Source organism: Charadrius vociferus, unplaced genomic scaffold (assembly GCF_000708025.1).
Source record: "Charadrius vociferus isolate BGI_N301 unplaced genomic scaffold, ASM70802v2 scaffold185, whole genome shotgun sequence".
In the NCBI taxonomy this organism is placed as follows: domain Eukaryota; kingdom Metazoa; phylum Chordata; class Aves; order Charadriiformes; family Charadriidae; genus Charadrius; species Charadrius vociferus.
This window is the reverse complement of record NW_009648955.1, coordinates 6,031,766-6,096,151: the sequence shown is the minus strand read 5'-3', so window position 1 is coordinate 6,096,151 and position 64,386 is coordinate 6,031,766. Positions and strand designations below refer to the sequence as shown.

The following is a 64,386-nucleotide window of genomic DNA, read 5'->3' as shown; positions in this document are numbered from 1 at the left end:
AGAGTGTGATAAAAGAGGTACGTTGAGGAAAAGGAGCCTTCTAAAAGGAGTCTCACTCAGCCTGGCACCATAAGGCTAATTGTATCCAGCTGGGAAAAATCATTATATGCACACCTCCTTTTCCCTAAGTGGAAGGAAGAGTTCTTCCCAGTTACCTGACCAGTTTGGGTTTCTCCACGTCATAGAGGAGCAGCAGACCTTGAATTGCTGCTGGCAGTGCAGTTAGTCCTGCCCGAGTTGTTCTGTGACAGCCTTGTCTCATTCAGTGTCTGTACTTAGCACTTCTCAGGTGTGAGCAGGCTGCTGTCTGAGTTCCATGTGCTCAGTAAATTGGGACTTCTGTGAGACGCAGACTCATGGCGCACACACACAGACTGATGAGATTTTTCGTAAATTGTAGGTCTGATCGTGCACTGTGCAAGGTGGGTAGAGGGGTTGTAATGGACAGCTCTCTTGTGCCAGTAGAAGAAGGTAGAGGGCCTGCTAATCCCAGGAAACTGGGCAATTTTATTCAAAATGTGGTCTGAGAGAGAAGAGGAAATACCAAGGGATACTATTTGGGACTTTAGGTCTTCTGGTGACTCACTGTTTCCAGTTTGTTTATATGTACTATTTTCGTAGGCTGCTTGACTATCACTCGTATGGCTTGGTGTTTCCTATCTCAGTTGTGGACTGCAAGAAAATACTTGATGTGTTTTGTATGAAGAGAAGAATCAAGGCCCTATACTGTAGCTGGAGGAAGGGGTTACAATCAACAGGTCCCTTTTTACACGGGGCAGAACGGGGCATGTTCTGTGGATCTGCTGTGGATATCTTATGGTGGATTCAGTCTATGAGTCACTGTTGTGGAGGGTGAGAAGCCAGGAGATCCTGGAATGCTAAGTGCATGCGGCAATGTAAAAGAGAAATTTGTGTGTATTAAGGAAACCAAAAGAGGAAAATGCCATTGGTCACCATTGCTGGGCAGCCATCCCTCATATCCATATGTAACCTTACAAAAATATTGAGCATACTTCCCCTTTTCTCATCTTTCTTCTTTTTTTAATTTATATTTTTCCCCTTTTCAAATTTGGCCCTTGATTGCAAACTTTCTCATATTCAGCATGAAAGTTTAGCAGGCCTTATCTACCCTGTTCTCAGGGGACATCAATCAGCTTCGCTATTTATTAGAAAAGTATGTAGCGAGAACCTAACCCAAGCGTGGTTTACACACATGATAGTCAGTTTGCATTGACATGGAGCCTTGACAAGTACAGTCTGGTGCTTGTACATTCCCGGTTATCGAGTTGCCTTCTCTGGATCAGCACTCTTAATTTACATTCTGAATTATTACTCTATTGGGGGCCATCTGAAAAAAAGAGGTAAAATTATTAAATATTATTTCCTCAAAGGGCGAGCATTCAGGCAGCAGGCAGTTTGTGTTGTTTCAGCATTGAAAACGCGTGGTTATTCACTGATCTCCCACAAATCACACTTTTTTTTTTTTTTAAGAAACCATTCCGTTAAGGAGTGAGTTCACTAGTGAACCTATAAGAATGGGTGTACTGTTTTTTACAATATGCATGCAATATTATGTTTCAACATTTTGTGGATCCTTTAATTATGTTGCATGTCTAGATTTTAATTTTCAGTATTCATTCCTGCCCCTCCCCCCAAGAATATTCTCCCTTTTTTATTGGAGAAAATCATAAATAACTGTGACCTTCCAGTGAAGAGCTTTGTAATTTTGAGAAGTGTGGGTTTCCATCCAAAATAATGTTCTGGTTGTGTGCATTACTCATTTAAGGAAGATAGTAAAATTAAATTCTGCCATAATAAACTGCTGTGATAATCACATTTGTAAATGCTTCCACTCCACTCTCTCCCTACTACCTTTCCTTTCCATTCTCTTCTTGTTCACCTCCCAAAAAAGTGTTTATTTCATTAGAAGCATCTGCTTTGTTCCTCAGGATACATCTGATACTACTTGAAATCAAGGACTAAGAATTAGAGCGCAGAATGCTGTTAAAACCAACAGTGAAGAAAAGCTGCTAGGGCCAAACACGGAATCCAAGAGCAGCCCACCAACCCCCTGGTCCATTTCTCCCTCCCCAGCCCCATCCTTCTCATCCCCCCTGCCTTGTGGTTTTTGGAGTTGGAGGAGCTCTTGTCCCTTAGCTGCTTCTGTGCTCTTGTGCACCTTCCATTTCCTCCTTCTCTTCTCTCCACCTTTTTGGGTGTATGTGTAACAACTTGTTTGTGCTTTCCTGAGGCAGCTAGACTCACTATTTTGGTGACTCTCTGGTTTCAACTTTGCATTCCATATATATGTTTTGTTGTTATTTCTGTATGTTGCCATTTTCCCCCTGAAGAACACACTTAAAAGAAGTGACATTTCCATTTGCCATAGTTTATAACTCATTAGTAACTGAAAGCGACCTCACAGAAAAGGGACACTTCAGTCTGTCCTGCTTTCGGTTTTGTGCTTAGTTTCAAAGAACTACTGCAAATAATGGTGGTGGTAGAGCTTCTACACAGCAAATGTAAAGGATTCTTGAATTATATAGTATGCAGAAGCTGCTACTACTGCTTCTGTGAAGTTACAGTGAAGAGTTATGACTCTTCTCTGGTTTTGTATATTTTTAGGCAATGTTAATTTCAAATAAACTAGAAAGCAAACTTCAACAGAAATAGAGAAAGCATAGTTTATATAGACACTTTGCTTTATTCAGAGGACTCTCTGGAGAATTTACTCTTCTCACACTATTGAGGCATCTATGAGAAAATTAAAGGATAACTTTGAACACATTGAACACCTCATCCAAACTTCAGCATAGTTCAGTGCAATTGTTTGAATATGCATTTAAATTTCAGATGTTTTTATTGAGTCTAGAGCAGGGCCACGAAGATGATGAGAGGGCTGGGACACCTCTCCTATGAAGACAGGTTGAGAGAGTTGGGGTTGTTCAACCTAGAGAAGAGAAGGCTCCGGGGAGACCTTATTGCAGCTTTCCAGTACCTGAAGGGGACCCACAGGAAAGATGGGGAGGGACTCTTTATCAGGGAGTGTAGCGATAGGACAAGGGGTAACAGTTTTAAACTGAAAGAGAGTAGATTTAGGTGAGATATTGGGAAGAAATTCTTTACTGTGAGGGTGGTGAGACACTGGAACGGGCTGCCCAGGGCAGCTGTGGATGCCCCATCACTGGAAGTGTTCAAGCCCAGGTTTGATGGGATTGTGCACCCTGGTCTCCTGGAAGGTGTCCCTGCCCATGGCAGGAGGATTTGAACTAGATGATCTTTAAGGTCCCTTCCAACCCAAACCATTATATGAATTCCTGTTACTAACAAGCATAAATGAATACGGCAGATAGATAAAATCTATAAAAATAAATTTGCCATTATTCCACTAATTTTATTCAGAGCAAGTCTTGTTTGAAATAATTAAGATCATATTTTTCTGAAATACTGTTACTGCATGTTAAGTATAAAATGTTTTGTATGTATGTTTTCTGGTTCTTGTGTAAATGATCTCTGGAGGAAGCTTAGCTAAGCACCAGTTATGCTTTGATGGCATAATATTAAATTGCTGCAGCAAAACTTGATTCTGTTGTCTTCAGTTTTCGAAGTTAAATTTCTTTTCTGTTTGTGAAGTCCTGTGCAGGAAATTAAACCATTTCATGTTTTAACTCGCGTTTTTCATATTATCTTGTTCTAGGTTGTTGGAAGAGGAGCCTTTGGTGTGGTCTGCAAGGCAAAATGGCGAGCTAAAGATGTAGCCATTAAACAAATAGAAAGTGAATCTGAAAGAAAAGCCTTCATTGTAGAGGTACAGTAAGTTTGTTGGAAAATGTGGGATTTGGTAGAGATTGTTTTCTTCAATTCATGGGTGTATTTAGTGTACTAAAAGCTATGTCTGTATCACAAGGTAAATGCAGCCTGTGGTACCCAGTACAGGCCTGAACCCCTTGTTATGCAGAACAGGACACCTGTCAGAGCATATTGGAGCTCCTTTAGTTCCCTTCCCATGGAAACTGGAAGGCAAAAAGGGGAGAGAGGAGGGTGCACAGGTCAGGGAAACGCCAGTTCCTGGATTCTGTTCCAGTGTGGAGTCAGGGTGCAGCTGAAATAGCCACGAAAATCCTGGAGCTGTTTAACACTTCCAGGGGTTGTACAAGCAGATCCATACTGGAAACTGTTTCTTAGTTTTTTCAGCAGTTTTAATAATTTCATTATATTTTCTTGCATATAATTTTATTAATACATGTAACTCATTTAAGGGCAATCGCTCTTTCTATTCAATGTCTACTTCTTTAGAAACATCGTTAATAGTTCAGGTACACTGATAAACTTCCCAGATACATAACACTTTTTAGAATCAAAAGTTAGCCATTAATTTAAATGAGATACATTGTGATGTGCTGCTTAGTATTTAGTCAGTCAGAATCTAGGATGTTCAAGATATTCAAAATATGTGAAAAATAAATCTCTTAGTTTTGGAACTAAAAATGTAACTACACTGAAGGGTTAAAGGAAGCATCTTTGTAATAGGCCTCTCTGTACATATCTATATGTTGTGCGTTGCCATGGAAAGTTTTTGACGTTATTAATCTGAGACATTTAATACTGAGTAGATCTGATCAGTCTCTCATCATTTTTGTGTTCAGAAGAGATCTGAGAAGATAAGCCCAGAAATACTTCCATAATGACAGGGATTCAGGAGACCCTACACAGTGCAAGCATCAGTTGTGATGCTCCATTCTGTTTTTTTTAAAACTTCTGAAGTGTACAAAAAAAATAACACTAACTCCCTAGACAATGAACAGCATAAGCTGTCCCAGAAGTCTTGTGTAAAGGGGCAAAAATATCATTTTTCCTTCTACTACCTACTGGTAAAGAAAAATTCGGTGCAAAATAGCCTGATTGTCAAGTAGTACAAGCAGCAGTTCTTGGAACTCTATGTCACATTAATGTTAAATTGGCTGGCTTAGTTTATAGTGTTGTGGGGTTTGGGTTTTTTTTTTTTTGTTTTTTTTTTTTTTTTTTTTTTAAGAACAGTAATTTTCTATATTGTGAATACAGCAAATATGATTCAGATTGTTTATAAAGTCAGAAAATCAGGATTCCAGAATTGGAGGCTCCAGGAAAAACACCAAACCTGTAGAGGTCATAGTTGCACAGTGTTTGACTTGCGTGATTTTACTACACCGTGGAAAAAATACTTTCTTTAAATTTAATTTCTTTAGAATTTATTTTTAAATATAGTTCCAGTTAGACACAAGCCTAATTACATAAATTGAAATGCAAACAGGGGTATCAGTCTTGTAATTCCTAAAATCACCATCTAGGATTACGCAGAACTGTAATTGCTGTTGTGGTGTATGAATTATAGATGTGAAAATAAAGCATTAGCCTTTTTTTCCCATGTTTTGAAATGAACTATGATTTGTATTGCAGCTTCGACAACTGTCACGAGTAAACCATCCCAATATTGTCAAGTTATACGGAGCCTGTCTAAACCCAGTAAGTTATAGCTTTGTCAGCATGACAAAAGATGACTAGCTTAACATATGCAAGCATCAATGCGTAAAATGCGTATTTTACATTCAAAGTATATATTTTATATATATTTTGTATGTTTTAACCATAATAAGGAAATACACAGATATGTAGGTTGGTTGATACTTTCAGGTTTTTGTTTTTTCTTTCCCCCGCTATGATAAATTCTTGCAAGAAAACACCAAATGCTGTTTCAAACACCGATTATAATTCAGTTTGTCAGAACGGCATCTGGTGTATTACATATGCAGTGTCATTTATATCTACAGTCCTATTAATTTCAAATCGGCAATATGAACAAGAAAATACATTAGCAACACATGATTCATAGCTTGTAAATCATTTCCTATTGTCATATATGTGATTGTCAGGATTTTGTTTCTTTCTGTCACAGCTGCAAACAGTCCCACAAATTCTTAAAGCAGAAAACCAAGGACTGTGACAGGACAGATGTATTCTTAGCTAATTCTAGTTTGGGCTATTTAATTGGTTAAAATAATGCTTCATCCCTTTTTCCTTAGTACTAATGAAATTCTTTTGGTATGGTACTTAAATTTTTTTGTAAGCTACAAAAAAAAAAAAGGTAAAGGCAAATGACCGGTTTGATGACAGCATTTGCTTTTCAAGATGGGGAGGGGCAGGTCGTTCTCTGCTTTCCTAACTTACAGTGGGAACAAAATACAAAACTGATTTCTGTTTCATGTATGTAAATATGTGTCATTCAAACTGACTCTTTACCTCATAGATAAATTTTCCACTAGCTTAGGTGTGGAGACTTCGCAGTTCCTCTCAAAGAATTTTCCTTTCAGTTTACAAAAGCTGTTTCTCGCCCCTGCATTTAAAACATCCCTATTTTTTGTCCCCTCCTCCTCCAAAGGTGTGTCTTGTTATGGAGTATGCTGAAGGAGGTTCTCTATACAATGGTGAGTATCATTTCAACATAGCGTCTTCCTGGAGCTGAAGTGCTAGTGTTAGGGCAAATGTGATCTAAAATAAAAATTTGTTTCATACATATGTCTCCATCCTTGGAGATACTCAGAAGCCACCTGGGCAACTGGCTGTAGGCGTGACCCTGCTTGGTGGACCTCCAGAGGTCCCTTCCAACCCCAAATACTGTGTTTCTTTGAAATTCTTAAAATAATTTTAAAGAGAAAGGAATGGGCTTTTAAAAAATGCTTTGCAGTCCACTGGTTTGTTTCTTGATATCAGTTTGTTATATATTTTATACAAGTCATTTAAGATTTTCCAGTGGAATATCTGAAAAGATTCTTCCTTAACTTATAAATTCCCTGAGGATTTGTTTAACATAGACTTCACCAGGGATATCTGAGAACAGGCAACACCTTCAATATTGAATTTTAACACGAGCAATTACGAAAAATGAATTAAAAAATGGAAAATACTTTGACATTTCCATTATTTTAACAGTCTACAGAAGGATATTTTCAGTTGCAGTGATGAGGCATTGATAATTACTTAGATTTTGTAGAGCTTTCTGACTGGTATGTTGTTAACTCCATTGTATCTGTTGTAATATGCAATAAAGTTCTTTTTAGTTTGTGCCTTTGTTTTGCAGTGCTGCATGGTGCTGAACCTCTGCCTCATTATACTGCTGCACATGCCATGAGTTGGTGTTTACAGTGTTCCCAAGGAGTGGCGTATCTCCACAGTATGAAACCAAAGGCTCTAATCCACAGAGACCTGAAACCACCGAAGTAGGTTTACGGCTCATGTTTTGTATTTTCTTACAATTGGAATTTAAGATCATTTATCATCATTTCATTGCATTTGAAAGAAATACCTTTAATTGATACTAACTTTATTGGATGTACTATATTCTGGATGAAAGCTGTGCATTTGAAACTTCAGTTACAGAATGATGGTGCATGGTACAGGAAATGACCTATACTCAGTTACTTTCTGTTAAACTGGAAAAACATCCTGCTCCTGCCCTGCATCATGGAAGAGGATTTTGATAGGGATAGGGCTTCCAATCAGAGGCGTTTGAAATGACCCAGTTTTACAACGGTTTGTGGTGTTCAATAAGAGAATGTTAGGTGGGGGGGTTGTTTGGTTGCTGGGTTTTAACATCATATTTGATCTTATATATTAGAGCTCGTTCCCCACGTGACCATCCTCCTCTATCCCTTCCTTCTGCCTGTTCCACCACCCCTGCCAGAATCTCCCATCACTTTCCACTGAAACAAAAGTGAATAGTTTTCTGCCCAGTCAGTTTGTTGATCTGATTCATTTTGCAGCTTCAGATCTGGCTCCGCAGATTAGGTGGCAACAGAGATTTGGGGATCAGCAAGATCACCTGCTTTTAGTGGTAGCCTGCAGTTATTACCAGATAAAATTATACTGTGAAGCCAAGCTTCAAATCTTGAATTCTGTCTTGTATCCCGTTTTGATTTAGAAAGCGGTTAATGTGTAACTTTGAGTGCTTTCATTTAAATAAATAGCTACGTTGACTGACATTAATGGGAGTCTTGATCGTTCTTCTTTTGGTAAAATTGTTACAGCACTTGTTTTTCAGCCTCTGGCATCTGAAAGACTAATTTTGTCAATGTATGTTTAGTGGTTCACTATGGATAAATATATTTATGTAAAACCTAGCATGTAGAAATACTGATAAATTACAATATAAATTCATTTTATTAATATTATTTTTATTTTATGATTATTAAAATATTTCATATGTTCAGAATAGGCACAAGTGACCTTACTTATTTCTCAAATTATAAAGCTGAATCACTGAGAAGCAAAGCCTTAGATACTCAACTGTATTAGAATGATAGTTGTTGGGATAAAAAAAAAAAATCAGTGGTTTATTTCCAGATGATTTCATCCTACAATTTTAATTTGTTTGGGCTTGTTTGTTTGGTTTTTTTTTCACAGTTTGCTCTTGGTAGCTGGGGGGACAGTTCTAAAAATCTGTGATTTTGGTACAGCTTGTGATATTCAAACACACATGACCAACAATAAGGGAAGTGCTGCTTGGATGGCACCTGAAGTTTTTGAAGGTAACAATAATTTACAGTGTCAATATTACATGTTCCTTCTAGGTATGCAGCTGTGAATGAATTTGGTATAGGAAAAAGAGCATATTGTAATCTTACTTTTATTTCAATCGGTGTACTAAAGTTTGAGGTAACAGCTGAAAGAGTCTTGGCGGAAGTCAAACGTTATTTAAAAATCTGTGTGGTTGCATATGCAGGGTTTTGAAGAGCAGCACTGAATTGTCTCTATCATGTCAATATTAGTTAATTACATGAAGATGTGGAACCTTTATTTGTGTAATCGCTGAGGTTTACATAAGAAGTACCTTTAGACAGCAGCTGTTTCTTATTTTATAAGCAAGTAAAACATAGCCAGAGGGCTATTTCCTCAGGACTGTGCTATTTCCAAGATTCTTAAGTCATTTCAAACTCTTTTGACATTTAAATATGCTGTCATTACTTTCACTCCCTATTCTGATCAGCTTTTATCTTTAGAATTTGTCTGTGTTTCTAAATTGAACATAATTGCCTTCATTTTCAGACCGCCACTTTCTTGTAACTCCATCTTTGTCTGCTTTTTGTGTAATCTAGAAATTTGATGTGCTTCCTCTTTCCTGCATACTGAGGAACTTGTTATTAACAGTTAATTTAGTTAAGTAGGAAAACAAGCTATTTCTTGAAGTGTAGCTGGGGAAGACTGATGACACTTCATAATTAGATAGGTATAATTGCTGCATCATTATCAGAAATAATCCAGTCAATATTAGGTTGCAAATTGAAAACCTTTTAGCAAGTCAGTACCTTATGTTATCATTGTGATGAGCAGTGGTCTGGAGAAGTCATCTTCCTGCTTTAGGAAGCAAGCGTCCTGGTTTTGATAGATTTGGCAAGTGCAGCAGTGGTTTCCCAGATTCTGGATCCAAGTGGCCTCTCTTACTGTCCTTATTCCAGAGAGAAGCAGCAAATTCTGTGTGTCCATATACATTTTTGGGAGGTGTTTCTTCCCAAACAGCACCTTTAGAGCTTTTGTTTTGAAGGTACCTTTTTCTCTCGCATATTGCGAGTACCCACCCAACAGTGATCTGTTTCATTCTGGTGCCTAAAAATTTTCCATTCTGTCCCTTTATATTGAGGCATCTACTCTCTTTCTTTAACTCTAGCTAGGAATTCTTCTTTTCTTAACATTGGCTTATTGTTAAATGAAATTGTAGAAATAAGAGATAATTATTTCTTTTAGAAATAATCAATTAGACAGTCTGTGTTGAAGCTGCATTTTTGAGTGAAAAATCTTAATCAAAACTAGATTCTGGAGTAAGTATATTTATACTAGGGGTATACAGTGTATAGCCTAATTCCTCTGGTGTATGAATTCAGCAGGGCAGAACAAAGAAACCTTGCATTGCAAATTTATTGTTGGACAGCAGCAAAAGCCTTCAGTTTACAGTTGGTTTTATGCACTTTTGCCTGAATGCATTTACTGATAATGACACGAATCTTTGTATAAGTACCAAGGAAAGAAAGGAATCTAGTAGCTTCTATGATGCAGCATATCAAGTTACTCTTCGAATGGTTATTAAACTACTAAAATTATCATGTCAAATGTAAAAATTGTTAAAAATTTCTTTGCTTATGCTACTGCATCAGAATTCAACAATAGAATAAATGCTAATCTTATTTTAGTACTATTCTGGTACTAACATTTTGTAATGAAATGAACAGAACACTCACTTCTTTTGGACTCCCAGTTTTCAGAATTAGTCCAAGACTTCTCAGCCACAAAACAGAATTTCCTTGCTCAAACAGGAGAATAACACTGCTTCCCTGTCATAGGCTGTGTTTCACAGAAGTGCTGTGGCCGCATAGATGAGAGGAACTGTTTTGCTTCCCTTTGCAGTCTGCCATTGTTAACAGATACCTTTTTGTCCAGCATCTTTGAAAAAAAGCTGATTGATAAAGCTGACTTTGCTGTTCCCCTTCATTAACTTTTAAACTCATTAGCCACGTTCAGCTACTTTGATACAGGTGTAAAGAATCATAGAATCATTTAGGTTGGAAAAGATGTTTAAGTCCAACCGTTAACCTAGCATTGCCAAGTCCACCACTAAACCATGCCCCTAAGCGCCACATCCCCATCTTTTAAATACCTCCAGGGACAGTGACTCAACCACTTCAAGTTTCAGAGATGCCAAGTTTTTCAAGAGTTTTGTAAAATCAGGAGCTGGGACAAGTCCAAATTAGTGCCTTCACTTAGAACTTGTGGTTTGTGCTGCAGCCTGTCTCTCTCTCTGCCTTGCAAACTGGCTGGTCTGCAAGAACTGGCCTGAGAACGTGCTGCTTTCCGTGCACAGTTTGTCAGAGAGATGGGGGCAGAGGGAGATGGCTTACAGGTAGAGCTGAGCCTTTTGCAACTGCATGCTATGTGATAGGTATCCACATGAAACTACGCTTCTTTAATTCCACTGTTTATGAAATTATTTGTCTCAGTTATGCTTTTTGATATTCATTAACAAAAAAATCTCTTGGCCACTCAATGCCAATTTTGACCCTAGTTTGAAGACAGATGAGCAAATCTCTATGATTTATATTCACGCATTTATTATGTTGTTAGCCATTCACACTTCTTTTTAGTATTTGCCTGAGTTGTGGTTACAGAGCATACATTCTTTGTTTGCAGTCTCTGAACGTTTTTATTCATTATTCTGTATCACCTACGTGTCTTCTGCACCTTTAACAGGCGTCTTAGAAATATTGAACTTACGGTCAAAGAACTTTAAATAATGACATGACAAAGAGTGAGAATAATAAAGAGGGAGGAAATAAGATGGTGAGGAATTGAGGAATCTGCTGATTTGTTCATATGGTAACTTACTAGTTCTGCTAAAGACCTGTAATTAATAAAGACCAATGGATGTGACAGATGTTATTGGCTGGCATATTGTGACTAACATGGAAGAAGTGAGTTGCAGAAGAATATCTAGAGGAAAACAGCATAGTCAGTTAAATCCCGAATGCAAGAGATCTTTGAAACTTAATAAATTGAGTTTTATATTATGTAAGAAAACTGACGCGTTTTGTCATTCCAGGATGACTCCAAGTAAAAAGGATTGATTTCCAGAGAGAGGCATTCTTAACAGTCCTACTGTCAAATGATTTCAGACTTAAGTTAATGTGAATCAGCCAGCTTTAGAAAACTGTTTTTTCTCTGCAAAACAAATGTGAAGTGAAAGGAAGCATATAGAGCTATTTATCAGCTAAAACTGTACTTCTTTTTAATGTGTTATATAGCAAAGAGACAAATTATATTGATGGCTTTCTTCCAGGTAGCAATTACAGTGAAAAATGCGACGTTTTCAGTTGGGGTATTATTCTCTGGGAGGTAATCACCCGTAGGAAACCTTTTGATGAGATTGGTGGTCCAGCTTTCCGCATAATGTGGGCAGTTCACAATGGTGAGTTGAAAATACTTTATTGCATTTGAAGTTGTGTATTTCACCTTTAAATTTGCTAAACACTCTTAACTGCAGCTTTAAATTACTGCTTTTTTCCATTTTATACTTCATTAAATATGTATTTTTGTCATAGAGGCTTAAAAGTTAGACACTGCCACTTTGTGTCAGTGTGGGTTTTGTGTTATTTGGCTGCTACAGTGCTTGCGTTTTCTGCTACATGTAACGAGCATATGAACAAACAAAGGGAAAAAACTCATGTTGTTTTTGGTTTGACACTCCATTTTAAAAGTGATCTGAACCATGTGCCACAAAAAAGAACAACCCAACCCCTCTTTCTGCAGGAATTACAGTTTTATTAGCCAAGTTGTCAGTCTCTTTTTTTTTTTTTTTTTTTTTTCTAATTAGGCATCTACATTAAATGTATGAGTTGAAGTAACTTGACCTGCCTTTAGGAATGTTGGAAACTATCAAACTCCTGCAGAAGCATTAAGACTTAAGAATGTTACTTTGGTTTTCATCTGTTTGGGGTCTTTTTATTCAGCTGTTTGAATTGGTTTACCTTTATATCTAGGTACCTGCAGTCATGGAGCAGAACTCTACTGTGCTAGGTACTATGCAGAACAGATTCTCAGGAGCTTAGAATATAAACAGGAGGCAATGGTGGGATTCAAATGGACAAAAGAAAGCAGTGGTACGGCATTGGTCAGAATAATAGACTGTAGCATTCTCATGCTAGTGTAACTTTTTTAACAGTGTGTTTTTAGGTACCGCGGCAAAGCACATTTTTAAGAAGAATAAAGTAATGGTAGTGAAGTAGTTCAGTGAATGTCTGCAAAGAGTTTCTGCCATTTGTGAAAGACAACATCAAAGAAAGCACAAACTTGTTTGGAAGACATAATTAACAAACAAGCAATGAAGGCGGGTACTCGGCCTGAGTGTCATTGCGTCAGTGCTAACTGATAAAAGCTTAAGAGCACAGGCATCCTGTTCAATGGAGAAGAAAAAGGGGCAGACAGTGATAGGATAAATAAGCATTATAGTCACAATAATGCACAAAGATAGATGTTTGCAAATGGCATCTTTGAATGAAGAAAGAGATTCTCCATTCATTTTTTCAAGGACACAAGTCATTGAGATAGGAGTGATGAGTGCCTTGCATAAAAGCATTAACTGTAAAAGTAAGCGTAAATGTAATAGTCATAAATCAGAAAGCCTTGGTAAGGTGTGGGGGTATCCTTTAGGGGAAGACAAATTCCCTGTTTGCCCCTAGTTTTGCTTTAAAAACTTCTCTCTTTTTTCTTTTTTTTCCCCCCTCTTTTCCTTCTTAGGAAGGAAGTGTTAGTGTGCTTCATGTCACTTGAAACCCCTGAGAGATGGTTCGTGTATTACTTGTTATGGTTAATACGCTTTTAAATTCTTGCTGCTTTCTGTGCAAAATGTCACTACATCTCCTGTATTAAACACAAATGGACGTTCATTAATTGTAGTCATTATTGAAATAGTAAAAAGAGTAGAAACTTGAACCAAAAGCAGCTGAATAGTTATACAACAGTTGAAGTACGTACGTAATTAAAAATGCATATAGGCCATGAAAAAGTCACCCGAAATTGGTGCTTCCAGTGCTTAATAATTTTTGAGGAAGTTTTTAGGAGTAAAATCAGCACTAAAAATTACTCTTTTTTTTTTCGCTTGTGAGTACAGCATTAGGAACCAAAGGCTGTTACTACTTGCTTCCTCAGTCAGTGAATTTATTCAAACCACTGCTGAAGGAAAAGTTTAATTTTCTTTCTACTTGTTTATATATAATTGTAACTTGTATGTAGTGCAAAGGAAGTTTTTTGGTCAGTTTTTTGCTGGTGAGAGAGGAAATTAAGTACAGGCCAGTTCTTTCAAACTACAATTAACTATACATTTTCCTGTATTTATTTAGCAAAATACTGGAGATATTTCAGTCCCTGTGAGTCATCTTATAGTCTGTTTAACAAATTAAGGGTTTTTTCTAATTGCAATTGTAGGTACTCGGCCACCACTGATCAAAAACTTACCTAAACCAATTGAGAGTTTAATGACCCGTTGTTGGTCCAAGGATCCCTCACAACGACCATCCATGGAGGAAATTGTTAAAATAATGACACACTTGATGCGGGTATAAAATTTTATTTTAGTATCTTAACCATTTCTTAAGTTGGGAAATTGGATTATAAAAGGTATGCCTTTTATCACACTCTAAAGGCGGGCTTGCATGTTTTCTCTCTCCTCTCTTTAATAAAAATTATCAAATTCTTGCAGTAGAGAAAGGAAATAATTCCTCTCCTTATGGGAGAGGTATACTAACTCATAACAAGTTTGGGGAAATCAATAACAATAGCTATAGATGTATTTTAATGTATCCTTAAAAATAAAAAAAATTAAAACAATTGTTGATTACTTTTTTAAACAAATCATTGCTGTTTTTTTCACAGTACTTTCCTGGAGCAGATGAACCTCTACAGTATCCTTGCCAGTATTCAGATGAAGGCCAAAGCAACTCTGCCACTAGTACAGGTACAGTTGTATAAATAAGAGAAAAGAACAGCAACATGAAATGATGCACACGCATTATAAAACACGTTCTCATATTGATTTTGAACTCAAATTGGGAAAGGTAACCTTTCCAAAATCTCAAGCATTGGCAGGAATCTACTTTTTTCTTAAGACTTCATACCACATCACGTTTAGTGTTCTCAGCCAAATGGTTTTGCTGAAGTGTACCTTTAATGGAGAACAAGTATATAGTAAAACTGTCTCCAAATGTCTAGGTTTAAGGTCTTGTCCTTCTTTCCCCCCATAATATTGCTAGCAATTGACAGTCTTTCACTTATATGTAATGTTTAGGAGTTGGCATTTTTTAATTTTTGGCTATTCTCGAAAGCTACACCTGCTTTCAGTTACGACTCCGGAATTCAAACTTGTAGTTGTTTTATGTTGAGATGCAGTAAATAGAGTAATTTAAGTTAAGTGCAAGGAAATCACTAGAAAGGTGAATGGAGCAAAATGTGGGCTAGGGGTTCAGGTAGTCTTGCCCTCTGAGAAATCCTCTTAGTAATAGAAAATAAAGATCATTCAGTCTTCTCACTTTTTAGAGCACAGTTTTCCCACCTCAGTTGTTTTTAAGCTTAGGTGTCTTCACCTTCCACTGCTAGGTTAGTTTGTTTTCTGTCTCCAAACAAATTGCGGTTGTTTTGGATAAAGTTTCCTTGGCTACTTTGCAACTTAGTGACCTGTATATTACAAAATCTTTTCAGCTGTAGCATCGTACTGACTGCACTAGCTGCTCTCCACCCCTCAGTTTATGATTTTAAGATACGATTTATCACTTTAAACTGTGAATATATATTGTCTGTTATTTTTCAGGTATTTGTGCTCCTCTGTGCTTAATGATGGACTTTGTGAATGAGGTTGCTGGTTGTGTTGTTAATGTAACATCTACCCCAGCAATTTCAGGGCACCCTAAAGATTGCCTATCATCATAGTACTTACTTGTGTATTCTGTATTTTTCACTGCTTTTACTTTTTACATTAGTGGATCTTTTGCAATCTTGCAGCTTGCCTTTCATTAAAAGTTTTTTTAAAATGTTGCTTTAAAGCAAAGTTAGGCTTCTCAGAACGTTCAAGGGAAGAGATGCACTTCAGTATTTTTGGTGGAAATTCTCAAATGTTTTTCCTTGTTGTTGATTTCTAGGTTCATTCATGGACATCACTTCTACAAACACAAGTAACAAGAGTGATGCTAACATGGAACCAAGCGACTTCCAAGGAGCTTCTACCAATGACACTATTAAACGTTTAGAGTCAAAATTGGCCCAGCAAATGAAAAATACAGCCAAGCAGCCGGTAAGCCAATGCCTGCAATTTTGAACCATAACAATGAAATGGAGGAAGCTGAACAAAAGTGTTGTGACTGCTACAAAACATTAGTGTCTTCTTTCAAAAATGCTACAAAATTGAAGCCAGTTAGTTATAGGAAAAGAACATGAAAGGGAATAGAAAAATATTGAATCATTCCAAAAAGGTGAACTGGAACGCTCTAATAAGATCTCCAATGAAATCAAAGATTAGTTTATTTTATTTAAAGGGATTCATTAGGTTAAAAGAAATTTGTATTTGAAAATTGCTTCCTTAATTTAGAACCAAAATGCTAGTATGACATGAAAGGTTTAAACATTTATGTGAATTTTGAAAATACTATGTTTTATTTCATAGGATGAAAAAATACAAAGATTCTCTTGTGACAATATTAGAATCATAGAATGGTTCAGGTTGGAAAGGACCTTAAAGATCGTCGAGTTCCAACCCCCCTGCCATGGGCAGGGACACCTCCCACTAGACCAGGTTGCCCATGGCCACGTCCAGCCTGGCCTTGAACACCTCCAGGGATGGGGCCTCAACAACCTCTCTGGGCAACCGGTTCCAGTGCCTTACAACCCTCAAAGTGAAAAACTTCTTCCTAATGTTTAATCTAAACCTGCCCTCTTCCAGTTTATATTCATTCCCCCTCGTCCTGTCACTACGTGCCCTAGTGAAAAGTCCTTCCCCAGCTCTCCTGTAGGCCCCCTTTAGGTACTGGAAGGCCGCAATAAGATCTCCCCGGAGCCTTCTCTTCTCCAGGCTGAATACTGGCCTAATTCTACTCATTTTCTTATCTGCATAAAATTAGATTTTTTTGAAAGTTATAGATATTTGTTTCTTGTATGCCAATAATAGCTAAATTATTACCATTTATTGAATTATAAATTTTAAATCTTGTCACTTTTTAAATGCACGTTATAGAAATATATTTTAACCTAAATATCATGGAGGGGCTTCTGCAGAATGTTTTTTTTCTTTTTAAAAATGTGATTGTTGAAACAGGGTGATCCTGGCCGTTTGAGTTTACCCCCATCTCGTGGGAGCAGTGTGGAGAGCTTGTCAGATGTTCGCGCACGACCACAGTCAGCCCTTGTTTCAGGAGACGCCAAAAGGATGAGTGCTGACATGTCTGAAATAGAAGCAAGAATAGCTTCCATCACAGGTAAAATTAAAGGATCTTTGGGGGGTAGACTAAGGAATTTAAAGGAAGGAAAGGAGGAAGGAAGATGTAAAACATGCATAGTCTTACAAAAGGTTAATAGCATTAGCCGTATGAAAATCCTTTAACTTTTCATGTAGTCTTTATTGTCCTTTATTAATCGTGGGGGAAAATGGCTTCATTTGCGATTGAGTATTTTAATTGGGTACTTCTATGGTTGCAGAAGAGATTACTTTTGTTTAATTAGATTTTTACCTTTTTAAAAAATCATTATGAGACTTGTAAGTATCAGTCCTATTCCAAATGCACAGCTTTCTCCTGTGCATCTGAAATAATGTTATTCCATCTCCACTAGCATAATTATTTCTAAAATAACATTTCCTTCAAGGTTATTTCTGTAATATTTTGAAATTGAGGTGGGTTTAAAGTTCAGCATGTTCTCAAGTAAGTTTTAAAATCCACTTTAACATATTTCAGAAAGAGAAACACAGATTTTAGTCATCGGATTAACAAAGCATTGGTATCTTTTGTTTTAAAAAAAAAAAAAAAAGCTACAGGTGTCTTGCCAGGTTTGCTTCAGGTAGCTATAAACTGTTGTGTCTAAACATTAAATCCTTGAGTGAATTGGAATTTATGTGTAAGTATAAATACATAATTTTATCGTGAAAGCAATCTTTATTCTTCCCAGAAGAGCAAATTAATAAAAATGTCTGTACTTAGCAAACACTTTCTTGTCTCTTTTCTTCATCAAAGATATTGTTTGTTAATCTGTGCAAACTTCAAGTGTTAAGTTTCTTATGTGAAGCTTTTTTTTTGTTATGATATATAACCAGAGATTTAAATAATCAGACCAAATTACTTTGATTAGTCCAGGTTTATTTAGCTGTTCGAGTATTTTTCTACCAATCTGAAAATTAGAGTAATCAAGTAGGTGTAATTAGCAAAGAAATATGCATCATATTCTGGCTTTCTTGTGCACCATGACTATTTTATTTTTGTTCGTCATTGTATTATGATTACTATAGGATCTTGTTTTACTAAATACTGAAGTTACTCATGAAATAATATATATCTTGCCCTAAACACTTTTTACTTTTATGTTCTTATTTTAAAGCCTTATTTCAAGATTTGTCTTTTGTACTGTCAGTCTTTGACTGGATGATTGTGTAGCACATCTCACCCTGAATATCTCTAAAGGTCTCCTAACACAGAAGGCAGCTGTGTACTTACCTGATAATAACAACATGCTGGTTTTATTTTAAAATATGTCAGGACTTACTTTGGTCACTGACACTCTAAAGTCAATGTAAGTTTTTGACATTAGTGGAGATAACCTGGCCCTCCTTTGTGTGAGTTTTTAATTTTCCTGGTTTGTCTTCCTTACGTACATTGCTCTGAATAGCAATTATTATTTCAGAATATTCTAAGATTTTTTTGTTGTTACGACTGTAGGGTTTCTTTTTCTTGAAACAAAAGTATGTATTGAACATACTAGTTCTTTTTTGTTGTTTTTTTTAAGAAATCACTTTAGGCAGTAGTGAATGACAAGAAATGAGGTCAAACAAATCTGACCATAACGTTTTCAAAAATAACTGAAACAGCACTGTATTGGTTTTGCTTTGTTTGGTTGTTTGTGTTTTTTTTTTAATCTTGTTAACTGTGTGACAAAAATAAAATGCTGTAAACCTGAAAAAAAAAATGCGTGGCTGGGTGAGAATTGGGCTGTTGTTAAGAGTAAATCAGGTCAAGAATTATTTAATTTTCTTGTTCCATCTATCACTAGATTAAGTGTACGAGTAAATCACATAATGCACATCACCATTACTTATTAAGTTTGAGATGGCTATGCTGCAGTGTTTTACCTTTGGGAGATATATTCAGACTTTTCTTTAAATGGGAACTATTTATCTTAAACTACGTAAGTAGGAAAATAAAAATGTATTATTAGATTTTATTCCAAAGTATATAATATTTCTTGAACACTGTTCAAAAATGAAACGGTTGGTAGTGATATCCAGTTTGCAAAACAAAAAAATCTTCACTAATAGGACAACAGAATGGAAGGCAGGAATGATTGTCAAACGTAATAAGAGTAAGCATTTTTTCAGAGGCAGATGAGATTTCCTTTAAAAGGATGTGATTTAAAGAAACAGAAGTACCCAGCTATTAATCTTGTTTATAAAATAGTTTGTACCCAACGCTAAAGAGAAAATGTTATCTAAGTTCAGGCAATCAAGAATTTATTCTGAATATACAGGTGATCTGAAATAGTTTAGTTTGTTCTCTGTTTGGATAATTACATTTGGTTTTCCCTTCCTTGTTGCCATGCTGCTTTCTGTGTTTGACTTTTGTGTTGCTAACGATAACTAATTACACAGTGTTGTAATGACGGCTAGTTCTGCATTTTTTGCTTTTTAACAGTTGCTTTACTATGTGTAAGCATGAGTGGAAGGCAATGCAGTTTATTCTGCATGACACATTTTTGCATGAACTATAGTTTAACCAAGTTTATAAAAAATGCAATATTAGGAATTTAATAATTTTGCTATTGCCATTTTAGTGTTTTGCATGTGTATTGTATATGTGTATTTTTTCAGCCTATTCCAAGCCTAAACGAGGCCATCGTAAAACTGCTTCATTTGGCAACATTCTGGATGTCCCTGAGATCATCATACCAGGTATCGCAGACCAGGTGAACGGGTCCATTGGTTAAGATGCCGGAATAATGATCAGACTGCTAAAAATACTTCTTGCTCCAGTTGCTCTAGGACAGAACTAGAAATTATCCCCACAAAGTTTTCATAACGTCTCTGTAAAGAAGAACGTGATGTTTTAGTACAAACTTACTTTTATCAGTAGAGGACTCAATCTTCCAGTTTGAATTTACGTTTATCGAGAAAGGATTTTTTTCCTTTATGATCTTGAGGTTAAGAGTCGTCTTACAGAGCAAAACTATATATGCAGTCTTTTATTACAATACATCATTTGGTGAAAAACGGACCTAAGTTGAAAAATTCCTATCTAAGTAATTATCTTGCCCTGATCTTTGTTGTGTTTGAGCACCCATTTTTAATCTAATCAAATATTAGTAGAACAAAAAATTTTCATTATGTACAGAACTTCAAATCCATGTGATACTTGTGATTAAAACAATTAACACATAATCTATGTCATTCTTATATTTGACTACACTTTTCTAGACTTAAAATGTGTCTGCATGAGGTATTTCTCTTGTGTTTAATGCAAACTAAAATTATTAGGAGAGGCTTCTGACAGGAAGAAAATCAGTATAATTGGGCACCATAGCTGGTAATTTCAGTTGGGACTTCAATGGATAATTCTCATCTATCCCAAATCTATATTTAGTTAGCAGCATATCATTTGCCTTTCCCATTCCTTTTTTTGCAATCAAAGTGGATTTCTCTTTTTCATTTCATACTTCTTAAAGCCTAAAAATAAGTATAATCAATCCCAAACTGTGATAGGTATACCATTAGCAGTGTGCAAGTTACTTCAAAATGATTTGTCAGAGGCTGGAGATGTGAGTAATGGTATCTGCTGCTAATCTAGAGATCCATTAAAACTATGGACCCCCTATTCTAAATTTGTGTCATTTGAGGAAATTTCCTTGTAAGTCTTGATATTGTTTGGTATTTTAAAGTTGAATGCAAAAGATAATTTTGTACAAAAGTTTCTTTCAAATAACTTTATTGAAGTTATTGAAATACAGACTGTCAGAAAGTAGATTCCAAAGAATAATAGCACTACCCATGAAAAGAAAACCTATTTGGCATTGAGGCTAACAAATCGGCAAGAAAGTTTACTAGTGTAGCTTTCCACTGTGATTTTTCAAATGGTCCTGGCCTGCCGTGACGTAAATGAAACTCAGAGAGAGCAAGGAAAGAGAAAGTGTTGTGTAGAGTTTTGCAGTGTCAACACGTGATGAGAGCCTGGTAAATAAGATCTAGAAGCTAACTGAGTGTGCACACTCTCTGCATGTAACAGCACTGAGGCTTCCAAGAAATCTTGAACTTTTTAGAGAATAATTTAAAAGTCAGTGAAATAGAATGCTATGTCATTTTCACCAAATAGATTGTATGAGTCTATTGCTTTTACTTATTTAGGCAGAGGAAGTCAGTTAGATATTCTTCACCTGGACTATTTTAATTGAACTTGACAGGGGGGAACTCCAAGGTGAATTTGGAATAGATATGAGAGAAATAGCAACTTGTAGAAATGAAAGAAGGTATAGGATTGGAGCAAGCATATTAAAGAATTTTCTCAAAATTTACTCTTAAGGTATTTAGGCCTTCAGTAAGGGATAATGAAATTCACTGTAAACGCTTTATCAGAAGTGACTATTCATAAAGAGGAGGATTAGAGTATCCCATAGGGTGAATCTTGTGACTCAGGGAAAAAAAATTAGAAATAGGGTAAAATCCAGGGTCATGCACTGTGGGTCATACACTAGCAACAATTTCTTTTAATAAGATGACAGAGAACCACAGTAGAGATATGCAGATTAATCCCAGGGAGCATAAGCCACAAATGTAATGCAATTGTAAAAAGCTATGTGAAATTGTAGGGTTCATTTTCAGGAAAGATAAGGAAGCACTAACAGTATTTTACAGGCCCTTGCTGAGGTTTAATCATGAATTCAACATACTATTCCAGGCGGCCATATAAAAGCAACATACGTCCACTGTGAAATAATAGCAGGAAGAGCTATGAGGATGCTATGGAGAGTATAAAGAAGAATCTGAAATCATGGCTTTCTTAGCCTATAAAATGAAAGCTGAGAAATTAATAATTATTTTCTATAGAATGAATCTACAGCCAAAGACTAGGATGAGAGAACTACTGAAGCTAAAAGACAGTATTGGCTCTCTGGAAAAAGATGCAAATTTTCTACAAATAAAAGTTTTCTAGTTGTCAGAATAGTTTTCCTGTAAGGATCACAAAGCCAGAAAAAGGTAGATTAATCGTTACGTGACAAGGATGTGATCATCTGCCCAGTAAAATTATATCTCTCTGTATACTAAAGCAGTTATTCAGAAGTACCTTGCTCAGTTACTCTTATAAAGACAATGTAACGGGACCTATTTCTCACCTCTTTCCTTTCCTTACTCTCTCATCAGCAGGCTTTCAGTTCTGGCCTCTTAAAACTCGTTTCCTCTTCTTAGTTACACTTCCAAGACCCCCCAAACTGGCACTTCCGTCTCGATCCCACGCCATTACATTCCTTAGCACTTCTGCCCCATACCCGGCTCCTCCGAACCTCCCTGGGCACGTCCGTCGGTGGGGCGAGCAGCCCATCTCCGTCCTCGGGGCAGCGCGGGTGCCGTGACCTGCTCTGTGCTGCTGCCCGAAGTTCTGCTGAGCACATGGTACAGCAGCTGCTTCCCAGAGAGGGGAGGCACCACGCAGGCATGTTACCATGAGTCAGCTGCTTTGGGGCAGGGTTATTTTCAAATTATGAGTGCTACAGCTGCTATCATTGGGGTTTTTCGTAATGTCTTGCCTCAGCTGCTTTTCGTCCACAAACTGATTATGCTACCGAGGTCATAAAGTACAAATTTTTATCAGCTGAAGGCTAAACGCTGGCAGAAGCAGAAGTTGTTGATACATATTTTCTCTTTCTACATCAGTTTAAATAAGGGTGAATAGAACTTTTTTTCATTTAAGGTGCTATTTTGTGTTACTAGCTTACAAAACTTAGAAACTGAAAAATGGATGAACTGATTCCTTTTTTATGTAAGAACTTGACAAATGAGTTTTCTGTGGTGGTATCCTGCAACCAGATAGCCAAGTGAAGTATCAATTATTTTTTTTTCCATTTGTAGTATATATAACATATAGTACAGATAATAAGCACCGACATTTTATTTATGTATATGTATGAAAATAAAAACCCTAGTAAGTACAAAAAGCTTAAGTAGCTATATGTTTAAAGAAACAACAAAAAAAAAAATCTAAGTATAGTTTTTAATATGATCAAGACAAATAATCAGAACACCCCTTTGATACAAACCAGTCAAGTAGCATCTAGCAAATAAACCTTCGAGTACAGCCTTTTCTTCACTGGCAACGTTAGACATCTCATGCATATAGCATACGTGCATTTGGCTTTGTAATTTTGTAATCTGAAACTGTGCTACAGCGTTAAGATTTTTGTAGCATTGACACTGCATACATGATTACTCAGGATAGACACATTTGGTTGACTGTCTTTAGAAGGTGGATAGGAATTATAGATGCTTTAGGTCTGTAATTTTTCCATCTACTTTTAAAACCAATATAAGCCAGAAATCCCACCCTTGTTACCCCACATCACTTAATTCTTCTGGAGTACAGATCAATGTTTTAACTTCTTTAAAATGTCTTCTAGCACTGTTACACTCACTGATCGGCCTGCACTGAGAGAGGTCTGGGTCTTGTAGGTGTGTAAGGAAGAGAGAGCGCTGTGCGCAAGTAAGAAAGTGTAAAAGGAGACGCAAGTATGTGCTAAAGGGCAGGGAGAAAAGTTCATAGCTGTTCTGAATATTTGGGGGGGCGGGGGTGGTGGTGATCAAAAGCCTTAATAAGACGCAGAATTTGTTTTTGCTGAAGTATGTGTGGCAGCACATGACGAAAGTTTCCTGTTCCTTTAGCATTTCATTTTAGAAAATAAACAACAGTATGTGAAACTTTTTTTTTTGAGGCCAGGAAGTATGTTTGAGAGGTTTGATTTTTAATCTTGAAATCCTGTAAACCACTAAAATCCTAACATAGTGCATCAGGTTACTGTATATTAACTTCTGTGCCTTTACAAATCTCTTAGTTTTTATAACGAGAAAAAATTAGTTTTAAATAGACGTAGAGGTAAGAACAAGATCAAAACTGTGAGAGGAAAGCATAGAGAAATAGCAGTGATCATTTCAAATAGAGATTATATATTGTATACTGTATTTTTCTATTGAAATTTGTCTTGAATCTGGAGCAATAAGTATTTGTTGATTCGTAGTCTGTTTCTGCTTTGTCTAAGATACTTGCCAGATGTCTGCAGTAGTTATACTAATTAAAATGGCATTGCCTAGTAGAGCTTGCTCTTCCCTCATGCTACTAACTTGAAGATATTTCATTTAAAGGTGTTCACTTATTACAACACAGTAGTTTTGGCCCCTCTTTCTTCCCACAAGGCATTTTCTTTTCTTTCTTGCACCCCACCCTGATTATTTTAACATTTTGGCAGCCATGTTCTAATATTTCAGCAACACATGTGCCGGGTTCTTTAAATTCACAAATGTTGCTAATCTGAAATGAGAATTTCAGATATTTTTGCGAGCCTATTTCAGCTGAGCTAATTTTACAACAGTGTTGTTGAATGAAATGTGCACATAATTTTGTATTGGTCGTGGGTGGCTCACCCATATCTTGAATATTGAGATGAGCTGTGGCAGCCAGATGAAGTATCCACAGCACAGAATTCTATTAAATGTATAATCGTGTTGGTTAAATGATTAGGTAGTGAAAAAGTTCACTGCAAATGAACAAGTTCAGAAATTTTGGTGTAGATTTGTCATTCACACGGTCTCTCATATCGAAGTATTAAGTATAATATAGCCATTGTTGCTTAGGTATGTATATACTTTCCCTGAATTTCAGAAGCAAAAGATCAAGACCACAGAAAAGTTGCAATTCAAATTCGTTTGTAGTCAGAGCAAAGAATATGTTCCCATTCTAGAATCCTTCTTGATTTTCTTACATGCTTTTTTCCTCGTAGTACTTTTTATAAATTTTAGACTACAAAATGTCATGACAAAGTGGTAAAGTGACACTGACAAGTTTGCATTGCTGTTTTGTGGTAGTGTGTTCCTACATGTCATAGTGGCTATATTTAAAAATTCAAAGTATGATACCATTAAACATATCGATTACTATTAAGTAGTCTTTACTACTTTTCGTAGTAACTGTTGCAAATCAAACCACCTGTCAAGACAGGCTGTGGAGTCATATGGAAATGACGCCGAATGAGAAGTATCTAAAAGGTTAAAAACGCGACGGCAGCCCGTTGCAGGGCTCCGAGCGCGCTGGGCTGGCTGGTGGGCACAGGGCCGGTGGGCGAGGGGCTGCGGCGGCTGCGGGACATGTTTCGGATGCTCCCCTCCAGTCAAAAAGTTGCGTAACGCAGAGCGAAGAGCAAGAATTTTGAGCATTGTCAGCTGTTACGCAGGACGTTTTGGTGTTTCCTTTTGGACAGCTGACCTGCTCTCCAGAGACAATATAAACAATCGCCGTAATAAAAATCAAAGTAGGCAGGGAGATTCCGTTGCATAATCTCCTTTTATTTTTAAGGAGACTTCGTTTCCTGGAAATGCCTTTGATTGCGTGTCAGTGTTAAAATTTAAACTGTTTTATGTAGCTGTCACTGGTGGATAATTGCTAACAGGTGGAAGGAGAAGAGGAAAAGATTACAGCATTGTGCTCAGTAGGTGGATGGTGAGATGTGAACCGTCCCCTTTTCACACTTCTCAGAGCATGAGAATAGGGCATCTTTTCGGTCATCTGAAGGAGACAAAGGCCAGAAGGAAGCGCTTTCGCTTCCTAATTTTTGGGAGGGGAGCGGCAGGAGGGCAGAAGTCCTTGCTGTGTTCCTTGAGCACGCCAAAGAGCAACAGGTTAAAGCTGGCAGCCTGTTATCTTCGCGGTCTAGCTTTTAGAAATCCCCATAACGTAACGCACTTGAAATAGATGTCGTCATCAGCTCCTGCCCCGAGTACTAAGCCTGATCAAATACATGTGACAGAAGATGGTGGAGTAGAGTGCAGCAGCTATTCATGTGGTAGGAGTGGTTATTGTATTAGGGTATACTTTTTGTTGACAGGCCAGCATGTTTTGAGTTAAAATTCTGCAGCTGTCTCTCTCTCCCCCTCTCTCACTTTCTCTCTGTGGATTTGTACAAATTCCAAGCTCCTCTGCAACAGTCGCACCCTTCTTATTTTGTTCTGAATAGATTTCACTCGTTTGTTTTTGTTTTGTTTTTTTTCCCAGCAGGAAACGGACAGCAGAGGCGCAGATCCATTCAAGATCTTAGTGTTGCTGGGACAGAGTCCAGTCAGGTAACGTCTTTCTCGTCTCATCTTTGTGTTTCAGTAAAGTCAACACCGAATCGGTACAGGGAAACTGGTCTGGAAATCTTCACCTTTGATGCTTTCGCAGAAGCGATGTGGAAGCTTGGCAGATTGTAGTGTCGTTTGTATCGCATTTAAATGAGATTCCATGAGGGTAATCTATGAATGAGCTGTAGATGAGAAGTGTTTTCTGTACAGCTCATACAGCGTTTATCGTTTTTATGTACACATAGTTTTTGTGTACCACAGAATTTGGCCGAGGGCAGATGTTATGCAGGAAAGCCTTTTCACCTCTCTATATGTAGAAAACAGTAGTAATTACTACTTGTGATTGTCTGAAGCAATTATACATACATTAGACTCACTTCTTGCATAAAAATAACAAGCATGTGCATCGGTATTATAAATGTATTTATTATCAATCTCTGAACCCTGAATAGTAACTTACAGTAGTATCTCTCCATTTCTTGTGAAAGGTTTACAGGAGGGTGCTGTCACAAAGAATTGTTTAAAAAATACTATTTCGATAAGATATTTTATAACACAGCTTCTTATCTGGTATTGTAAGTGCCATGGTAACAGACACAGTGGTATGCCACATAAAATTAAAATTAAACTAAGAACAAATTAAACTAAGAGTATGTTAAATGTGAAAAGTACAGCAAATGCTTCATTCCGATGTGTGTGTTTGTATTTTTAATTTCATTGTTGTCTGTTTCAGTAATTCACAGAGGTTATTTGATTGTGAGTGTGAATTGGCAATTTTGAGATCCCTGCTATTATTTGGATGTGGGAAACTGGAGGTTAGCATATTCGTCAGGTTAATCAGGTTTCCATATTAAACAACCTACTGCAGTAATCTAAAATAGGTGGTAATTTTGGGGGTGTGTAATTATCAGGGAGGTCAACATTTGATCCTTCTTTAATTCCATGGTGTGTGATAGCCACGGAAACCTCATCAATACCCCAGGTATTATTAGTAGAATTTACTATGTACATCTATTGGAAAATAACAGATGAGTCTTAAATACATTTTACTATCTCCAGAGAACACAGATTTGTTAGAAAGAAATGAATCTGAAAAATTTAGTAAAGAAATAGATTAGCCTATTCAGTTAATTGTAGGACTAAAATTATGCAAGCTTGGGGAAAAAAAGTTAAGTGCCTGTACATCACTTACACTAAATTGCACTGACTGATGTAGGAATATATTTAATTATAGCTTTTTTTGTTTAAAATTTTTCATTCTCTTAATTTTAATGAATGCTCAATATTTAAAAGTATAACATTTCAGCATTTACTTCATATCTTAATAACTATTATAATAATCTTTCTTTGGAAACTGTTCAACTGCTTGTATGGGTGTTCTAGCTAAACTGTCCTTGTGACCAGGAGGATACAGAAGTGGTTTTTTTCTTTACCTCACCAGTTTCTGATGACGGTCTATAGAAGTACCAGAGCCACATTTTACTTTCTTGCTTATTGGAAATCTAAGTGGAAGAATTACAATTCTCTGCTGCTATCTTGCACTTCTTGGAAACGTTATGATAAAATCTGGAAAACATAGTATTTTAACAGGCATGAAGAATGCACTGGGAGAAATTTTTGCACTGTCCATATAAATGAATAATGAATTTTCATCCCCTTTTTGATGTGAGAAGAGATCGGAAAGTCTGCTGAAACTAATGGTGACTTTTGACATACATATGTTTGTACATTTAAAAAAAAAAAAATCAGAAAGCAATGAAGAAAGCAATCACAATGTAATTATGGCAAAAGACTTAAGATTACTTTTTATGGGTTTCTGTAGCTCTGGACCTCACTGTCTTGAATTTTTATTAAAAATTTTGAACTGTTATCCATATAAGCAACCTACTAGCCAAAGCAGAAAAAAACATCTGTAACTAGCATAGCTCTGGTCAGTTCATGATATCTCCCCATATGCACCATACCATATATAGGTTATCCTTTCTAATGTGAAAATCCTCTTCCCCCGCCTCTCTTCATTGCAAACATCCTTCTTCCCCACATTCCATTCTCTCTTACGCCCACCCTGCGGCTCAGCCTTCTTCACTGAGCCGCACGGCACTGCGTGCCTTCACTCCCGCACCCAGCCCTTGTAAGCCCTTATCCCACTCAAAATTGAAGGATTGCCATGGTGCTGCTTTTTTTTTTTGTTAAAAAAAAAAAAAAAACTGGCACACTAAAACTGATCAGAAATCTTTTTATTAAACATTTTTTTCTTGAAAATTGCTGCCATGTCAATAGAAAATGGTTGTTAAAACTTTTTTTAATCATGTTTTTCCAATTCAGAATGGAATTTTTGTTAAGGTGGAGAAAAACACTGGACTTGATGATAATAATAAATATACCAAAGTTTGGGGTGCCTACCTGAAAGGGTAGACAAGACTCTTCTCCCTGCTTAACTGCTGGTCTGTTTTAATTGGACCTTCTTGTATGTTTTATGATTGTATGTATATTTTATTTCTGTGTACTGTTAGAAGAGGAGTTTTGTGTGGTTTGTATGGCTGATAATTACTATTTTTATGTTTTTGAGACACTTAAGGCATTTTCCAGTATCACTCTTGCTGATGTTATCAACAGCAGACAATAATAGTGCTGTGCGGATGATTTTACTACTCAACTGACCCTTTTACATCAACAGTTTAGACAGGAGAATATGCTAAGCCAAAAGTTTTCCATCACTGAATCAGTTGTTGGAGTGGTTTGGTGTCGAGAACATGTGTTTAGTCCGATTTTTCACAGATTTCTCTAGTGCCTGGTGACCTTAGACGGGACCGTACTCCAAGTGATATGAGCAGCACTGATGCAACCCTCTCTCTACGGCAAAATGCGACATGTTCATTTGTTTCCATCCATATACTGTGATGCTCTATTCTTTTTTCCACATGCATTTTTATTTTTTGCACTGAGTTGTTTCTTCTGCCTTTCCATTTCCCTGTACATGCATTTTAAAACATGTATTGTGCCATCTGTCCAGCACTACTGCTCTTGCCTAAACACCTTTGTACCACAGAAACAGATGTGCAGGCTCTGACCTGCAGCTGTAAAAACTTTCAGGGGCTTGAAGGAACACAGGAAACCTGCTACTTACACTGGATAGAGCCTTTACAGAATTTGATATTTTATACAGATACTGAGAAACATATTTGGTATAATCACTCAAGAACTGCAGGTTATGATCAGATGCCTAATAAGGTATCATGTCTTTTCCTGTGTATCTTTTATTGGTTTGGTTGTTTTGGTATATCATCTTTCACAGTGCTAATGTGATGTCAAAACAACCTCTTTTAAACCTTTTTTTTTTTTTTTTCTTTTCTTTCTTAAATAACTGTTGCTGGGCCTTCATAGCTCTTACAGTTTGCTTTGAAGTGGAAAAAAAAAAACTATATTAAAGAAAACCATTTGCTGTATTGAGCAGTCGAGAAGCAAGGTCAGAATGTACGTGCCCACATGCATGCAAGCTAAGTGTGATAATTTGAGGGATCTGATATTACACAGATGAATCATTCTGTCCGTGAGATTGTGAAATTGGTCACAGATACACTTTTTTTTTTTTCTCCCATTTCACAGTGAGATAAAATCCACAGATGAGGAGACAGGGCTAGTAATGATGATTTGTTTAAATTGGGTTGACCATTTAAATCAAACTTGAGGGGGACATTAGTCCTTGGAGCATGCCAGCTTTTCAAGACTGCAGGTCTTTGAGAAATGGAAGCTAAGAAGCTAACAGTGCCATGTGGGTTTGGCCACCTGGCAAAGATGATTTGGGAGTAACCTGATGACAAGTCTGTTGAGTGTACTGAGCTACCTGGAGGAAGCAAGGACGAAAGGATACCTGTGAGAGGGTAGCAGAAATTGATGGCTAAAGAACAGTCACTGGCTTACCTGTCAGAGGGGCTGGCGTCCAGGAGGCCTAAAGCATCTCACTCAATACACAAACGCTGTAATCTAACAGGTGTTCAGTTTTGGGAACTTCCCTTGGGCTTTGCAATGCCTTTTAGACATGCTTCAGATAAGAATCCTTCATTTCTAACTCTAGTAATTTTTTCTAAATGATGTTATCAAGGAAATGCGGGTTTTTCCTGTTGATAGATCAAAACAATCTGGTACAGCAAGCAACCTAGTACAGCACTGAGAAATTACTGTAGCTAGAGTACTTCTCAGGTGCCCTTTGCCATCAGCTGTAGATACTCAACAAATCTCTCTTTGCTTAAAGGACCCGCACACTGTGAAAAGTGCTTGCTCTGTCTTCTGCCCTTTCATAGCAGCAGAGTGTATTTATCATTCATGTCTGAGGACACTGACAGTACGCAGTAAGTTTGGCAACTTAACGGTGCCTAATGTCAACAAAGATTCCAACACAAAAGCTTGTTCAAAGTGTCATCCTGATAATATCATCCACTGAATTACTTCTACAATAGTTTATTGCTATGTTTCTGGCTACTAACACAAAACACTAAATGGTTAATAAAAATTACAGGAGAAATGTAGTGCAGTTGAAATGATGGATATTTCGGTGTATAGAATCTTGTTACTCTTTGTATTGTTACTTGACTGAAATCTTGGCTTTCAGAAATTAAATTAAGGTAGGATATTTGGAAATTAAGAGTCATAAAGAAATACAGTTTCCAGGTAATGTATATTTGACTGCTTTTTTTTAAAAAAATAGGGACATTTAATTAATCATTTCATGATGAATACACCATATTGAAAATAGCTGTATTTTAATAGCATCTTTTTTTTACTTCATTTTCTTCCTGTGAAACTCGCTGAGGTTTATAGTCTTAAGTCCTTTACTGTGTTAATTTTATGTCAGTGAGGGGGTATATGAAATACAACAATATATATTGTACATAATAATTCTGTTAAAGCAGCTCAGTAGAATAATGAAGTCTGTATTATGTTTGTGCGCTTTGGTAAACAAAAGGATTGGAGAAGTCAAGCTGTATATAAAGAAACTTCCTACAGAAATTTGTTTTAGTTCTTAATTTGCTTTGTGATAGAGAACGTACTCATTTTCTAATTGCTTTGCTTTGATTGATTGATCCTTTTTGATTAAACACTTTTTTCATGTTTTCTCAAGATGAATCGCATAACCTCTGAGTTAACGTAACAACCATAAGAAAACTGTAGATTAATACACCACAGTGTAGTGCAGTTACTAAGATGCATTCCTTTAGTTGAATGTCGTTCCATTCATTGATTAAACATTGGAAGCAAACTTTATTTCTTCCTTATGTTATGGAGCTGCTAGATTTCACCGAATGGTGGTGTGAAAATTACTAGACATAGTGTCACGCTTTTATATAAAGATCTTGAACACTTAAACTGCTTTTTATTATGCTGAATAGCCAAATTACTTACATTTCTCTTTATACAGTAAGGATGGAGTAGAAATGGGGATGAAATTATCCCTGCAATGCATGTACAGTTTATCAAACTGTCTGGAGGGCTTTCAGGGTAAAAGAGGAGGAGGGTATTTGGGAGGATTATAAGTTCAGGTTGCTTCACATTTATTTTTCTTTTTAATAATGCTTTTTTAATGAACCTTCAAAAAATCTTATTTAAACTTTTCTTGTCATTTTATTTTGTTTTCTTTTATAATTTCAGGAGAGTAGAAACAGCAGTAGATCATCTAGTCCTAGTGTGAGAATGATCACTACCTCGGGACCAACCTCTGAAAAGCCAACTCGGAATCCATGGACACCTGATGATGCAGGTAATGCTTTGTTCATTAGTTTACTTTTTGCCTGTAAAAAATGTAAAGTATTTGCTTAAGGTGTGGAGTATGTGCCTAGACATTAACAAAATTAGGCAGTGAAAGTCACAGTCTGTTTTAGTTCTGCTTAAATTAAATTGTTACATTACTGCTTTGTTTTGCACACTGGCTTTAAGAACTTTTTTTGTAAAGATTATATTAAGTTACATAAACTTGTAAGCATTTTGCTTGTAAGAAAGTACTGTGCATATGCAGTGATAGTAGTATTTAATACAGATCTTTTAGCACCAGTTTTTGACTGTAGTGTGGTTTGGGGAAATTGGGGGAATAGACACCTTAGACCATTTTAGCCTTGTGCATTTGTATTATAATGCACAGTTAAAGTTTTCATTGCTCTCACTTCTGGAAAGAAATGCTAGTAGGTGAGTATCAGCTGGAATATGTTAATTCTATTTTTTAGCTGTGTTGTAATTTTGCTTATGCAGAATGTACACATGCACACAGTCTTACTGGTTTAAAATGAACTAATGTAAGTGTGTTGTAAATACTTCTACTGTAACATCACTGTTCTTTTGTTATGAAATAGGATTAAGAATGAACATAATTTAATAGTTGAATTCAATTTTAAAAGTCATAATGCACTCCATTATGAAAAGAACCAGTACTGGACTGCATGAAAACAAGGAATCCCCACAAATTCCTTTTTAGAATATAAACAAGAATTACATTTTTGTTACGAGAATGTACAAGTTGAATCTTAAACTTAGTCTCAAGCTGGTACCTCATAGTGCCTCAGATTCTTAAATCTTTTTCTTGTGATCCGTTTCATCTTCGGCTGATCAAACTCTTTCATTCTTTTCTTGTAACCAACTGCAAAATGGAAACTCAGATGTGGACTGACCCTTGCACAAACACATATATGCACACTTAGATTTTACCAAATATAAGGTGATTATGTAGGATGTGTACTTTTTTTTTCCCCCGTTTCAGTGGGAGGGCAACGTACTCTTATATTTTGCTTCTGTGCTTTTTTCTTTCTGTCCATTGTCACTTTGCCTGATGACACTCTACACCTTGTCACTCATAATTTCCCAAAGCCTTTGCCCACTGCCACAGCCCACCCTGTGCCCTCATTTGTGTGGTGTGGGTCCCGAGTTGCTTTAGGCAGTAAGCACCTATGGAAATTGCCGCCTCACACAGAAGCGAGCTCTTACCCAGTCAGTAGTTCACTGGGAACTGAAAGTTGCTGGTCGTATGCCAGTGCAAAGGCAGGTTGTCTTAAGTCGTTGGCCTTGAATGCAGCGCAGCACTAAAGCTAAAAACCAGGCCCTTTTTCTGGCCCACAGAAGTCCCTCACCTTGTACTCGGGTAAATACAGAATATACCACATGTATGTTTTTTCTTCTTAGGTTTATGCAGTCCATGAACAAAGAATTGTTTTAATTTCTAAAGATAAATAATTTTAGTTTTCTGTAAAAGAGGGTACGTTTTTAAGTTAATGAGGCAAAATGATAAAATGAGGACGCAGCCGAATCTGGTCAGTCACAGGAAAAGTTACAGTTCTGTGACACAGTGATGAAATGCTCAGGAATGTAATCTGAAGTATTTTGCATGTATTGTTGTATTTGAAACATTGCAATAATCCCTTTGCTGTAGCAGTATTCCATATATGGCAATAGTCTAATATAGGGAAGGACTTTTTATATTGTTCTCATTTATACTGTGGTGATTAAGTCTCTGGTTTTAGGGTTGTCTTCTTTTTCTTTTTCTTTTTTTTTTTTTTCTTACCACCTTCCAGTTTCCTTACAAGCATACACTTAACCACTTTTTCTCCATTCCCACTCTCTTATTTCTGTTTCCTTTTGAAGCTGCTCTTGGAGATAGCATAGTCTTTGAGGGCAACACCTTAGTTTCTCTACCACGACTACTCTGTGGCAGGTGCTTTTGGGGTATGGGTAAGCAGCCCCTTTTTTTTCCCACCTACCCTCCTCCATATAATCCTCTAGTAGCAATAACGCAGCTATAAAATCAGTAGTTTCTCCATGTGTCTTTACTCCTGTGTCTCTTAAAGCTTAACAGCTACCTTGTGATCCCCAGATTGTGGGCTACCAAAAGATAGGATCCATAAGCATTCAGAAACATGTTAATCTGGAATGAAAGCGCTAGAGAAATCCAGAGTAACTGCAGTTGCAAGAAGAGAGCAGCCAGGCCCAGGAGACAGATTGGTTATTGGGTTCCTTGCTACCCACAAAGTATCTCTACAGAGCAAAGAAGATTCCCTAGAGCATGTTGTGAGGAAGATACAGACCTCACTGGGAGTAGGTTTCAAAACTGAGCAGGAGGTTGTGCTTATTTTATTTTGGCCCAGCTGGTTTGCACAGCTTCTAATTTTAAAATCATTAGATGCATGGGCTGGCTGATCCTTCATAAACAAGAATGAAATGGCAATTTTTTTTATAAACAGAGAACGTAATTGCAAACTGTATAAAAATAGTATTTTTTAAATCTGTATGCTGTTACATGGCTTCTAGAAGTGTAGGATGATAACCTTAATCTTTATTTCTTCTTGGTGTCATAGACCATACTTTTGAAGTTCTTAACTTTATCAGAAAAACAAAATGATTCATCTGCCTTGGGATTGGAACGCTGCTATTTCCATTTGCCTTTCCACATTCAGATTGTGTATTGTGAAATTATTTAGTATTCTTGTTTTTGTCCTATAAGAATAGAATTAACTCTGAAAATACATTAGAATTTTCTTGGTGTTGTTACAGAGACCAATGGGTCAGATAACTCCATCCCAATGGCATATCTTACATTAGATCATCAGTTACAGGTAATAAAGATAAGCTTCATTAGATACTTTATCATGCATTTCATTCTAATGTGTTAATTTGGGGCTGCAAAATATAGTCCTGCATATCTACCTGCGTTTATATTCTGTCTAACTTTTGACCAAGGCTAAAAAAATATATTATGTAATCCGAGATTGGTTGACTGAGATTTGATCAAGCTATTAAAAACAAGCCCTGGGAAACATGATCCTTAAAACCAAATGTAAGCTGAGTTTGACTGTCAAAATTAGACATTATTTGCTTGAGTGTTACTGAATTAAATTGTATTCACTTTATTTGTTGGGGGGGGGAGGTGTTTGACACTACTCTGACTTTTGTTCCTTGTCACAGAGACAGTATCAGATTAATAACTGCAGATTTGAGGTTTGATTCAACTTTGACATCAGTGCAGTAACATTTTCCAGGGCATGGTTTAACACTTATTTTTAAAACCTTACTGGTTTTTAAAAGACGTTATAAATATACTGCAGAGACATTCTAACACACTGTATACTAAGATATCAGTTCATTAGTTTTTAACATGTCTGATTTATTTTCAGCCTCTCGCACCATGCCCAAACTCCAAAGAATCTATGGCTGTGTTTGAACAGCACTGCAAAATGGCACAAGAATATATGAAAGTTCAGACAGAAATTGCATTGCTGTTGCAGAGGAAGTAAGTGAAACGTGTTTAACCTTTTCTGTTCTTCTGTATGCTTCTTTTACCCTAGGTCTATTATCTGTGGCTATTATTTCTGCCTTTATGAAGTAACATTTTATAGGGCATAATTATTTTCCAGACTTAATCTCAAAAATACTGAACTGTTCAACATAGGTGAGAGATTCAGAGCAGGTTATTGAAAGTTTTAATCGATATCAAGACTCTTCTTCTGGACAAGTCCTACTTCAAAGTGTGCAGCACACCTGTGTATGTAGCATAGTTGTAATGTTTGTTTGTATCATCTCAAATGAAAGACTTGGACTTTTGAGGAACCTTGGAATTTTATTTCACACACTGTCCACTAAAAGGTTTTAAATTGTAATATGTAGTTAATCATTTTTATAATGCGTTATAGAATTTTGAGTATATATCACTTACTCATTTTGCAGTTGGTTTTTTATATATCTGACTTTGTCAATCATCGCATTGTCTTATCCGTCTTATCAACACACATCTTGTATTTTTCTACCAGGGGTTTAGGACCTGATACTTAAAAGCCGTTATGTACCTTCTTATCCTTGAGCACTAGGAGTAATCTCTTTCCTCTTACATCCTGTACAAATACAAGGGAAGCAACCGCATGTGTTGTTGGATTAGGGCCAAAGTTATCGCTGATTCAGAACTTCAGTTTGCAGTACGTTCTGTTGTGTTCTGCTTCTCCTCATTTCTGTTTCCTGACACTGGGGAGCAGTTCTGAGAGGTCATTATATACTCCCGTGCCAGACCAAGTAACCAGCTTGTTACCCGCCACTGTCTGAGCCACTGCAGGCAAGCGGTTCTTAATGAGGAGTTTGCCTTGTTGTTTGGGGACTAGCTAATGAGAAAAATGTGTGTATAAACCTCTTGAACATTAGAAGTAGCCTACAAAACGGGGAAAACAGCTACTGCAAGATCGACTTCCTATCATCTATTCGCTTTCGGCTTAGCATCCTGAGAACAAAGTTTTTTTTCAAGCGCAACTAGAATTTTTGGACTTTGTGAGGAGATACTGAAGCTAGCGTGAAGGTCTTAATTTTGGTTTTATTTCTGTTGTCCCTAAGGGTCAATAAATCATATAAAAATGTCTTTCTGTTTTACAACTGTTAATTCTGTACCTTTAGATTTCTAATTTATCTTTTTTTCTGGAAGGTCTGCATATACATTTCTCCCAAACTGTTTTTGCTTAGACAGAACAAAAAAAAATAGTATTGTGATTGATGAATTTAATGCTGGGTAAGGTAGTTATTAGTTCAACCTTTACAGAATAATTAAGTTTTCTTTAACTGTAATTACAAACCATATGGCAACAATTAATTAACATGAACAGTCTCCTCTACTATTTTGTTGCTGAAGTATTACTGGCAGCTTGCCTTCTTGTCACCTCATAAACAAATAATAAAACAAACTGCTACACCAGTTTTGCAGGATAACTAATAGCAAGATTATCAATGTGTTTGTTCCTCTAAAATTGTTGCTAAAAAACATATTTAACACTTATGGCGTAAATTAAGTGAAATGACAGTTACAAAAATAATTTGCTTGATTCTGCTTTTCCACTGCTTTAAGAAGTCCAAGTCAAAATAGAAAACAGCACTTCACTAAAAAGTTATCAAAATTATTGCAATTTTGCTTTTGAAGTTGCGTTTTTGATTTTTTAAATGTATGTATTGTTAAGCAAAACTAGAGTTGAATATATTTATGAAATTCTGTGCGGATCCTTAGATGTTTTACTGTGACCTGTAGAACTATGCCTGAAAGCCATTATATAAAGGACAATTTGGGGGATTGAGGCTATGGCTTGCAGCTATTTTAAAGTTTAAATGTGGATTTGATTTGGAAGAGAATTTTTTCCCAGGCTACAGTAAAGATTTTTTTTTTAATAAAAGCTGTTTTTTTTTTTTTTTTTTTTTTGGGTCAACTTTTTTCTCCCCCCCCCCCCCCCCCCAAATATCACCAGCCATGAGTTCAGACAGATAATCATTTTTTTCCCCAAAAAAATATCACCAGCCATGAGTTCAGACAGATAATCAAATGCTGATTTGAAACATGTGAAGTCATCTACACACAAATAGAAGTAGATTATAAATGATAATTACTTTTTTTTTTATTTATTTTAGACAAGAACTAATAGCAGAACTAGACCAGGATGAAAAAGACCAGCAAAACACATCCCGTCTGGTACAAGAACATAAAAAGCTGTTGGATGAAAACAAAAGTCTCTCAACTTACTATCAGCAATGCAAAAAACAATTAGAGGTCATCAGAAATCAGCAACAGAAACGGCCAGGCACATCATGATTTCCTGGGACCTTTCAAATGAAAAATATGCACAGAAAAGACTAATTATTGTTTTTTTTATTATTATTATTATCCCTTATTATGACAACTCATGAGTGTTAGCTTCTTGGTGTGATCTGTATTTGTCTGCTACACTTAAGATCATTTATTTTTCTTTTTCCTATGGTGGACATCCATCCAGTTCAACAGGTTAATCGAATAAGGTGAGAAAACAGTGACTTGAATTAACCAACAGCCCTCAGTTTAAAGCAAGAACAGTGGCTGTATGCATGCTCCTTGTGTGAAGGCTAGCCTAACAGGTGTTAAAGTGGCTGCTAAATTTAAGATCTTGGGTTTAGTTTTTGGTGTTACCTCGGTAAGAGCAAAACAAAATCTTTCCTGTTTAAGAATGGTTTTGTTCCAGTGTCTCATCTCAAACTATTAATACGACAATTATTTTCAGGACTTAAACATGCACCAAGCTGCAGAGGTGATGCTGGCTGACCAGAGTAATTCATGATGCGTTAGTGATGCCTTTTACCTGTAGACATAGTGTATTTTTTCCACATGCAAAATGGTAGGCAAACTGATGCCAGCATCCTTGGTTCAGTGCTTTGATAGCCCTGCATTTTGACTAATACGTTTCTTGTAATCTTGCATTCATAAAATATTTGAAGTAAAAGGCTGTATTTTCTTTACTTTCTTGGGGGGAATGGCATGCAGTTTCATCTAGTTACTGGGCAAAAGTTATGAAGGTGATTCACTGGGCACAGTAGGTCCCTTGTATGAAAGAGGGAAAGAATCAAAAATGTGCGAAAGTGTGTGTTAAACCTTTAAAGCTTTTGTCCCTGTAGCATCTTTGGAAGGAAATTCAGAAAGCAAATTAATACAGAATTTCAAATACTTACCCCCTTCATACCCCTTCTTGGATATTTTTTTTTTTCGTACAACTTATTTGCTGAGAAGCATTTACCATAAATGTAAATAAGTTTGTTTTCAATAGGGAGAGAAGGGCTTGGGGAAATGAATTTATTTTAAATAACAAATTATGAAATGGAGTTGAGTATGCAAATAGCGGAAGCTATTAAGAAAATGAGGGAAATGGCTTAGATCTCCAGAAGGAATCTCAGTTATTCCACTCATTTGAACATAGTTCAAAGGAAGTCCATCAGAGAATGCCTGCTGCCTTTGCGACCGAAGACTTGCATTTAATGAACTCAAGCAGAATATGTAATGATAAGTGTCATTATTTACCATTATTACATGGGAGAAAATAACTACTTGTTTACATTGCAGATTGATTATTTGGATTATGAATTATCTTTTAACTGGTACAAAAATTAGGCGCTTCTAGATATAATGAGAAAATATTCCTTACATAAGCTCTTGGCATACTCAGTTGTGGGCAGGGTTTTAAGAACACCCTTTTGCAAAAGGAAACTAGAAAGTTAAAACTACAAGTTCAGCTGCTGAGCCCTCAAAATATAGGAGAATTAATCTGAAATTTGACTTATGCCTATCTCAAATGAATAGTTATTCATAAAAGACCGTGAGCAGAACTTGGAAAAACATTAAGGGTAAAAACCTCACAGTAGCTTCTGTCTCCCTTCCCGCCTACCTGATGACAGACACTAATACTATTGTACTTATCTGTGAACAACAAAGGTGACGAACAGTTTGCTGAACAGTGTCATTCTGTCCTCAGACTAAATCTATTGTTGGCAAACCTTTGGGAGTTAGAAAACCTTCCCTCATTTTATTTAAATAAAGGAAGGGTTATCATTCCCCAAACCTTAGCAGATAATTTGATTAGTTAGCTGAAACTGATATTGGGATCAACTTAAGGGCACACATATTTATAGCAAAATGTAATTGGCAGAGAAAATAACTGTAGTATTAGGAATAGCACAAGTTATCCAGAGCATTGCTGTTCACATACATCTGTCCATCTACCAAAATGGACACACTGGCTGATCAGCAGCTTGATTAACTATATGCTGAAGCCTGAAGTAGAGCAGCATAAATACAAATGCTCAACTTCAGATGCACGGTTGATCATTACCTACGCAAAATCATTTCCCAGGAGACTTTTTACAGTTTGCCTCGTCATAAAAGAGATATGCTTAAGGTAAATCAGTATTGTACGTGAAAAGACACTTTATGGCAAAGTCTGAATCATGAAAGCGAACACAATGCTAACTTAATGGTACATAATACAAAAGTCAGTTCTAACATTTGCTTATGACTTTTCAGGGTTTACATTTAAAAGGGTCTCAGATGGTAAAATAAGTACTGTGCTTCCCTGCACTGTTGAAGTCTGCTCCATTCAATAGTTAGGTTATATTGCTCTTGTAATTTAAAAAGGGAATTTGGAGTTTGACCTTTTGCCTTCAAATTGCCCCTTTCTTAATTCCACCAAAAATCTAAAAAGTATTTGCCCAGATTTCTCAGTGAAGTGTTCTGTGTGGCAAAATCTGTGTGTCATAAAAAAAAAAAAAAAAACCTGTAAGGGTAGAATATAGCGGTTTGGGCTGAGAAGAGTTTAACAGCTTAAATTTCAGTGACTTTTGTTATTTTCATAAGGCTCTTGTTTTAACGTTGTTTACAAATGTACTTTTATTTTTCTGTTAAACTACCTGGAGTGTTCAGGAGTTTTTTCATGTACTCTTTTGTCCAGTTAAAGCTGTTCCTCTGATAATGGAGGTGAAACATCTAGTTTTGTCTGGGCACTGCCTTCTCAGAAAAGGTAACAGGCTCTGCTTTTTGTTACAGTATGTGTTCTGTAAGATATTGTGTAATTGAAAGTATACTTCTGTACACTGTGCAGTTCTGCCAAAAATGCCTTTTTTTAGGCTTTTTGGGTTTTTTTTTTCTGATGAGAAGTTGAAGATTGTAATTCAAAACTTGTACATAAAATGGTGAATGATTTCATATGATTCAGGAATGAGCAGTGTGGCTTTCTGCTACAGGGTTTTCTTGCGTTGTCAGGAATCTAATTAATAAAAGCTGAGAGACTTCCACAAACATGTAGTAATGCCCCAACGCGTGCCAGGGCATCCTTGATTTCCAATGGAATCCCACGCGGGGTGGGGGATAATCATCATGCAGTTGTTCCCACCGCCAAAAGAAAATTCTTCTGCTATTAGCTCTTCCCTTCCTGTGTGCAGAAGCAGGGGGTAGGATGAATAGTCCTGCTCATAACTGAGTATCAAGATATTTTGAGAATGCCACGTCTTTCAGACGGATGTTCCACAAAAAGATAAGTGCTCATCTTTCGGTGTTCTGTTCGGACAAATTCCATTCCCGGGAACTTCTCTATTTTGTTCATAATGGATTTTACTGCTTGAGAGTTTCCGTTGCCATACCACAGACAGAGACAACCCCTTAATTGTCTCCTTGCCTGTGAGGAACACAGAATCGTGCTTCAGATCGGTTCTGAGCTGCTTTGAATAACTCGGCCATTTCAGGTGCCCTGCTCAAACCTGGAGGAAAGTTTGAAAGGATAAGGGCAAAAAAAAAAAGGTGTGGCACAGTCAACCCATCAAAATATGGATTTCCCTGTGGTGAACTAGTTGAAGAGGAGGATCTTAAAAAAAGTAAGCTTGTGTACGTGTACACGTAGATGTATACACATTGTTGTGTACGTATGTGTATAGGTGTAGAGAGCTGCATATATCAAATCAGAATTGGTAGGTGTCTTTTTATTTCCGAAATCTGAGCTTTCTGCAGTTAGCTCGTACTTACTTTAAAGATGTGACGAGATGAGTGGTGGTCTAAGCCTGTGAGGATCGAGTTCTTTAGAGACGGATAAATACAGGTGTGCGTGTGTGTTGGTGCATCGGTTATTTTCTGTGCCCGTGTAACCCTTTTCTACTTCTTGCAGGGACAGTTCAGATCTCCCACCGCACTTGGAGAGATTTGCTGCAAATGTTTTTGACTTTGAACCTACATCGTGACTCTGGTAGTGGAAGGGTACTTAATGAATGCGCGAAACTGAATTTAGACCAAACACTTAAATTGATTTAATTATTAATAAAATGCTGTCTTAAAATACTTACAGAGCACTGCTCATCCTAGGGCTTTAACCTAAACAAGCATTAATGGGAGAAAAAAAAAAAAAAAAAAGAGTTTTATTCATAGCTGTGTGCTTTACACTAAGTAGGGAGCCCTGCTCATCCTAGGGCTTTAACCTATACAAGCATTAATGGGAGAAAAAAAAAAAAAAAAAGAGTTTTATTCATAGCTGTGTGCTTTACACTAAGTAGGTAAAAATTTGAGATACTCCAAAGGAGAAAATAGGCTTGTGTTCACATAATTGCAGACGCTTTGTCAATACGCCCCTTCTATCTTGGATAAAGGCAGCCTGGCTACTCTTGAGCTTGGGAACTTGTTTTTTATGGATGGAAAAAGAGGAGCAGATCGTGGCATTACAAGAAGTTAAAAGCATATCCAACCTTGTGAAGCAAAAGGCAGTGGGAGAGTGGGCACCTGGCCGCAGGTGGAGCGGAGCTCCTGCCTCCTTGGTGGGAGACCACAGCTCTTCGCCGGTGCTGGGGGATATGGGGGGGGGTGACACTGTGCACCCTGACTGTGGCTCCCTAGCGGTGCGCAGACTGCAGCTGCAAGTTTCGGCTTCCCTGGGACCTCTCCCTTTCCTTGAGCAATGGGTTCTCCCTGCGTAAATATGGCTCCGCTAGCGCTGACCTGCAGACTGGTGGAAATGCGATGGTCTTCCCTTCTCCCCGCCATGCTTTTCCCTCCCACTGGTGTTGAAGGGGAGAGGCTGTGGAGCAGCTGCACATAGGCTGCTCTCCTGTGGTATTTAGGTAGAGGATCAAGGAGTGACTTGCATTCGTATAACCTGTGGGCTCAGCACGTGGGATGGGACATGATTTTTAGCTTATAGCAGAAAATTAGAAAAAAAAAAAAAAATTCCTAGTTGTAGGAGACTTAAAGACCATATGATGAGGTGGGTATGCCAAAGAGCTCCATCTGGATCTCTTCCTCTGCTTTCTCACGAGGAACAGCAAGGTGGACTTTGCCTGTTGGGCCGCCTTTGAGCAACGTGCAAGGCCACCGTGGCTGTCCTGGTGGTTTCTGTAGTGTGAAAAGAGGGGTGACCAAAAAGCTGCTTAAGAAAAGGAGGAGAGCTGTTTGCACTCAACCTTTTATGCAGCATTGCTGGTGTCAACACAGGATATGTTTAAGGCTACTCAGACTCCCTCCCAAAACCAGGCAAAGTTACAAAGATTAGGCTAAGAGAGAGAATAAATTGTCCTGTCATCTGAGCATGTCCATGTTTGCCAAGCTGCTGCTGCAGAACTGTTCCCGTGAGCATCTTTGTTCTCGAAGGCCCCAGAAGATCCTGCCTGTACCCCACACCGGAGGGCTCCTCAAACAGCTGTCTCCAGAAAGTTAAACCTGGTACGTGCAAATCAGACTCTTATTAAAGTTTCTTACATCATCGTTAGCAATGCAGCTACAACGTAGCCGGGAATTGTTTGTGAGGTAGGAGGTGAAGCTTATTTAGCTCGTCCTCTGAGGGCTGCCTGAGGTCTGCCAGGCACAAACTGCTGCTGTCGGTAAAGTGCTCGGGTAGGACCGAAGGGGCAGAAGCAGCACAAGGGGCCATTTTGGTCAGTGCAGCTGTGGTTTACATCAGAGCCCGGTGCCGCAGCTGAATGGTGGCATGCCTGCTGGTGACAGCCGTGCTGCTGGTTCTCATTAGAGGTCTTCAGCCACTGCTCCAGGTGTCCTTGAGTGCTGGCAGATGCCGCAGCTGTAGCAAAGTGTGAGGTTCAGGGTGATCTTACGCTCACTAAAAACACTAGGTACCAAGGGATGGCTGAGGAAGGATTTATTTGTTTGGGGGGGAAAAAAAAAAACAAACCAAAAAAAAAATCTCAAGTGTGGGTCATTGAGCACATTGTATCCCATGTCTCTGGATCATGGAAACACACTCGTAGCTTCAGCATAAGCCCTCCTCTGAGCGCACTACCAAAGGAACCCCATGGTGAAACAAGTGGTGTGGTGGAGGCTTTCATGGTTGCATTGCTGAGTGCTCTGACTTGAAAGTGTGCAGACCCTGAAAGGAAAAAAGGAAAAAGCCCTGCCGACACAGCTGGGGGTCTGAGTTGGGCTGGCTTATTGTTTACTTTCCATATTATGGCATGTCCCCACAAAAAGTGCTGTAGGTCAAACGGAGTTTTCAATCTCGGCTGCCTCAATTCTATGGTTTTAGGACCACGTAACCAGCACCTCCTGGGCAAATCCTCAGCCTTCACTGGCATCGAGCAGGTACAGCTTCTGAAAGGGCTGTTCCTTTCCAAGAGTGGCAGGAGCCAGTGTCCCCATGTGAGGGCCACCAGCAGCAGCAACTTCTTTTCTCTAAGTCAGTGACTTGAGCACTGTGGAGGGGCAGATGAATTTTCCCCTCCATAAAGCGTAACTTTTTATCTAACTATTTGTGGAGCAGGACCTAGGGCTAAGAAATTGATCTCTTTCTAATACAATCCTATTGTGACAAATCATGAAAGGGATGAACATTAAGAGTCTAAATTGCTTTTAATGGTCTGAGAGCTCCGATTTGGGGGATTTTTTTTTCCTTCCCTGGCACCCAGTCTCTAGCTGGCGCTAGAAGAGGAGTTAGCTGATATAACCAATTGCACACAGCTTTTCTGTATTCTATTCAGCTCCTACAAATTTAGTCTCTGCCAACGGGGCTCATGTATGGAGATTAGACAGTTGCTAAAGAAAGTCATAAAATCTAATTACAAAGAAGATGGCTCTAGAGAAGTTCAGCCTTTACTTGATTTATTTGGGAGCAGATTTTGTAACAGTGAAGTGAGTCATTTTCATAATATCTTTAGTAGAGAGAACATCAGTCTAATGTATGTGTTGATGTTACAACTTTTTAAGCAGCGCTGCGCCTTCATTTGCCCAAGCGGTTACTTCTAGTCTGGGTATTGAAGTTGCTGGGGGAAAGCAGAGCTTTGGGTTCACAGAAAGTGAACCTGCAAAGTCCCTTTCTGAAATCAAACAGAATACTGACATCTCAGAAATTTACAAGAAAAATGAGGGAGAGTGCCAGTGAGGAAAATGAATTTGCAGTCAATTTGGCATGTTAATCCTGATGTCTGGAACAGTCTGGTCAGGGAAGGGGGCATGGTGTTCCTAAAAATTTGAGGTTTCTGACTCTGTTAGTCTGAGAGATTGTTACTTTTCCAGCACACCGTGCCTGCCTGAGATCCTGTTGCTGTCGCAGCTACAGACAGTATCGTGCGACTACCTGCTCCTTGCAAGGCTCTTTAGCAAATACTGGACTCCCGAGACAGTCCTCGATCGGTAACAGTGTGTGCAGGGGTAGGAAGAAGGTATGTTCTGCCATATTTCCCAGGAAAGTCTCACCAATATCACAGCAGCAGCTGCAATGGCAGAATTCCTTACAAAGGGTTTATAGCGATAAGCAACTTGCTGCTTAACATTTCTTCATTTAAATTGTCTTCTTGCACCAAAAGACAGCATTTATTATAATTACTTATCCCCCCTCCCCCCCGAGAAAACATATTAGAATCAATTAAAAGGTAATCTATAAATTAATATTTAAGACATCTGATGTTTAGATCATTCGTTAAAACAAAAGAGCCGTCCATGCTGGCAGTGTAATCTAAAATTATCTACTGTAGCTGTCTGTCAGCCGGTGCTGCCAGGTCCCAAGAGCCCTTTTTGCTTGCAGGATGAATGAGCTGAATGTTTTAAAAAGTCCTTAAAAGAAGTTTAAAAATGCTGACTAATTATGTTCTGGTTCAGTGTCCCTCCTGCTGCATAATGGACAAGTGTGCAGAAGCCCTAAAATATGCTTTAAATACAGAAGCGTTCAGGCGAGGCATTTGTTCATCTGTATTCAAACCACCCCAGCAGCACTCTACGCTGTGAAGATTTTTGCAGGATCATCACAACAGATTTCTCAAGTCTCAGTGCTATCAACTCCATCGTCTGCGCTTGAGGTCCAGCCTGAGCGTGTCAAGAGAAGAAAAGCGGGCACCTCCACGAGCCAGTCAAAAATTGAAGGCAGCGTCAGTGTTACTGCAGTCGCTTGCATAAAAATTTTGCTGTACAGTACGGCAATGAATCGCAGGATGTGCGGTTCACTTACTAACTTGGCATAAATACAAATCCCTTAAGAATCAGATGATGAACACTAAGCACTTTGAGCTCTCCTGAACCTTTATGATCCAGCGTCTGGTATTTATTTGGACTAATGTTCCCCATGGTATCTGCTCAGACCTAATCATTGCTGTGTGAGTGATGATAATGCACTAATGTTGGTTCCCCTTTCTTTCAGGCGCAGCAGAGTTCAAAAAGTGTCAACGCGATTATAAGTAAGCCCTGACTCTGGGGATCTTTCCTGTTTTGTTCTGAAGAGATGAGGAAAAGAAAGCTACAAGGTTTTCTTTATTTTCAAGAGCTGAGTGTGTTTGCCAGGGTTTGGAAAGCATACCCCAGCGTATCTAGGGCAGCAGTGAATGGAAGAAGTTCCTGTTGCTGTGAGCTTGAAGATACACAGCCTTCTCTGTAACAAGGATCGGGGTTACAGAGGGATGATGCTGTCTCTACTCAGCATATTCTTCCCGTGCTGACCATTTTCTTAGAGCTCGGCCTCGGAGCAGGTAACTGGAAGCGTAGTAGAAGTGTTCACAAAGATGCTTTCTCCCACTTGCTTTGCAAGCAAGGAAGGTGTGTTCCTTCACAGTAAGTCGAGCTGTGAGCTCGAATCTAGGCTCCTGAAGTGGTTGATGCAGAACATACATTTCTGCCTTGCGAGTGAGTGTACCCATAGACTACATAGGTGTATCTGGGAGAAATTACTCTCACGTGCCTGAAGTTTAGCACTTGCAAATACCTCAGTAACTCCCCATTTGTCTGCATCTGCCAGTGAGGAAAACCAGAGATGATGCCTACGCCCATTTTGAGCCATCTGTTGTGTTTGTGCTGTTGAAAATCCGAGTATATATTTGACCTGCAGTTTTCAGTGTAAGCCTACGTAGCATAACTTGCCCTGTTATTTGGACCAAGGCTAATGCTTGACATTATAATAGTCAGGTTTATCCAATTATCCCCAGAATTAGTAGTACCAAAAGCAGCACTGGTCATGTGTGTGTCTGCAGACAGACTGCAGGAGGACCTGGGATACAAAGAGAAGTCTTGTAGCCACCACAACTCTTCACCTCAAAGAGCAGCAGGGGTGTTAAGTTATGGCAGTAGTTTTGCAAGGTGAACGCCTATCATCCAGGCTAACGTCACCCATTCGCTCTGTGTTTGCCACCCAGCAGGAAAATTAATGGCATGAGTCGTTGTCAACTCCTACTAAATAAACCAGTGACCTAGAGATGAAAGGCTCTGTGTCCAGATTGTTCTCATTAATTGCACTGTGGGGCAAGGATAGATTTAATTTCAAGGACAGGAATATTAACCTCAATTCCTTTCCTTAATTGAGTGTGGAGAAACAAGCGGCATAAGCAAGGGAAGCACAGAACAAGGACATGGGTCATTAGCACTGTCATCTGGTCTCACAGGCAGCAGCATCTTGTAAAAAATGTCATTGCAGCAACCAGGAGGCAAAAGCTTATTTGGCAATGTACAGAGCATAGGTAATAAGAAAATTTACAGCAGTGATTGGATTTTCACCGGTATTTCTATGCACAAGTCTCAGCACAGGCTTATAATGATAAACCAGTAACTGGAGTCCATCTTGCCACAATTCACAGGGTAAAAACACCAGCGAAATCCTGCAGAACGGTCTCCTCCATGGGTGATGCTTACCCCAGGGGAAAGCATCATGTGGGAAAAAGATGTACTCATTTGGCCTACTTTTATTACTGACATATAACACTTGCAGAGTATTTCTTATCTGAAGGCTTCAAATAACTTTCCAAAAAGCATGATTACAGCAAAACAGAGGCCCGAGGGAGTGTAGCTGACCTTCCAGAAGGTCCATACCTGATTTGGAAATAAGATTTGAGTTTCCTGCCTGTCCATCCAGTAATACATCCAGTGGGCTCCAATGATTCTGTCCCTGAATCAGTTGAGCAGCACAATTCAGGAAAGGTTTCCTTGTTACCTAGCTTGGCTAGAAAGAGTCCATCCTTTTAGTTAGCAAAGATGGGGCACTTTTTTTTAAATTTTTTTTACTGCTGTTTGCAGCTAAGTTGATCAGACTGATACAAGTGGAAGTAAACCAACTACAAACCAGGTCAGTTGTTGTTGCGAAAGTGGGATAGCAACGAATGAATGGGTACAACTTTTGGATATGCATAACAGGGTGATGAAATTACATCTTAATATGAGATAATGTGTCTCCTATGCATAAAAGGCTTTAATAAAAGACCATGAGTTTTAGGCTTCCTACAAACTAGCTGACTCTGCTTAATCTTGCCCAGGGTCATAACTATGAATGAAATAAAACAGTCCAAGAGACAACTTTCTGGTAAGGCTCTAAAGAAGTTTGTAGTTCAGAGAGAGAGTAAAATATTCTAAATCAAACACATTGTTCCTTGTTAAAAATTCTGTAAAGGCATTTAAAAATTATGGTATCATTTTTTCTGTAGAAATAAGCGGTTGACAGAGATCTATTTATGTTGCACACTTCACGATCTTCCTTACAAGTGACTGTGCTTAATTATATTAAAATGCTGTGCGGTTAGGAAAGAATGTGCCTAAAGCTGTATCTCCACATGCAGAGCTCATAAGAAGCAAGAATTTCTCACCAAGATCAAATTCTTTTTTTTTTTTTTTACTATTTAGAGCACAGGAAATGCACAATCATCTTCCTTTTACAAATCCAGCAGTGACTGCAAAGCCGTAAATAAAAATACATTACTTTGTTGTGGCATCAGTGAAAGGGCAAACAAAACTTAAATAAATGCATGTTTCACTTATATCTGGAGAAAACCTTTAAGGCTCTACAAAATAATAAATTTTGCCAGACTCTTGACTTAGCTCAGTTACTCGTGGCTCCCTGGAGGCCCATCATTTTGAGAGAACTGTGGCCTACTTGGCTTGCAAAACCAGGCCAAACTCTCCGTCCTTTAAAAAAATAAAAAATTGAGGCCAGAGTTTCTCGCAACGATCCAGAAAGTACAGCTGAATTGAGGAAGGTACAGCCAAAGCCCAGCACACCACGGAATGGCACTGTGTTCTGTGTCTGCCCTCAGTGTACTATTGCTGTGCTAGTGAGGATCTGATTTGTCATCTCTTGCTGGAAGAGTCACCTTTTGAGGTTTTGCAGACATTTTTCTACATGCTTAGCTTGGGGTGCCGTTACCCCCCCTGGGGACTCTCGCTCAGCTCCAGCCAGGGAGCTGTGTGGTCCACACAGCTCTGTGCCACTAATACCCTAAATCATGATTGAAATCATCAGTTGATTTTTTTGATCAATGGTTCTTCATGCCCAGCCCAGGCTTTCCCCCCCACATCCCCCCCATATTCTTCATCACTGAAGTTTAGGCAAGTACAGTGGTCTTACGCCATCATCCTTTACTGTTTTAAGACTGGATGTGGGCACAGATGGGTTTTAAAGTACCGAATTATCAACCTTATTTGCCATTATATAGAAATAAATATAGAGAAACAAATACATGATAGACACAAATTAGCCTCTAAATTGAAGCAAAGTGAAAAAGAAAAATGTGTTATTCCTCTCTTTATTGTGCGTACCAGTAGACACAAGCAATATATTTTTACTGTGTAAGTGGTAATAAATACACGTAGTTTTGCAGCAGAATTTCTCAGTGTCAGCGTTGCAGTAGCCAAGGCACCGTATTTAACGCTGGATCTGCAAGAAATCACAATAAATTTGAAAAAGTTAATTAAGCAATACTGAGACTGCCAGCAGGGGCTAAATCACGTCATGCTATAACCTGGGTTTCCTGGAGGTGAGAGAGACTTCTGCTGAAGGAGGGCTGAGCAGCCGGAGAAAGCTTTTTTCTTTTTTTGAGCTATATTTCTCACAAAGCCCTTCAAACCATGATACTATGCTCCATAACTGTGACGAGACCCTGAATAAAGACCTGGCAACAGAAAAGCGGTGCCAAATAGCCCTCATAATCCCTTTTGTGCAAGTCAGATTTTCCCTTGCATTACCATGTCAGAGCACAGAGGACTTCATACTTACTAAGACTTTTTGTTTCGCAATTTCCCACAGAGCAAATGAATTTTGTACTACTGAAAGCTGTGATTATGCAAAAATATGGTGCTTTTTTTTTTTTTTTTTTTTACCCTTGCCCCTTGAGGAATATCACTGCTTTTGAAGAAGTGGTTCTGCTCTGCAGAGAGAACTCGGCAGGCCTGGTAACTTAAAAATTTGATTGCCAATGAGCGAGTCTTCAGTCGTGCGCACATTTCATTTCAATGCAGTGGCCTGGGAACATTCCCAAGCTAATTAAAATGCACTAAGTAGTCAGCTGGTGGTGCTGAAAGCTGCTTTACAGCTTGGAAATGGGAATTGCAGTGGTTTTCTCCTTCTGGTCTGGAATTGTTGGCAAGAAACGTCACATGGAGCCTATTCAATGCACAAAGCCTCTCCAACGGGCGCAAAATGGTTTTGTGTCTGAAATTAGACACTGTTAATAATTTAAGGGCAAAGAAAATGTGCGCTTGGGTAGAGGCTGGGCTTTGCAGCTACTACAAAGGGTCTACTTAAAACGCAGGCAGACCTTGATAACAGCTGGACAGGCTTGGACACAAAAAAGAAGTTGGATTATAGCAGTTAAGAAGAAGTAACCTTAGAAATACCTGAAATTAGCCTTTATTTATTTTTAATAAACACCTTGGGTGTTACTTTTGCTTTAGGATTTTCCACGTTAAAAACAAACAAAAAACAAACAACACAGTACCTAAGTCACCCAGGTTAATTACTAGAGTAGCATTTGAAATGACTCAAGCGGCCAAAGGATGCTTGCAGCATTTGCAGCTGCCACCAAAGAGCAGAAGGAGAAGTGCAGGGCTCTGCTGCTCTGGGTGGTGACCGCCGTGGGTGAACCCTGGCATAAGCCTCGTACCCTTAGTGACTTCTTATCTTTAACCCCAAAAGTATTCAAAAAGTGCTTTCTGGAGTCCAACTTCTGCTCCAGCAGCAGGCAGGGCTCTTTTGAAGGCAGAAGTGTGGCACTTGCACCACTCTCACCCTCATACCTGGCATAAAAGATGCAGATGAATCACTTACTGATGAGGAATCTCTGCGTTTAGCTACATGCTCCCTCTGACTACGTATTTTTTGCAGCAGCGCAACCTTTCTAAACATACCGGTGATTTACCTGAGCGTGACGGAAAGGAAAACAAGGTGTGTTTTTGCATTTCCTTCTGCCAAATGACCATGTAGTCTCACAGTCACCTACGGAAACTGGAGGGGTGGAAAAGTGAATTTTCCTCTTCACATTGCCGTTTCAAGTATATGGAAACTATTTTGGTGGATCTGCAGTCTGTATCTTATTTAAAATTAAAATTGTCCATTGAGTAGCTTTCCACTTACTCTAGCAGAGCTCTGGTGATTTACATCAGTTAAGAGTCAGCTCATCATTTCCTTTAAAGCTACTTATATCATTCTGTGGTTATGAGCACTCTACAGAGCATTGAAGCTGCATTTTTAAAGAGAAGAAGCTCTCAACAAGCTCTCTGTTGCAAACACAAGTTTGAAGTGATATTTCATGGTGAAAACATGGTTAATTCTCCTCTTCCATAGATTTTAGTGAGGCTCAGCGCTATTTTAGATATAATAATCTGTTTAATAAAATGGAAATGTTTCATCCTGTTGGTCTCTGTGTCAATATTTATACTTTATATTACATTTCACAAAAAATCATTATCGCAAGCCATTTTATTTAAACTCAGCATGTTAAACATGGCTTTCCTGAAGCTCTGATGTGCTATCAATTATTTAATAAGCATGAAGTTTACAACTTAGCTAAAGGTTATCATCCATAATATATACATCTGCCTGTGTTTTCCCGAAAGCTATGCATTTTGACCTTTTTGCTGTACAAAAGACTACACTGTTTCTGTGTCTGTTCAAACTATGATGAGACTGTGGTTTTCCTCTTGATCCTGCACTGCTCGCTTTACATGATCTTGAATAAAAAAAAAAAATAAGTTTCAGCAGGTTTACACCGGAAAATAAATACAAACACCACTGCACTCTCTTGAACACCATCATTATAATGTGAAACTTTATATTAAAACCAATTTTTGAGCACTGTCAGGCTGCAACACAGAATGAACTACTGAGGACAATGGTCCTTTGGGGAACGATTTAATTTTTCTTGCAAATGAGGCCATTTCTAATGAGATAACACTTTCTCAAAAGAGCCATGTGACTTGGGTATCTGAGCTGCATGCTCAGAAGGGCACTCGGCACCTTGAAACATGGGTTTCCAGTGAAGTCAACGGGACTTAGTTTCCTAAAAGATCGAGTTGCTTTTGAACATAAGCGCTAGTTGGCCAAATCGTTTTGATCTGGCGTAACAGTCCTGTTAAAAAACATCATTTCCTTGGCATATATCGGCAAAGTCAAGGCCACCTTATTTTTATTCCTTCTGTAGTCACTGGCACCCCTGAAATTGAAGCCCCTGGACTTGGTTTGACACAAGCCACAGAAATTTGGCACCTAACCTTCCAGATACAAAAGTGGGCTTTGCTGAAGAGTGATTCAGCAATCCCACAGCCAGGCGCTGGGCAATGGGGCCCATTCACTGTCAGTGGCTGAAGGGATGACTCTTCCAAGTGTATACATCTATTTTTTTAATGGGACAAAGGCTCTTAAATCATTGGGTATAGGTAAAAATTTTAGCCTGCTCCTACCAGAATTACAATTTCAAAGACACACAGAAGAGTTTGGTGTTTGTAGTGAAACCCCAGAGCTGCTGCATTTTAGTATTTGGGGGTATTTGTGCCCTCCCCCCTTCCCGCCCCATCTCCATTATTCGTGACATTAGGAGGAACCTTCCCATTGGGAAGGAAATTTTCTGGATTGATGCTCAGTGCTATGACACCTTGGAGTTAGGTTTTGGATGTGGTCAGCTGAGATGGTGTTTCTCTGGTTTACTCCCAAAGGAAGACATTGCTGAGGCTTTGTGGGAGAACCCTTTTTATTCCTTCCATGAACCTGTACTGAAGCAGGTAGGAAACATTAAGCAATCCATTATTTTAAAAGAAAGGTTGTTTAAACCAGAATGCCTGGAAGCACCTTAACTCCAGACAACTGGAAATCATTTTCTAAAACCTCTTATTCAGTAAGAATCATTTAATTCTTTGAAATGTAGGCCATTTTCAAGTCATTTTCTACAACAAATGGGACCAGCTCAATCTGTTCTTCACATTTTAGTAATTTAAAAGGACATAACTGAATTTTATTTTAATGGTAATTGCAAACTCATGCAGAAAATGTAAATGCACACTTCCCGATTAGCTTGCAGCATAAACCATGGCTTCTATTAATGTATTCCAATTTGTAATTCTTTGCACAGTATGAGATTTGAAAGCTGTGATTAAAATTAATTAGGTTAAGTAAAGTTTATCCCCCCTGAGCACTGCTATTTGAAGAAAGAAATAGTAAAACACTAGCTACATCTGGCACCGCAGGAGGCTAAAGCATCACAAGAGTAGCAGCATCACTTTTTCAGGAGAGTCGCATGCTGCTTTTTTGGCATACCTTAAGCACCATGTATTCTTTTCTACAAGCTAATTGGGAGCTGTTAAGTTACTCTTTGTCTCTTGTAAATGCTCTGGAGCTACAACATCTGTATGAGCATCTGACGAACCAATCTTTGTAATACAGGGGATGTCACTAATTTGCAAGTGGCATCATGGGTCTCCATGGGTTTCCCAAGTTCAAAAGGCGACAGAAGTATTGTCCTGAGTGAGTTCTTGGAGTTTTTGCTTGAAAGTTTACTTGGTTGTGTTTTGGCCAAATTATTTTTAAAGGATTTTTTTCCAAAGAGGGAGTATTTGGATAAAAAGAAGTATAAGTGTTGGGAACATTGAGCTTGCTGGGATGGAAAGGCCTTTTTGAAAGAAAAGGCAGTCATGCTCTGACCTCTCCTCTCTGGGCCAGAGACCAGGACACTAGCTGAAAACTCTGTGTAACTCCCCTGTGTGCTGCGTTTTGCACTTTCTGATTTCTGCTACTCCAGAGGTTGCAGCCAATACCCCAAAACTTGGCCTTTTGCCATTCTCTGTTCCTTCAGAGCAACTAATTGACTAATTGAGCAATTCTTTATCGGGTGAAGCCTTTTGCAAGCAGCATCTGTCACAGCCAAACTCTTGTGTTAGTTACTGGGTATTGAATATGCTTAACCCAATAACCAGGTTTGTACTGGAAGCAGGAAGGTATTTTTGGATCCTGATGCCTTTTGGTGACCCAAGACAAAGCCTTCATGCCTCTCTGATGAAGACAGGCTGTTCCCGTCAGGGGAAGGTAAGGGCACTGTGCCAGATGATAGCTCTTGAAATAGTTTTGCCCTGCTGGTGAGTGCTCTGTTTGCCTTCTCTTCCAGCTGGATCTCACCGTGAGCTGCACCTAGCGGAGCCCTCCCCGCTCCCGTGGGCCGTGCTCCCATGCCTGGAACCCCTCTGTGCTTGTGGGGTTACCAGGATGCCCCTCAGAAATTCAGTCAGATGGGAGAGTGAGGAATGACAGGAGATGTAGTCTGGGCAGGGAGAACGAAGCATCCTGGCAGAGAATGAAGCACAACGGCCTTAGCCCACAGCACTCACCAGACACCCCCGCAGATTGCAGAGGGGCACATCACATCTTAGGGACAGCCTCCAAGTTAAGCCAGTTCAAAATTGGATGAAACTTTTAGAGGAATTCAAAAATTGAAATCTAAGGCCTACTCTAGGTCAGCAGTGAAGTCTGAGAGGAAGTTTTCACATGACTCTCTCTGACACTGTCATGGCGTCTGATTAGGAGAGAAACAGAGATTAGTTTTGGTGATGTTACCCTTGCTCTAGTCCAATATTAACAAGCACAGCAATACATAGGTTGCAGTGCCTTTCTCACCCAAACAGCTGCACTGTCTCACCACACATTTCATTGCCTGAAGTCAGGCTCTGCACACAAAGCTCAGTCTCGGTGGAAGCGTGAGGCCAAGCTGCCACCCGTGGCAGAGGAACCCCTACAGGCTGGCACCCAAGGCAAAACGCCTTGTTTCTATTTCTTTGGCATGAGAGTTGAAAAAGAAGGAATGGTAAATCCCATTAAAATGAAAATGTGTTACTCTGCCTCCCTGACAGTAATTTCTGAACAAGAATTTCTTACTCTCTATGGTATTTCTGGATTAGAAGGAAAGACCAAACAATATACAGTCATATGATCCTTTAGCTGTGCAGCTGCCCGAGCCAGTAAAAGCACTGCCATTGGGGTAGTAAACAAAAGGGACTGGAAAAAAAGAAGACTTTGCAGTACTCTGTAAAGCCGCGGGCTTCACAAGGTGATTCATGGTTTCTCAGGCTCAGGAGGAAGATCTGCAATCCCTGGGTCTATTATCCTTTTAACTCAAGCCAGGGAGTTACACCCAGTAATTTCTGTTGCAGGGTTGTAATTTACCTGAGCTATGGCCATGTGCTTTAGCAAAACATCAGGGAGAAAGGAGAGAGTATCGTTAGACTTGACACGACAGTAAATCACAGAATCATAGAATAATAAGTCCTGGGGAAGGACTTTTTGCTAGGGCATGTAGTGATAGGACGAGGGGGAATGGCTTTAAACTGGAGGAGGGCAGGTTTAGATTAAACATTAGGAAGAAATTTTTCACTTTGTGGGTGGTAGGCACAGGAACAGGTTGCCCAGAGAGGTTGTTGAGGCCCCAGCCCTGGAGGTGTTCAAGGCCAGGCTGGACGTGGCCTTGGGCAACCTGGTCTAGTGGGAGGTGTCCCTGCCCATGGCAGGGGGGTTGGAACTCAATGATCTTCAAGGTCCTTTCCAACCTAAACCATTCTATGATTCTATGATCCTAGGATAATAAGGGTTGGAAGGGACCTCTGGAGATCATCTAGTCCACCCCCCCCGCCAGAGCAGGTTCACCGACAGCAGGCTGCACAGGACGGCATCCAGGCAGGGTTTGAGTGTCTCCAGAGTGGGACACTCCACCACCTCGCTGGGCAGCCTGTTCCAGTGCTCTGCCGCCCTCAAAGTAAAGAAGTTCCTCCTCATGTTTGGATGCAACTTCTTATGTCCAAGTTTACGCCCTTTACCTCTTGTCCTATCACTGGGCACCCTGAAAAAAGACTGTTCCCATCCCCCTGGCACCTTCCCTTTAAGTATTTATAAGTATTGATAAGATCTCCCCTCAGTCTTCCCTTCTCCAGACTAAAAAGACCCAAGTCCCTCAGCCTTTCCTCATATGAAAGATGTTCCAGTCCCCTAATCATCTTCGTAGCCTTTTGCTGGACCCTCTCCAGCAGTTCCCTCTCCTTCTTGGACTGGGGAGCCCAGACCTGGACACACAAATCCTTGCTGAGAAAACAGCAGGAAGATCCAGAGCCCAACGGACATGGTGCTTCCAAGCCGGGTGTGCCGGGAGGGCTGGCGAGGCAGCAGCAGGAGGCTGCAGCTGGCAGGGGTCTGCCATGCCTGGTTTGATGGACACCCATCCCACCAGGCACTGAAGGTCTCGTTGCACCCTCCTTTCCTTGGGGCCGTCATCAGGACCAGAACAGGTCTGAACCTTGCATTCAGTCAACAGCAAGGAAACCAGAAGCCACTTACCTTGCTAGGTACAAAGATCTTCTCATATTTTTAAATCTCACAGTCAATCCCCCTCCTTCCAGCTGCCCCTTTTCCTCCCTCCCCTCTCTCCTCGGCACAGCACTGACACCGCGACTGCTCTCCTCTTCCTGCCCTTCTGTGATCCTCACCCCCGCTGCAGCTTACACAAGCTGAGCAGCACGGGTTTGCTTGTTTATTGAAGGAGTCTGAGAGCAGTGGGAGGAAAAGACATGATAATTACAGAAAAAGTAGACAAATAGGACATGCTGGCAGGCAGTACTGGCAGCGGGTAGGTAAGTGGGAGTGGGAGCAGTGTGTGATGAAGGATAACGGTGGGAAAAAGAGAAGCAGCACATTTACATGGGGCTTCAGCAGCTGTGAAACATTCACAGGTGAGCAAAAAGTGCAGGCCATCATGGGACTTAGGTAAGAGGGGTGTCCACTCCCCAGCATTCATTCACCCATTCAGAGCTTGGTTCAGGGAGCAATGGCCAGTCTGAGCCATTACAAAGATCTCCCAGCCCTTCCAGCCTTTCTTTGATGAATGCTTAGAGAAACAGGGCAGAGATGCTGAGATCTTTCTGCTGGCAAAGTGTCCTGGGCTTGGGTGAGCAGCTTGGATGAGCAGCTTGGGTTTCCCTTGAGCTGGAAGTTGCAACATAAATCATCATGTTTCATGAACCTTTATAGCCACTGAAGTGCAAAATGAAACCAACTGCGAAGCATCTTGAAAACCAAGATCTTCCTATACGACACTTACCCTAGAGGGCTCCCTTTTGCCATGTACCTAAGGAAGACGGCATGTCATCGAGAATTAGGTAGAAAGGGCTTGTGAGATTCATTTTCCTATTTCTTCATCGTGCAATATTGTTTGAAGAGTTATGTCTCTTCATAGCTTTGCCCAACCTATTTCAACTCAGCTTCCTCTCTTTACCTATAGAGGTGACAACAACCTAGTGGACCACTCTGCAATCAGTATCTATCAAGTTAGGAGTCGTTAGGACAAGTCTGGCCACTTGCCCTCTGAGTTTGGGACAACCAGCCCATTCTCGCCATAGCTCACGCAAGAGCGCTTGACATGAACTGATCGGGCTCCTGGAAAGTCATTTTGCTGAGTACTGAAGTGGAAAACAGGCAGTGATGGAACCGGCATGGAATTACCATCAAAATTACACAGAAAAGGTGAGAGGAGCTGTGCCTTACGGATTCTGGTAGGAGACTGTTGTAAGAGACAGGTTTCCAACTTGTTGGGCCCATTTATGCACTTCCAGTGCAGAGCAGGTGCTACAGAGCTGCTTCACGAGTCGCTGAGATGACCACTGACCTGCTGCCTCATCCGGGGCTCTTACCTGGGCTTTCACTATGGGCACTTTAAAATTAGTTTGGGTTTGGTTTTTTCTCCTTTATGCCTGAATGCCCTATTTTGGGGAAAAGATGATTCTCTGAATAATAGACCTGAAGAAAGGACGTGATCAGCTGCGATACGGTAGCAGTATAAACTCTCACTGACCTGCACGGTGGCATGGTCCCAAAGCACTGGATTAGTGAGGTTACCCTGCACGTGGGGCTTTGCATAAGGAGAGGCTAATATGTTTCTGCTGGCCTGGCAAAAATTCATAACAAATCTGCAATGCTGCTTCAAAGATCCCCATAAACAATTCAGTGCTCTCGTTAGTGTCTACACCCTGCAAATGTTTAAACCACAAGAAACCACAAACCACAAGAAACCTGCGAACTGAATAAACAGCTGCTGCTCCAAACTCAAAATCAAATTTACAAGGTTCTGCTAATAGACAGGCATTTGCATTGCAAAAGCAGATTTCATATTACCAATATCTATGGCACAATTAGACTATAGCTAAGCTTTTAGGTGTTTAAATGAATTCATGATAATATACTCAAGAAAATTATCGCTTCCATAAAAAAAAAAAAGAAGTTCTAAAATGTCAAAAGATAAAGTGGTACAGGATGTGGATGTATTAACATCTCAGGTAAATGGGACTCATTAGCTACAATATTTCATACATTACAGTGTAAGGTATGCACATAAGAAAAAACTCCCTTGGGTTTTCGTAGCGTGTGAGCTGTCTAGGTCTTCCCCCTTGTTGCCTGAATTGTTTTAACGCAGCAATTCAGTACATAAATCTAGCTGCCCTCGCGCTGAAGAAAACACCACCCTTAGAGCTCTGGCCCTTGAACTTGCTTTTATTACTGCGTACAGTGCAAGCAGAGAGGATCAGCCACCGAGGGCGCATCCAGCCTGTCCCTGAGAGCGGTCGGTGGGGGATGCTTAGGGAGCCATGTCGTAAGCAGAGTGGGTATGAGGTGATGCTCCTCTCCCAGTCACTCCTCTCACCTCGCAGTTACCTAGGGCTTGGGGATCTCTGAAGAGAGCATGAAGAGTCTGAAGCTCCTTGGTGGGTCTTTTTGCCATGAGTTTATCTCAGTGCTTCCTCAAATCTGTTGCACCTTCCCAATATGCAAGGAAAGGCAGCTCGCACGGGAGGCGCACGGTGATGCTAGTACAGCTGCTGGGGCTCATCGCTCACTTGCTGAGAGGGAAGGACCAGAGCGCTATTCAGTGAGGACTTCTTGCCGATGAGTCGTTCATCATAACAGTTTTGATCATGCTGATTACAGCTATCTTAGTAAATAAAATGGGCCTGAGACTGTTATTTAGCTCTGACACCCACCTGCTCACACCATACGGGTAACCCCATCCAGCTGCTGCAGGGCGTTAAGAGTATTCCCAAGCTATGTCTTGGCATTGACGAGGAACTGCTAGTGTGCCAGGACCTTGCTAATTAACTGTATGGACAACAACCTGTCACTGCTCAGGCCCTTTCCCTTGGCCTGTTTGTAGCAGAAGCACGGCTGTTGTGTCTGAACTTCAAAGGAGAGGCCGTAGTCCCCAGAATAACGTTAGTCAAAGCTGTGCTTTTAAAGAGTGGGTCAAACGGAAGAGTTAGGTCACAGCAGAGCTCACTGTTTTTCTCAGCAAAACCTGCTGGGCTCTGCAGAAAGGAATGTGGTGGAAGAAGAGATAGGCAAAGGCCAAAACGGATGAAAAGGAGCTGAAATTTCTAGTGTAGGACTCAGCGAAGGCGGAGAGACCAGCTAGTGCAATGGCAGATGAAAAGAGAGGAGGAGTCTGCACTAGAAACACTCAGCATCACACTCAGATTTCCATCAGTAGTGTCCACAGCACAGGAAGGAGAGATACATAGCTGGGGAGCGAGGAGCAAAGAAATGCTAAAATCTGCGAGAAAATGGGCTGGAGGGTCTCGTGAGGAGCCAGCAGCGTGTAGACATTGATGGGCTGGAGGTCTGAGGAGAGGTGGTGTGATTGAAGAAGGGGGAGCTAGGGTCACTGGTGAAGCCATGAGAAGAGGATGGGAAAACCTGCATGGGAGGCAAGGCCAGCAGACAGCTAAGAGGAGCGATGGGAACGTTTCCCCTCCATGTCGGGTGGCTGCAGGTGAAGGAAAGGAGCAGGAGGCAGGCAGCAGGGCTGCGCTTTCCCTGGCACAGACTCGCAGCTGCCACCAGCACTGTCCTCCCTCTTTTTTCTTGCTGTCTTGTGGGAAAGTGCTCTCCTGCCTGTTCAGTCTCTTGAGGGGAAGGGCGTTTACTGGGTCATTTTATCAGCAACCTCGCTGTGCCCCTTTAGGGTACTCGCTGGCAGAAGAAGGCATGTCCCATCTCTCAGCAAATGCCCTGATGCTGTCCTACCAGGTGAGCACCAGCCAGCACGAAGTGAGGCACGGCCAGAGCCCGGCTCACTTGCCCTTTGGTAAACCTGCACGTGTGCATTGTACTTTTGCTGAACCATTAAGAGTTCACATGAAATGGGAATTTGCATCCGAGCTACCTCCAGATTTGTCAATCTGAACCACCCTAAATTTTTGCCTTTTCAAATTCATTTTCTATAATTCTGAAATAAAATGAAGACCTGAGTCTGGAACTTCACCTATTTATAAGATGCTCTAAGCCGATATTCACCCTAAAGTCTGGGACTCCCCTAACTTCAATGTCGAACTTTGTGTTGATGCATTAAACAATATGCTAAGGAAAAAAAAAAAAAAAAAAGGTATGCATAAGAAAAATGTTACTAGAAAGTCAATCTTGGACAAAAAAAGATGAACAACTGGTGTTGCAAGTATCTCCTGGTCCTATGCTGGCAGCAGTGTTAGGGAGGAGAGCTCCATAAACACAACAGCCACTAGGTGCCACTATAAGCACAGCCTTATGTCTAGAATTAAGATTTCTTTTGAAAAAAACCAAAGTGAATGGTCAAGGTTTGCTAATTTTAAAACGGCCCTTTCTGTTATAGTCCATTTTCTTTGCACAGGCAAGTCATGCTTTAGAATTGCATTTTTCCTCAGCAAACGTTGCGTTACCTGTCTCCATGTACGATCACCATCCTCACATACGACATATAAAAATGTACTTGTGTGTAAATGTGAGTATACCTTTGTGTTTTGCCTTTTCTGGGCCATCCTCCTCAGGAGCAGCGAAAGTAGAAATTAGAGTTCTCTCATATGTCTTTCAGAAGCACTTCTCTCGCCTCTGTCAGGGAAACATTCACGTGTCACCTCGGGCAGGGGAGTGTATTGCAATATCAGCAATGTACTTTGCTGCGTAGCATCGTCAGCCACGCGCTCCTGTGCACACTGACCCCGTTTCCTACGTGGCAGGGAAGGACCGTGGCTTAATCTGCTTTCACCCTGCAACCCAAAGCAGCTCTGCCCATTGCAAAATTGGGAATGGCCCAGGATCCTTTAGGTGAAGGAGCCTTCTCACCACGAAGAGTCACTGAGCTGCAGAGAGGGCAAGAGGAGAAGTGGGTCGGGGCAGCACACAGGCACTGCACCAAGACCCCATCACGTCCCAGCCGTTCCCCAGTGCCCCCAGCACTCTGCAGGGCTGTAGGAGAGGAGAAGCCCCATCCCAGGGCTCTGCTGTGCCTCTCCCCACAAGAAAGGGACTATTCTGCACCCCAGGGACCTCAGGCTACCAAGGCACCATCCAGGTGCCCTCTCCAGGCTTAGCAGCCTCTCACCCACAGCAGAGGCTGGATGCCCACCCTCAACCCCAGCGTGCTGAGCAGTCGCATCCGATGCTTGGGGCACGCGGGCTGTTTGATTAACCTTCCTCCCCCATCTCGCCCAGGCAGCCAGTGAAAATAACACAGGTTGTGAAGGAGAAAGCCTTACTCCACCCACAGATGACTCAACCCAAAACCCTCTAAGCCTGCAGCAGCGGTCAGTGTGCTAATCTTCAGCGTGGCTCAGCCGGCTTGGCGCGTGCGTATGTGGGTCACGACCGTCGTAGGCCAAGCTACCGCTGGAAGTGACCATGAGGAAAGTAAGTTTTTCTTGCTAGCTGCTGGGGTTGCGAACTGGGGCCTGAAAATTGAGCAACTATTTCTCAGCTTTCCGTTAGCTATCTAATAGATGTCTGAGACACATCTATTTTAAGACAAGATGAATCTCGTCACAGATGTGCAGGTCTCCACCATAATTACCCATGCACGGACAAATGAATGTAGGTCTTGGGCAAAATGCTTCATTTTTTAAATTCCAGCACAGTTTCAAATGTTGACTGAGAAACCCAATGGAAACTGCTGCTACTCCCTGATCACTTACATCATGTTCTAGAGCTGGTTTTGAAAAGTGCAGAGGGTATCTACACTATTTGGTTAAGAACTGGTTATAAATACTGAAGATTTTGGTAGTTTTCACATTCAATAACAATTTCAGCTGAACGCAGTGGGTGGCAGTTTGAGTTAGACTAATGAAATGTACCATCATTACTGGTGTTGTACCTCCAGTTTGTTACCACGTCAGAGCTAACATAAAAAGCATGTTTTTCTCCTCATCACCTTCCAGTTATTTTTAAAATGGAAAGCAGTGTCTTAAAAACGAGACAGTTAAAAGTTTTCTCTTCTATTTTTACCTGCACAATCGAATACTCTAAATTCAGAGCTCCTTCCCAAAGGACGTTAATAAAAATTGATAAATTCACAAGTGGATGGGGAGAACATTGGAGTGCAGCACTTGTTGGGCAGGCATACAAAAAAATGAGAAAAAGTATCAATTCTCATGTGAGTCCTCCCCCTTGGGTTGGTGCAGACACGGATGATCCTCATCTCATTTGCAGCAGGGTTGGTTGCCTCCTTTACCCTCTAGAGATACGCTAGCAAGAAGTCCCAAACCTTCCCAAACCATTTGCAAATGCTTCTAAGTGGAGCAGCTATCTCTATTAAAGCAATGAAAACAAAGTCTCTTTCCCATACACTCCTGGGATGCTCTCTATTTTGGCCTGTATTCAGGAAGGCAATTAAATATGTGCTAACTCTATGCTCATGAATAGTCACATTGAAATTTAAGGAATTACACATGCCTAAGTGCTTTCTTGAATGAAGCCCAAAGTTTGTATCCCAAAGAGAGCTAGAAACACTGTGGCTGAAAGCCACACACCGCTCTGAGGGCCATGTCAAGGGAGCTACAATTCAGCTGAATCTCCCAGGAGGGTGTGGGGACTACGGGGAGAGAGTCTGGATTTGTGCAGGTTGCAAAGGAAAACCCACCTTCTTCCATTTGTAGGCACTGCCCTACCCCTCTGGGGAAAGTATGTAGTGTTTTTCTTTTCATTCCCTGTTTCCCCTTCCCAAACCTGGTAGAATTGTAATAATCCCTGATGCTCACTGTTTTGCAGAGTTCACCTACAGGATCCATCCGGCCCCCAGCCTCGATGCTGTGGGGGACGACACAAGGAGACCCAGGGGATCTCTGCAAACAAGGCGCAGGAATTGGGTTGGAGTGCTACCTACCCCCATGGCCTTCGCAAAGGCGGGTAACTCTCCGCCTGGTTTTCCCCACCTAATAAGAGTAACTGCCCAGGAGTAGTTCATGGTAAAACTCCCTTAAGGCTATTTACTTGGCGTCTGTGCTTACATCAAGATTCATTGTGTCCCCTCTTGGTAGCAGAGCTGCTGTCAAAACAGAGAATCTTTCCTAATTGGCTACAACAAGATACAGTAATTTACAGTATCTTCTGCCAAATGAGTGCCACCATGAAGACTAAGTTGTCTACCATGTTAAGCGCCAATCTTGCACATGCTGATGCAGTCGGGCAGCTTGTGTGTGCCTGATTTGGGCTGAATTAGTCAATAATCTGAGAGGAATGGGTTTGGCTATGTCTCAAATGTAGCCTGATGGTAATATTAGGTGACTTCCAGTTGCTTCAGTTTTTGTTAAATGTTCTGATACCTCCTGCACTGTGCAAAATACAGCAGAATGTCATTGCACAAAAGATTGGGTTTTCCCTGCAGAGTCATTTGTGGACATGCTTTACCAGGAGTTGATGAATGATAATGTCACTGTGAAGGGACACTTGGGTGACAGTTGATAATCCACATATCATTCCCTTGGCAGCTGTTCGGGGAAGAGGCACTGAAATCAGCACACACCCTCCACAGGTGCCAGCAGCTGGTTCACCTGCCTGCTGCAGATGTTTTGTGTCGCCTCAGACAATGCACCCAGCCTCCCAGCATCTCATGAACCCTTCCTTTTCTCCATTCCTGGTCTTTTTTATCCTTTCCATCTGCACTCTCCACTACACCTTGTACATAAGGAGAAGGCCTAGTACCATCAGGCTCCACTTTTGGGTGGAGACCAGCCACTCTGCCCAGCAGAAGAGGTCACACAGAGAAGAGGCTTCAGACAAACCTTTCTCTTCAGCTCCAGCAATTGCTGCCCTTAATTTGCCGGTTTGATAATGGTGACTTTCAAGTTAAGCTGCCAAGTCACAGGAAAAAAGAGGAAATCATCTTAACTCAAGATTGGTTTAAAACATCATGTATTGCGTTATCAATATTCTTTTTGTTGGGTATTTACCCTTTTTAAATGCAAAGACTTTTGGTTT

The 64,386-nt window shown here is 39.6% G+C and overlaps 1 protein-coding gene across 4 annotated transcripts; it reads left to right on the top strand.

The window, feature by feature from the left end:
- The first annotated feature begins 3,701 nt into the window (after positions 1-3,701).
- On the top strand, positions 3,702-38,605 carry MAP3K7 (mitogen-activated protein kinase kinase kinase 7). 4 transcript variants are annotated; one of them, XM_009887507.1, is made up of 17 exons: positions 3,702-3,808; positions 5,437-5,502; positions 6,416-6,461; positions 7,115-7,253; positions 8,437-8,561; positions 11,858-11,986; positions 14,002-14,132; positions 14,449-14,530; positions 15,708-15,859; positions 16,877-17,036; positions 19,631-19,711; positions 26,064-26,131; positions 31,778-31,886; positions 33,755-33,841; positions 34,661-34,722; positions 35,281-35,396; positions 37,538-38,605. In XM_009887507.1, exons 3-17 carry the CDS (start codon positions 6,428-6,430, stop codon positions 37,716-37,718), a joined length of 1,656 nt encoding a protein of 551 aa, XP_009885809.1. In that variant the 5' UTR covers positions 3,702-3,808; positions 5,437-5,502; positions 6,416-6,427; the 3' UTR covers positions 37,719-38,605. The 4 variants fall into 4 exon arrangements, with proteins under 4 accessions (XP_009885809.1, XP_009885810.1, XP_009885811.1 ...); XM_009887508.1 differs by lacking the exon at positions 33,755-33,841; XM_009887509.1 differs by lacking the exons at positions 3,702-3,808; positions 5,437-5,502; positions 6,416-6,461; ... (6 more) ...; positions 16,877-17,036; positions 33,755-33,841 and having other exon boundaries at positions 19,598-19,711; positions 26,067-26,131.
- Positions 38,606-64,386: the final 25,781 nt, after the last annotated feature.

Excerpts from the sequence above, each read along its gene's own strand:
- MAP3K7 (XM_009887507.1), top strand. The coding sequence starts at position 6,428 with ATGGAGTATGCTGAAGGAGGTTCTCTATACAATG. Across the intron at positions 26,132-31,777 it reads CTGGGACAGAGTCCAGTCAG|GAGAGTAGAAACAGCAGTAG; the intron begins GTAACGTCTTTC and ends TTATAATTTCAG. Across the intron at positions 35,397-37,537 it reads GCATTGCTGTTGCAGAGGAA|ACAAGAACTAATAGCAGAAC; the intron begins GTAAGTGAAACG and ends TATTTATTTTAG.